We start from the raw sequence: 72,089 nt of genomic DNA, 5'->3' as shown, positions 1-72,089 counted from the left end.
CGATCCGTCACATTGTAGGCGTTGAGGGCGTTCAGTCGCTTTTTATTTTAATCCAAATATTAAATTGTCCAGCGTTTTTTTTTTAAATATAGCGCAAACGGGAGTCGGATCGATTATTCTTCAGCAGCTAGCAGCCCGAGTAAGTCCGCCTCCGATAGGCAGTACAAAACGGCATTTTAATCCCACCCCCCCCCTCAAAGGCGTCAAAGTCGCGCATACGGACAGTGGCAGAACTGCAGCGCCGCTGAAGGTAAGTATTGTAACATCGCTACATACAGCGTGGAAACTGGCCCTTTGGCCCAACTTGTCCACACTGACCAACATGCCCCATCTATACTAGTCCCACCAGCCCATATCCGTGTAAACATATTCTATCCATGTACCCGTCTAAATGTTTCTTAAACAGTTGCGAACGTACCTGCAAACTGTGTCTGCCTGCACAGTCATGGGTGGAGAGTGAGTAGAGCACGGGGATTCGCACAGAACCTTGAGGTGCTCCTGTGCTGATGGTTATTGGGGAGGAAGGGTTGTTATCAATTCATATCAATTATTTTCTGTTGATGAGGAAATCAAGGATCCAGTTGCTAAGAGATTCACAGAGACCCAGTTCTCTAAGCTTGGTAACAAGTTTGGAGGGCATGATGGTGTTGAACGTTAAGCTATAGTCTATGAACAACAGCCTGTTGATATGTATTTTTATTGTCCAAGTTGTTCTGTGCAGAGTGGAGAGCCAGCAAAATCGCAATCACCATTGATCTATATTAAATTCTACATTACAAACATATAACTTTGGAACAGGAATAAGCTATTCAGTCCTTCGACCTGCCATTTAATAAGATTATGGCAGATCTGAATGTAACTGAGGTAAGCTTTCACCACCATACTAATCAAAAAATTCATTTAGCTCCATCATAAATATTCAAAGACTCTTCCTTAAAGTGCAGTGGAAAAAAAGTTTCAAAGACTCTGGAAGGCCGCAACATGGCCACTCCCTCTTCTCCCCTTTCCCATCGGACAAACGATATCGAAGTGTGAAAACGCACACCTCCAGATTCAGTGACAGTTTCTTTCCAGCTGTTATCAGGCAACTGAATTATCCTACCGCCACCTGAGAGCAGTCCTGAATTACTATCTACCTCATTGGTGACCCTCGGAGTCTCTTTGATCGGACTTTACCTGGCACTAAACGTTATTCCCTTATCATGTATCTATACACTGTAAATGGCTCGATTGTAATTGTGTATTATCTTTCCGCTGACTGGATAGCAAACAACAAAAAGCTTTTCACTGTACCTTGGTACACATGACAATAAACTAAACTAAACTGAAACGGAACTGCACTTTTCCATACACGGGACGCTACACTGGTGTGGCTGCGAACATGTAAATAGAGTTGGATAGATATACTTGGCTGCACAGTCATGAGTCTATTAGGAGCATATATGAGTGCTGAAAAATCAATTCATGATTGATGCCTGCCTTTGCTAAGAAGTGATAACCCAAGATATGAAAAGTGGTCGGCATTTTAGCCTAACCTGAACTGAACTTTCCTCCATCAAATTTCTTGTAGGAGTGTAGCTAATTTTCAGAACCAATGGGAACTGTTCAAGCTCTGTTGACAACACTATAACCTCAAAGTCACCTGAATTTTACTATCTCGGCTGCAGTACACAGATAATGATTGTGCTTGTGTATATGGAGGCCAACCTTCAAGCCATCAGTAGTCTGTTTATGAAGTATATAAACATGAGCCTTGCACTCAATAATGAACCCCCACCATCCTGTGCAATATTCAGCCCTCTGACAACAATCTGGTAAATTCCCTAAGTTACTAATCCATAAAAAAGCATTAACATCCAATTTTAATAACTGCACTGTGCTCCATAGTTATTCTCACCAATCATATCATATCTATCTATCTATCTATCTATCTATCTATCTATCTATCTATCTATCTATCTATCTATCTATCTATCTATCTATCTATCTATCTATCTATCTATCTATCTATCTATCTATCTATCTATCTATCTGTCTGTCTGTCTGTCTGTCTATCTGTCTGTCTGTCTGTCTGTCTGTCTGTCTGTCTGTCTGTCTGTCTGTCTGTCTACTTTTAAAACTGTGTGTGTGTGTGGGTGTGTCATTTTGCCTTTGAAACGTATCTCCTTGAAAACCAGACTAAAAAAACGCAGAGATATTTACATATTTCGGTTGGGATTTAACTTATGATTTCAGAAATCAACTCCTCTCTGAATTCCCTTTTGAACACTCCTCTCTGAATTTGGTCAATTATTTCCCCAGATTTTGAATAAAATTGTTCACAAAACTCATTTAAAAAAAGTTATCACCGCTTGCCAGCTGCTGACGTCACAATGCCCACATGCCCACCAATCAAGCCCCACCTGCCTCCTGGCCCCCCCCCCCCCCCCGCCGCTGTGCATTAATGCAGCTGCTGTCAACGCGCATGTGCAGTTTTCCACGAGGTACGTTACTCCACGCACCCCCCCCCCCCCGTTCTTCATAAGGCGCAGAAAGAACGAGAATGTTCTGCAGCAAAGATCCTATAGCTGCGCTCCGCTATAGGATCTTTGTTCTGTAGTTCCGGAGGTGAGCGTCGCTCACGCACTGAAGGAGGTTCTCCTCACTGTCGGCGCAGCTCGTGAAGCCCCGCTCCTCCCATCCCCTGCCTGCTCATTCCAGCTGTGGGTTTCCAGAGAATCAGAAGCCACTTCTGTCTCTCTCCACATTTCGCAGCCCACTCACTCGTCCGGCTCCCCTCCACCCCCCCCCCCCCCCCCCCCCCTCCACTTCTCACCTCCTCCCTCCCTCTCTCCCCTCTCCTCTCTACTCATCACAGGGGATGACCTCCTCTCCAGGAAGGCCCGATCGTCTGTCCCCCCCCCCCCCAGGCCCGGCTCTGTCACGCTGGTGGGTGCGCTTACCTTTGCGGAAGCCACGATCGGCTGGTCCCCCCGCTGCTTTTCACCGTCCTCAGATCGCTCCGTGCCTCGCTCGGGCTGCCGCCCCGCCCCCCTCCTCTCTCTCTCTCTATCCCTCCCCCCCTCTCTCTCTCCTCTCTCTCTCCTCTCTCTCCCTCCCCTCTCCTCTCTCCCTCTCACTCTCTCCCCGCTCTCTCTCTCTCTCCCCCTCTCCCATCCCTCTCTCTCCTCTCCCTCTCCCCTCTCTCTCCCACCCTCTCTCTCCTCTCCCCTCTCTCTCCCTCCCCTTCCTCCCCTCCCTCTCTCACTCTCCCCCTTCCTCTTCCCCAATCCCCTGCCCTCCCTCCCGTAAACCGCCTCCCCTCCACCCCTCCCCTACCCCTTCCCTCCACCCCCTCCCCTACCCCATTCCCTCCACCTCCCTCCTCCCCCAACCTCCCCCCCTCTCCCTCTGTCTCTTGCCCTTCTGTCCCTTTCTGTCTGTCTCTCCCCATTCTGTCTCTGCCCTCACTCTCTATCCCCCCTCCCTCTCTAGACACGCCTGCGAGTTGGGGGCTATGCGTCAGTGGATAGGGAGGTTATGGGGTAAAAGGAGCAAATTAATAAAATTAATATAATATCAAGGGGGTAGTTAGCGTGTGTGCGGGGGGTAGTTAGTGTGTATGACGCCGCATGCCGCCCCCCGTCCCCCCCACCCTCGCAACCGCACGTTGGGGGAAGAGACCCAACGGGTCTGCACTTGGTCTAGTGTCCTATACAACTGAAGCACTATCTTCCTACTTTTGTACCGCATTCCCCTTGCAATTAACAAATACTGTACATTGCTTTTTTTTCCACTCATTTTCTGTAGATGCTTACTAGTCTTTTGTGGCACAATAGCACAGTTGGCACTGCCACCTCACAGCTCCTGAGATCCAAATGCAATTCTACTGTTGTGTGGACTTTTCATGTTTTCCCAGTGACCAAGTGAGTTACTTCAATGGTTACTTCAATTTCCTTCCAGAGATGTAGGTTATAAATTGTTCCTTTGGGAATGGGACTGAAGGGATTGTTCCGTTGTGAGCTAGCATGAGTCCAATGGGCCAAGGGGCATCTTTGTGTTGGAATAGTATTCATTGAAGAATCATGCACAAGGACATATGTTAAAAGGGAGGAGTTTATGAAACAACTCAGGAAAACCTCTTTGATAGTATATTTTCAACCAAAAATAAATGTTTGCGTCTAGTTGTGGAGAATAAATTGGATCTAATGTCAGTAGCAGTTTTCATCAATTAAGAACAGATTAATAATGAAAATGAGCAGGGAAAATCTAACGTAACATCTAACTGGAAATCTAATTTCCATGGGATTAAAAACAATTGGATAAATTTAAGGGGAACGGCAATATTGGTAGATAAAACAATGGATGGCTTTTAAGATGTTTCGGGTCAAGATACAAGGAGAAAAGACAAGGACATCAAATATTATAAAACAAGTTACCTTTCATAAAGTGTAGGGAGGAACTGCAAATGCTGGTTTAAACCGAAGAGAGAAACAAACGGGTGGAGCAACTCAGCGGGTCAGACAGCATCTGTGGGGAAAAAAGGAATAGGTGACATTTCGCGTCAAGACCCTTTTTCACACTGAGAATAAGGGGAAGGGGAACGAGAGATATAGATGGTACTTAGGAGAAATGAATGGAAGATATGCAAAAAGCATCGATAATCAAAGAAATGTGGAGCATACAATAGGCCATTGTTGGCTGTGGGATAGGTGACAATGTGTCTCAATCAGGGAGGACAGTAAAACTATTTTTGATGACTAGGGTGGTGGAGCTACGGAGAGAGAGGGAATCCAAGGGTTACTTGAAGTTAGAGAAATCAATATTCATACCGCTGGGTTGTAAGCTGCCCTCGCGAAATATGAGATGTTGTTCCTCCAATTTACGATTGGCCACACTCTGACAATGGAGGAGGCCCAGGACAGAAAGATCAGTGTGGGAATGAGAATGGGAAATAAAGTGTTTGGCAACCAGGAGATTACATAGGCCGAGGTAGACTGAGCGAAGGTGTTCAGCAAAACGATCACCGTCTGCGTTTGGGCTGGTCGATATTTAGGCGTCCACACCTGGAACAGCGGATACAGTAGATGAGGTTGGAGGAGGTACAAGTGAACCTCTGTCTCACTTCGACTTATCAGGGTTCCTGGACACAGTCAAGGAAGGAGGTATAAGGACAGGTATCGCATCTCCTGCTGTTGCAATGGAAAGTACCTGTAAAGGGGGTGGTTTGAGTGGGAAGGGATGAGTTAACGTAGGAGTTGCAAAGAGAACCGCCTCTGCAGAAAGCAGTGGAGATAGGATGTGGCTAGTGGTGGGATCTCGTTAGAGGTGGCAAAAATGATGGAGGATTATGTGCTGTGTGGGACGGCTGATACGGTAAAACACGAGGACTAGAGGGGTGTCGCTGTTGCGACTGGGGGGAGGGGGTGGAGGAGCAAGGGCAGAGCTGCATGTAATGAGGAGACACGTGTGAGGGCCTCATCTATGATGGAAGAGGGCAACCCCCATTCCCTAAAGAATGAGGATATCTCAGATGTCCTCAGATGGAACAGCTCATCATGGTTTTCATAATTCATATTGACCAATTTCCCTTCACTGCTACCCTCCCATAATTTAACGGATTTTAAAAAGATTAAAGCAATGGATCCAATTATTTTTGCAGTCGCTTTAAACTCCATCGATGCAGAACAACAGGTCCAGAGATTTGTCCACCTTTAACTACACGTGTTTCCCTAAAAATACTTTATCCCTTCTGATGTTTTATGTTCCTGCACATCATCTGAAATTAACCCATTATCTAAGACTTGTTTCCAGTGTTCTCCACGGTGAAAATTAATACATTATTTGAACGAATGAATACGTTTATTGGCCAAGTATTCACATACAAGGAATTTGCCTTGGTGCTCCGCTCGCAAATGACAACATGACAGAGTGACAGTTAAGAATGATACATAAAACATTAAACATTAATAATAAAACATTATTAATTAAATATGTGAATTAAATAAAATACCAGAGCAAAAGGAGGCTACACATTTTTGGTTATAGAGTAGAGCTACTACTCGTGGAAAAAGGCTGTTTTTATGTCTGGCTGTGGCAGCTTTGACAGTCCGGAGTCGCCTTCCAGAGGGAAGTGATTCAAAGAGTTTGTGGCCAGGGTGAGAGGGGTCAGAGATGATCTTACCAGCTCGCTTCCTGGCCCTTGCAGTGTACAGTACGTCAATGGAGGGAAGGTTGCAGCCAATAACCTTCTCAGCTGATCGAATGATTCGCTGCATCTTCCAGATGTTGTGCTTGGTGGCTGAGCCAAACCAAACCATGATGGAGAAGGTGAGGACAGACTCTACGATGGCCATATAGAATTGGACCATCATTGCCTGTGGCAGATTGTGCTTCCTCAGCTGCCACAGGAAGTACATCTTCTGTTGTGCCTTTTTGACTGTGGAGTCGATGGTGGTCCCCCACTTAAGGTCCTTGGAGATGATGGTTCCCAGGAACTTAAAAGACTCCACAGATGTGACTGTGGTGTTGTTGATGGTGTGATGGGAGGGGGAGCTCTCCTAAAGTCTACAATCAATTCCACTGTCTTAAGAACATTGAGCTCCAGGTTGTTGCGATGGCACCAGCATGTCAGCTGTGTCAATTCCCTCTGTCGGCAGATTCCTGCCCATCTGGATCAGTCCAATCAGGTGTTCAAAAGGGAACTGCAGATGCTGGAATATTGAAGGTACACAAAATTGCTGGGGAAACTCAGCGGGTGCAGCAGCATCTATGGAGCGAAGGAAATAGGCGACCTTTCGGGCCGAAACCCTTCTTCAGGCTCTGACAAGACAAGTCTGAAGAAGGGTTTCGGCCCGAAACGTCGCCTATTTCCTTCGCTCCATAGATGCTGCTGCACCCGCTGAGTTTCCCCAGCAATTTTGTGTACCTTCAGTCCAATCAGGGTTGTGTCGTCACTTGAAAAGCTTGACAGAGGAGTCAGTGGAGCTGCAGTCATTGGTGTAGAGAGTAGAGGAGAGGGGAGAATACGGTGTTCCTATGTTGCGCGTTTGCGGGTCCAAGATGTGCTTTCCCAGCCTCACATGCTGCTTCCTGTCTGTCGGGAAGCTGGTGATCCACCGACAGAGGGGTTCCGGCACTGTCAACTCAGAAAGTTTGGAGTGTAGTAGCTCTGGCACAATGGTGTTGAATGCAGAGCTAAAATCAACAAACAAAATCCTTGCATAGGTCCCCTGGCGGTCTAGGTGCTGGAAGATGAAGTGCAGGCCCAGGTTGACTGCGTCATCCATAGATCTATTGGCCCGATATGCAAACTGCAGAGGGTCCAGGTTCGTGATATTTTTCAGCTTGGCCATCACAAGCCTTTCAAGGGTCTTCATGATTACAGAGGTCAGTGCGACAGGCCTGTAGTCATTAAGACCAGTAATCCTTGCCTTTTTGGGTAAAGGGACAATAGTGGAGACTTTGAAGCAGGCAGGAACAGTACAGGTTTGCAGGGACTGATTGAAAATGTCTGTGTAGACTGGTGCCAGTTGTTCGGCACAGAGCTTGAGAGTAGAGGGGGAAACATTGTCCAGTCCTGGAGATTTCCGGCTTTTCTGTCTTCTGAACAGCCTCTCCACCTCCTCTATTTTTATTGTTGATGATGGATAAGTGATGTTGTACAGCACGGAGGGGGTGGGTAAATGGGTGTGAAGTGGTGATTGGAGAGGGGAAGGATGGGAAAGGGTCCAGTCTTTTCAGACTGGAGTCTTGCTTTAGGTAGGTGTGAAGTGGTGAATGGGGAGTAGTGGGTGTAGAAGGGTCCATTCTTTGCAGACTGGTGTCTGGCTGTGTTTGTTGAGGAGGGTGTACCAGGGTTACGTTTCTGCTTGTCAAACCTGCAGTAAATTTCATTTAGGTCGTTGGGCAGCGGATGGTTGTCCAATGAGCAGGGGGCTTTCCTCTTGTAGCTGGTGATTTGTGGCAAGCCCTTTCAAACTGAAGAAGAGTCACTAGCTGAGAACTTGCTCCTCAACTTCTCAGCATACCTTTCCTTGGCAGCTCTTCGGCCGAACGCACTACTCTCTGCAGAGCCTTCTAGTCCTGGACAGAGCAGTTCCCAAACCAGATTGTGATGTTGCCCGACAAGATGCTTTCTACAGCCCCAGAGTAGAAGCACTGAAGGATCCTCAGAGAGACTCTGAATTTCCTCAGCTGCCTGAGGTGGTAAAGGCGCTGCCTTGCCTTACTCACCAGTGCGGACCGTGTGTTGTCCATGTCAGATCCTTTGTGATGTGGACTCCCAGGTATTTAAAGCAGCTCACCCTATCCACAGTAGCTCCATTTATCTCCAGTGGCGTGTACGTCCTCGGATGTTGTGCCCTTCTAAAGTCCACAATCAGCTCCTTAGTTTTTATGACATTCAAGAGGAGGATGTTGTCATGACACCAGAGTGCCACATCAGCACTCCCGGTAGGCCTTCTCATCGTTATCGGAGATCAGGCCCATCACCACAGTGTCATCAGCAAACTTGATTATGGTTGGAGCTGAACCTGGCCACACAGTCATGTGTGTACAGGGAGTACAGTAGGGGGCTGAGGACGCAACCATGGGTGAGGGTGTTCCAGGCACGTGCCGTCAGGGTAGGCAAGGTAGGCAGTGCCTACCCTGACTAAAATTATAAAATGGTCATTATTTTATATATATAATTATGCTTCCCAAAGAGATCGATCTCTTGGGAGGCATAATTGTTCCGTGCCTTTCATCCGCAGTACATTTAAAACGCGGAAATATGTGCTACTCACGGGCCGTCGACCAGGGCCGGTGCTAGGAATTGCGGGGCCCAATTAGAAAACTGATGGCGGGGCCCCTACTCTAGAAAAGTAAAAATTTATGTATGTTTATATTTCGTGTAGTTTCGGGAATTTTAAGGCAAGCTGGTTGGTGATTGGATGCAACCCCCTTAGAGACAGCGTTTGATTGGCCGCCAAATAAATTTGTCAAATCTGTAACAAAAATCGCTGGTCGGTGCGAACTCAGAGGACTATCTGGTTGTATCTCCAAACTAATCTGGTTGTATCTCCAAACTAATCTGGTTGTATCTCCAAACTAATCTGGTTGTATCTCCAAACTAATCTGGTTGTATCTCCAAACTGATCTGGTTGTATCAACCAGACTATCTGGTGGTATCTCCAAACTAAACAGTATAACATGCAGGTACATTCATTTAAAATTAAATTCAGTGATTATTTCACATGATTTCTCACTGTGTAAAGCTCAATATCTGACCAATTTCTGTTTAACACGTTTGGTCTGCCGTGAGCATTTTTCGTTGCATCTCGTTGCATCTCCCCTTTTCCTAATCGGCCACAATTCAGATAATAGTCTACTTTCCTGTTTTTGCCACCAAAGTGGATAACCTCACATTTATCCACATTATACTGCATCTCCCATGCATTTGCCCACTCACCCAGCCTATCCAAGTCACCTTGCAGCCTCCTAGTTTAGAGGGGTTTAAACGGTTTAGAGATGTTTAGAGGGCTTCAGATGGGTTCAGGTGTGTTTACAATTGTTTAGAGGGGAATAGAGGGAAATAGGGGGGCTAGAGGAGTTTTAGAGGTGTTCAGAGGGTCCCAGAGGGGTTTAGAGACGTTATAAGCCCCCCGTGAGAAATTGTATTTCTCTGAAATTGAAGATAGACATAAAGCTGGAGTAACTCTGCAGGACAGGCAGCGCAGCGACTTTAGAGAGAAGACCCTTCTTCAGACTAAACTGAACTCTCGTCGGTGAGATTAGTTGTGATTGTCTGAAGAAAGGTCTCGACCAGAAACGCAACCCTCTCCCCAGAGCCCTTGCGCGTCCCGTTGAGCCACCTTCAACTTCAGAGCCAAACAAAAAACACAGAGTGCTGGAGGAACTCAGCGGGCCAGGCGACTGCCTCACCCGCTGGGTTTCTCCAGCATTTTTGTCTACCGCAAAACGTCAATGATTCCGGGAATGCCGAGGCGACAGTGTGAGAGAGCTAGAGAGAGACGAGATGGGGAGCGGGAGAGGGAGAGAGGGAGGGAGAGAGCAAAACACAAAGAGACACAACGTGGGTCGGTAGGTGAATGACTAACCTGCACACCAGGAAGAAGCCCCTTCTCGCGCTCCGGGGCCCTCACTCATGATGGTGAGTTTAAAGAAATTCTCAACGTGTCATCGATCTACATTACATCTACATGTAATTGTGTTTTAAACAAGTATTAATGACGCCGCGTGAATTTTATTCAAAGGAACACGACGTTATTAATACTTGTTCAAAACACAATAACATTTACTGAGGAAGGCGGATGGATGCATTGATGACATGATTGTATAACAACGAGTTAAGTACTTGCTGATAAGAAGTGCTAACAGTACTAGTTAACACGTCGTTTGTGTCTGATGGCCGTGCAGCAGTTGTTATACACAAAGATCCTATAGTGGAGCTCTGCTAGAAGATCTTTGGTTATACATGTTCGTTTAAAAAAAAAATCCGGATGGCGAATTAAAAAAAACTTTAGTTAACAAAGAGAATTCGTATTTCCATACGAAGTACGGAACATTAGTGCGGGGCCCCCCTAGGCGCGGGGCCCAATTGGGAGCAATCGGTCAAATCGGCTTAAAACCGGCCCTGCCGTCGACGATGCTTCAAGCCACACTGAAATTCTTCCTTTACACTGTGATCTGCGTGCATGTGCTGCGCTGCGCAAGCGCACCATCCTACTGCGCATGCGCAAGTTTCTTGGCAGGTTTTTCAAAGATGGATAGTGATTACCTGAAGTTTCTCGAAGCAAACTTACGAGGAAAAGACCAAAATAATTGAAAATGGCAGACCAACGCTGGAACTTAAAAAACTTCAACAGCGCAAAGGAACAAAAATAATCAGAGCATTTAAAACAGCTTGGTGCAACAGGGAGCAAAGAGAGAATGGATTTTGTGTACAAATAATATGGTAAGCAAATTTCTTTGAGCTATATGTTTTTAAATACTTTATTAAGAGACAGGACCTATTGAAGACAAATTACTTGATAAAAGTCGAGAGAACAATCATCACATGCGCGGTTTCCAAGTTTTTTTAAACCCGACTGACAGCTCGCCGGGGAGAGAACAATCTGAGCATGCGCGGTTTTCCAGATTTTTAAAAGCCACTGCCAACCCTGACTAATTACTCACGACACGTGCCTGGGGTGTTCGTTGTATGTCTTCCCATCTTGACTACCTGGGGCCTGGCGGTGAGAAAGTCCAGGACCCAGGCACACAGGGGAGTGTTAAGCCCCAGTTCCAGCAGCTTCTCAGCAAGTCTGGTGGGGACTATCGTATTGAAGGCTGAACTGAAGTCAATGAACAGCATCCTCACATAGCCCCCCTTCTGGCTGTCAAGGTGAGAGAGAGCGGTGTGCAGAACCTGGGAGACCGCATCGTCCATGGATCTGTTCGGACGGTATGCGAACTGTAGCGGGTTCATGTTGGGAGGGAGGGAGGCGCAGATGTGGTTCTTGATCAGCCTCTAGAAGCATTTCATGACCACCAAGGTGAGGGCCACCAGTTGGTAGTCATTCAAACAAGCTGGAGAGGCATTCTTTGGTACACTGTCTGAGTTCTGCAGTAAACCAGGGCTTGTTGTTGAACCAGGTCCGGGTCCTAGTTGGAATGCAACTGTCCTCACAAAAGCTGTCCTATGATGATAGTGTCTGTATACTCATCGAGTCTTGTGAGTGCTTCCCTGAACACATTCCAATCCGTGCAGTCAAAGCAGGATTGTAGGCTCTCAATGCCCTCGCTTGTCCACCTTTTCGTTGTTCTGACCACAGGCTTAGTAGATTTTCTTTCTGCCTTCTATGTCGGAATAAGGTGAACTAGACAATGATCAGAGAGACACAGACAACACGATTGAAGTAATATTATAACTAAGTAGTGATTTAATTTTCCTTCCATTGGGTGGTCTGAAATGTAAATCTTATTTGTTCATTTTCAAACCACAAATCAGCTGCCCAGGAACAAATAGGAATGATTTGTTACAGCATGGTTTCTGAATACAGGGGAAAAGTGGCACTTTTAGAAGTGTGGAGAACATTTTTGAGTATCCATTTTGGACATTGGAGGTTATGTCGTATTTGATTTTGCAAGATGGTGTCTGAGCAAGGCAACTCTGTGCATTGGCCTCAGAGGATCTACATCAATCTGCTAGAATCGTTTCACTCTTTCAAATATGCATTCTAACAGAATTGCTGTTTCATTCTGCATGGCCGGTACTCTTTGTTTTTGTTCTCTTAATTCACTTTTGCACTCCGTGTAGTCATGTATGCATTATTGCACTCATGCATGGTATAACCTGTCTGGATAGCACACAAAAAAAATCTGCTTCACAAAAATATCTCAATACACACGACAATAACAAACCAATGTCTTTCCTCTTAATAATCAATCACAATAATACTTTAACACAATCACAATTTCCTCTTAATAATTCACCTGACTTGTTACCTAGAGGTCCCACGATAGCCACCTATCCTTCTTAGACTTCTACTACCATATCCTAAAAACTCTGTCTTCTGGTGTACCACCTACCCTTGCCACTTCGTACTCCCAACTTTGCATTAGCTGTCTCTCTCCCTTCATTCCAGACCAGTCTTGCGATAATGTCAAATGGTACAAAATAAAAGTTATGTGCGAGGTGAAATGAGTAGGGTTGACACTACTGGCCTAGACAGAAATTGGGGTGGAAGGCATAGATTGTCTTGCTAATCATGCTATGTACGTTCTCATCCAAATCATTGATATAGATGACAAATAGCAATAGGCCCAACACCGAACCCTCATTAGTCACAGGCCTCCAGTCCAAAAAGCAACCTTCCATCACTCATTGCTTCCTTCCATGAAGCCAATTTTCTATCCATTCAGTTATCTCCCCATGGAATCTAACTTTCCAGAGCAGCTTATCATGCAGAACCTGTTGAATACCTTGCTGAAATCCATGTCTACAGCTCTGGCCTCATCAACCAAAAACTCAGATTTGTGAGGCACGACCTCCCACGTGTAAAACCATGGTGACTATCCTAATCAGCCCTTGTCCATCTAAATGCATGTATATCCTATCCCTTCAGAATACTCCTAGTAACTTTCCGACCACCGATGTTAAGCATACTGGCCTGTAGTTCCCAGCCTTTTCCCTGCAGTCTTTCTATAGAGACACCCTCGAGTCCGCTGACACCTCACCTGTATTTAATGATGACTCGTAAATCTCAGCCAGTGCTCCTGCAATTTCCTCTCAAGCTTCCACTTGGATATATCTGAACAGACTCAGGAGATTTGTCCACCTTTGTACCAGCCCCTCAACTGTAATACTGACTGCTCTCATGAGACTTGCATTGATTGCCCCAAGTTCCTTGGTCCTCCTGTCATTCTCCACGGTAAAAACAGAGAAATACTGATTGAGGACTTTACCCATCTTTTGTGGCTCCACGCAGTATTGACTGCTTTGATTCCTGAGGGTTCACACACTCTCTGGTTACCCTTGTTTTCCCATTAGGTACTTATAAAATCTCTTGGTATTATCCTTAATGCTATCTGACAGAGCTATCTCCTGTCCTTTTTGCCCTTCTGATTTCCTTTTTTCAGCTTGCTCCTTGGATCCAGAAACTCCTCCAGGGATACATTTGATCCCAGCTGCCCATACCTGACCAATGCCCCCTTCTTACCCTTGACCAAAGGCTCAATTTCCCTCCTCATCCATGCTTCCTTACATTTGCCTTCCTTGCCCTTCACTGTAACAGTGGCGTGCACGTCCTGAACTCTTGTCAGCACACTTTAAGAAAAAAATCCCACTTTCCTGATGTTCCTTAACCTTCAAACTACTTATGTTCCCGTCTCATACCCTCAAATTTGGTCTTGCCCCAACGTAGCATTTTAACTCGTGGGCCCGCTGTCCCACCGATCCATAACTGTCTTAAATCTAATCAAACAGTGGTCACTAGTCCCAAAAGACTCATCCAAGAACACTTCATCCACTTGCCCCTCCCAATTGCCCAAGACTAGATCAAGCTTTGCCCTCTCCCATGTGCGGCCCTCTACATATTGCAGTGGAAAACTCCCCTGAACCCATTTCACAAATTCCACCTCAACTAAACCTTTTGCACTGATATTCCCACTTAATATTGGGAACGTTAGTATTCCCTACGATAACCATATTAAATCTGCAGCTGTCTGCAATCTCCTGCCACATTTGCTCTTCTAATTCCCATCGACTATTTGGGGGCTGTAGTACATCCCTCCTCTTTTAGGTCTAAAAATTTGAATCCCTGTCCCCTCCTCGGGCACACATTAATTTCCTCTATCTTTCTGTTCTTCCTCTCACTAGCAAGTGGCACTAGAAGGAATCCCAAGATCCCTACCCCAGAGATCCTGCTTTTCAGCCTTTTACCCAATTCCCTATATTCGTGGTGCAGAACCTCCTTCCACTTCCTACCTATATCATTTGTGTCAACATGTACAACTTCCAGCTGCTTTCCCTCCCCCTTGAAGATGTCATGCAGCCACTCAGACACATCCTGGACCCTGGCACCATGGAGACAGCACGACATCCTAGAGTCTCGGTTGCTGCTGTAGAATCTCCTGTGTGCACCCCAAACTATAGTCGCCTGCCACTATGACTCTGCCTGATGTCGCCCTTCCATGCTGGGTTGGTGTCACCGACCTGCCTGTTACTGCTGCTCAACCTCGTTGTTGTGCTGCTCAATAGCACCCAAGATGGTGTACCTGTTTTGAAGAGTGTGGTCAATTAGATCATCTGTACGCCATGCCTAATTCCCTTCCTCGTAGTCAACTTCCTTCTCTCTCCCTAGACCTTCGGTGTGACGACCTCGCCATATGTCCTATTCAAGAAGCTCTCATTTTCCCGGATAATAGAAACATAGAAAATAGGTGCAGGAGTAGGCCATTCAATATGATCATGGCTGATCATATTGAGGTCATCCAGTTGCTGCTCTAGTTCCCTAACGTGGTCCTTAAGGAGGTGCACCTGGAGACAATTCCCACAGGGTCTCAAGTATTTACTCTTGCCTTAAGAAGCCTTCAAAGCTTGAAGTCTGGGAATTTTTAATTGTCACCATTGGACAGCTTTTGACTAAAGCTAAATACAAAGCTTTCTCCCCTGCTCTCCCCCCCTCAGCTCAACTAAGTCTGAAGGGTCTTGATCAGATATGCCATCTGTCCATTCCCTCCACAGGATATCCACTGAGTTCATCCAGTAATTTTGTTTTTCTCAAATCATTCTATCCAAACACAAATGATTCCTCATACATTCCTTCTTAACATCAGAGACTTCCTCTAATTATCACTGCTATCTGGTCAATGCTGCTAGTTGCTTGTTAGTAATTGCTTCCGATTCAGTGTCCTGATGGTATCTCACCTCTCATGATAATAACTTGATTTCTTGTAAGGGAATGGAATTGTGGCTAAAGTTACATTTCTTGGCACAAAAATTTGCAGAACATAAAAATATATTATTAGCAACCAAAGTGATGCTGCATAATAAATACAAGAGGCTGTAAAAACACAATTTTATTTCGGGTGGTTTAACATACAATTAAAATTGTCTTCGGGCAAGGGCATCAGCTTTCATCACTTAACTGTGTTTTCAGCTTCATTACACCATAATAGCCTAGCTTCACATTTATCGTGAGCCTCAGGTTAGTAGTTAGATTCAAATTCACACTTCCATACAAATTTCATGGCTATGCAATGCACGAAGTAGAAAAAAAGGCTCCAAACTAAAGTCTAAACAAGGCTTATATATTTTGCAACAATTCATCACAGTATCCCCCAATTCTATACAATACAAATAAACCCCTAGTGTGAAAAACACATTGAATATACATGTGAAAAGGCAAATGGTACATCTAAAAGACTAAATAATATTCAATAGTGTATACATTCTAAATTCCCAGCACTCCAGATTTAGTGACATTGTCCTCACGTTTCTCGTTGAACTTTGAAGAATTCATCTGCACCTTTGTTAAAATTAGTCTTATCCTCTGCCAAATGAAAGTGAATAAATTGGAATGGATGTGGTTTCAAACCAAACATATAATTCTTCTACAATTTCTTCAGATTCTCTGCAGGGCTGGAGGCTGCAAAACGGACAACACATATTTCTACAGAAATTGTATAACTGCTATTGGAACTAAAATGCATCATTTAATTGTATTGTGTTCTAGACCATTAGGACCAAAAGTATGGCACTATTTTACAGGACTGAAGTTCTTTTTAGCAGATTTCATCTGCATAATTCATTTACCACATTCATATTGGATGTCACCTGTAAAAGTTTTAATTTAAGGCATATTCAGATAAGTTTATATTTACAAGTTTTACATTGCTTTGCTACAGTACAGCCCAGCTTGATTATATGCACATCTATTGTGCATTAGTGAATCATTTGAAAAACCAAAACTTTGCTTCAGATTTCCACTTACAATTACTCTGATATGACAAAGTGAAATCTATTTACATGCAATTCTAGCAAGTTAAATAAACACAAAACCTGAATAGTGTCCCAGTTTATTGACCTGAGACTTAAGCAAACCCAGCAACTCATGCTCACTGAAATCATCCTAGCATTCCCATATTATGAGAGCGTAACTTCAGGCCTTCTAAATTTTATACGAACCATCTTGCCAAATGGGAAATGCACATCTTGGAAGACAGAATGTTGCACCCAATCATAAAATACTCTTAAATGTTTTCACATAGATGCACTGGAAAAAACAGCTGTTCATCTGCTGATGAATACATGTTCAGTGGCTTTCTGGGTGGGCAGGTTATGTTAAAATATCTTGAAACTTTATCTTATACAAGTTAGCAAAGCAAAAACAAACCGAGCCCATATTCAAGCAAAGCACCAAAATTAAAATTTAGTACGAACAAGCCCCATTGTTAACCCAAAGTGAAAAGCGCATCAATTCAGTGGTGGCGATATAATAAATTACTTGTAGTTTTAAAACTGGAGATCGTAATTCAAGCTCAAGCATTTGCAACATAGCTCTCGATTTTTAGTGTCAATATCAAAACACAACAAAGTCAGATCTTAAATTTGTTCAAAGCAAAACAAAATGTAGTCTGTTTTAGGAACACAATACTTAATCATGTAAAATATCTTCAACTGACCCACTGACAAAATAGTAGAGTTCAACAGCAAATGCTCTTGTACTTACTTAGACCACGTCAATAAGACTTAGAAAATGTGTACTATATTTTGTTATTGAGTCCCAATGATTTAAAAATTCCATGAATTCCTGACATCTCACAAAACAAACTGGTATACAATACTGCAAAAGAAACAGTGGTAAACGTGCATGTGCAAATTTTTCCTATTAATTTCACTGTGCCAAAGAAGCATAATTTTGGTTTGTAACCTGCATCATCAGAAATACAGAGCTCCAAATTAAAAGCTGATAATGGGTTATCAACATATTCAAAAGGTCAAAATGATGCACAATGTCCACAGGTAAGCTGCCAATAACTCATACTAATCTTTTTTGAGATTCACTGTTTCACAGTTTAATCTGTTTCATTCTTAGTGACACTTTCCAAACCAGAATGCACCAAGTTTTGTCTCACATAGCAACAGCTTAGGATCATTCTTGATGGAAGTGGATTTGATAAAAAATTCAAAGGTGAAAAACGAGCATTACTAACTGAACTTGTAGATAGACAGGTTTTTTTTTTAAAGCACACAAATTTGGCAAGAGCAATCTCCACTTCATACCAAATATTTATCTCCAAAATACTAGCACATAAAATAGTTGTAGTAAGGTAACAAAAGAAATATTATAGAGAATCTGCAAAGTTAAATAGCACGGGCTCAAAATGATTTAACAAAATGCATTACTTTGAGAGAGAAATGAGTTACCTCTTCATTTTGTAATTTAATTGACTGAACCGATTAACCTTTCCCAGAAGATCCATTTAAATAACCTTCCAACGGTACTTGTAGTAAAACGATAAACCCAAAGCAAGTGACAGCACAAAAGCACTTTGGATTGACATTAAACCTCCTGATCCTTTGTCGTGATGTTGGCTCCAATTCATGTTTTCCGAAAGCTGCATATGCAAGTCATAATGTTCCTTCAATCACTGACAGAACAGCAAATGAAACGAGATACGTAGTACGTTTGGACTTGTAGTTTAGTCTGCCAAGTTTATAATATGCAGCACCTTTCCCGGATTCTTTTAGCTATGCTTTTCCTTTTCTTCTTTCCATTCTTCTCCTTGCTGTCTTCCATTTTTCTTGCTCTTATTTCCCTCATCAAATCAAAAAAAATCTTAAAGGAAAGAAATAACTTGAAGTAAGAAGTCTATACACAACATGGAAGAGATAAGACAGCAGGCTGAAACACTGAAGGCCTCACTCTTGGAAGAATTAAAGCATTAAACAGGAAAATATTTATCAGTTTATTTTTTCCCCCGAAAATAAATCACAATTCAATAATCCCTCAACAAGGGGAACACGACATAATTTTTTCCAGTAGCAGATACAAGGTCACAGGGGGGCGTAAATCCGGGGGGGGACACACACGTCCCCTCCATGTTTTGAGAGGTGGGGGACAATCCTCTCTCCCCCCCCCCCCCCCGTTTTGTAATCCGTATTTTAAAACTCAGTGAAAAAAAAGCGATGAGAAATCTCCGCTTTCCGCGAGACAGTGGGGGTGGGACTAATGATCGAGGGCGCCGATTGGACGAGAGATGCGTCAGTCAGCAGGCAGTGTGGGGAGGGGGGACCATGATGTTTCGGCTCGATCATTGGAGGAGAGAGTTGTCGGTCGGAGGCGGAAGTAGGGGGGTGGGACTGAGGATAGAGCGCAGTGATTGGAGGAGACGTCCGTGGAGCAAAGATCGTTAGAGCAGCGCTTGTATCGGCCCGTTCGCGGGGCTTTTCATCACCCGGCCTGGCCCGGATCTTCCACCACCCAGCGGTCAAATTGCTGCATCGAGGCTCCCGATGTTGAAGCCCCGCGAACGGGTCGATTGAAGCCCCACGATTCGGGGCGGACAAAGCTGCTATTGCTGGAGTTCGGAGTTGGTCACCAACCAGGTCAACTCCCGATGTTACCACCCTCAGGGCCCAAGAAATTGTGTCGTCCCCATGTTTAGATAGCGATTTCCGTGCCTGCAAGGTCACAATAGCAAAAAATGAAGGAATCCTCCTATCATGACCCATTCAACACTAGGACTGTTCCTCCCTTCTTTCTTCAGCTAAACAAAACTACAGAACTAGGCCAACGGAGTCTTGAAATCTAAAGAATTTCTACTGGCCAGTGATCTTAACATGTGGTCAGAATGGTACTAGAGTATTCTGAGGGATACATGCACTTGGGTGGATAAGGGCCGATTAGGGATAGTCAACATGGTTTTGTACGCGGGAGGTCGTGTCTCACAAATCTGATTCAATGTTTTTGAGGATGTGATCAAAAAGGTCGATGAAGTCAGAGCTAGGCATTGTATGCATGAATTATAGTACGCCGTTTGAAAGGATTCCTCATGGAAGGCTGCTCTGCAACGTAAGATCCTATCGGATTCAAGGAGAGATAGCTGAATGGACTGGAGGCCTGTGACTAGCAGTGTGCCTCAGGGTTTGGTGCTGGGTGCATCGCTGTTTGTCAGCCATATCAATTATTTGGATGAGAACATACATGACAAGATCAGCAAGTTTGCAGACGACACAAAAGTGGATGATACCGTAGAAAATGTGGATGGTTGTCAAAAATTACAGCCGGATCTTGATCGGTTGGCCAGGTGGGCTGAGGAATAGATTCAGATTCAGATTCAACTTTAATTGTCATTGTCAGTGTACAGTACAGAGACAACAAAATGCAGTTAGCATCTTCCTGGAAGAGCGACATAGAATATGATTTCAATAAATAAATCTATTTACATGCATACAGTCATAATGTTTTTCCTGTGGGGGGAGTGTCCGGGGGGGGGGGTTTGGACAGACTCAATGGATGGGAGTGAGGAACCGGTGATGAGTTGGGCAATTTTCACCACCCTCTGCAGTGCTTTCAGGTTGGAGACAGAGCAGTTGCCATACCATACTGTGATACAGTTGGTAAGGATGCTCTCGATGGTGCAGCAGTAGAAGTTCACCAGAATCTGAGGAGACATATGGACCTTCTTCAGTCTCCTCAGGAAGAAGAGACGCTGGTGAGCCTTCTTGACCAGAGTTGAGGTGTTGTGGGTCCAAGAGAGGTCATCGGAGATGTTGACCCCCAGGAACCTGAGCTGGAAACACGTTCCACCTCCGTCCCGTTGATGTGGATGAGGGGGTCCGTGCCGCCCCTAGACTTCCTGAAGTCTACAATGAGCTCCTTGGTCTTCTTGGAGTTAAGGGCCAGGTTGTTGTCAGCGCACCATGCTGCTAGGAGCTGGACCTCCTCTCTATAGGCCGACTCATCTTTGTTGCTGATGAGGCCAATCACCGTTGTATCATCTGCATACTAGATGATGGTGTTAGTACCATGTACAGGTGTGCAGTCGTAGGTGAAGAGGGAGTAGAGGAGGGGGCTCAGCACACAGCCCTGTGGAACGCCGGTGTTCAGGGTGAGGGTTGAAGAGGTGTGCTTGTCTAACCTAACAGACTGGAGTCTGTTGGTTAGAAAGTCCAGTATCCAGTTGTAGTCGATGAAACTTAATGCAATGAAATATGAGGTGTTGCATTTTGGGTCCACTGACATGGGCAAACCTACATGGTGAACGGTAGGGCTTTATGCAGTGTTGTAGAGCAGATGAATCTAGGAGTACAGGTACATAGTTAATTGAAAGTGGCATCTCAGGTAGATAGTGTGGTCAAAAAGGTTTTTGGCACATTGGCCTTCATCAATCAGAGATTCGAGTATAGAAGTTGGGAGGTCATGTTACAGTTGTATAAGACGTTGGTGAGGCCACATTTATAGAGTATTGTGTTCAGTTTTGGGAACCATGTTATGGGAAAGATGTTGTCATGTTGGAAAGGGTGCAGAGAAGATTTACGAGAATGTTGCCAGGACTCGAGGGCCTGAGTTATGCCAGGACTCGAGGGCCTGAGTTATAGGGAGAGGTTGAGCAGGCTAGGACTATTCCTTGGTGCGCAGGAGGACGTGGGGTGATCTTATTGAGGTGTGCAAAATCATGAGAGGAATAGATTGGATAGATGCGCAGAGTATCTCGCCCAGAGTAGGAGAATTGAGAACCAGTAGACTTAGGTTTAAGGTGATATGGGAAGGATTTAATAAGAACAGCGGGCACAGCAGTAGAGTTGCTGCCTTACAGTGCCAGAGACCCGGGTTAGAATTTGTACGTTCTCCCAGTGACCTGCGTGACTTATCTCCGAGATCGTCGGTTTCCTCCCACACTCTGCAGATATACAGGTTTGTGGGTTAATTGGCTTGGTATAAATTTAAAATTGTCCCTCCTGTGTAGGAAAGTGTTAATGTGAAGGGATCGCTGGTCAGCACCGACATGGTGGGCCAAAGTGCCTGTTTCCACGCTGTATCTCTAAACTAAACAAGGAACCTGAGGGGTTGCTTTTTCAAGCAAAGGGTGGTAGGTGTATGGACTAGCTGCCAGAGGAGGTAGTTGAGGCAGGTACTATCGCAACTTTCAAGAAACATTTGGACAGATATGGGTCAAATGCAGGCAGGCGGGAGTAATGTAGATGGGACACATTGGCCTGTGTGGGCACGTTGGGCTTAAGGGGCTGTTTCCATGCTCTGTGCAGGGCAATTTTTTGTTAAGCACAGAGAGCAGTGGATGATGGAAGTGCTGCCAGTGCTGGGGGTGGAGGCAGTTTATGAAAGTGCCATTTAAGAGATTTTTAGACAGGTTCAAGGATATGTAGGGAATGAAGGAATACGATTCACATGCAGGCAGATTATTTGAACCCAGCACCATGTTCTACATAGACATTGTACGCCAAAGGGCATGTTCCTGTGCTATTTTATGTTCCATCTGTTAAAAGAAATTGACATTTTAAAGTCATCAGCCTGAAACTCCAGTTAGGCTGTGGGCCAAGGAGCTTTTTCGTTCAAGTTTGTGACTCAAATCATGTATTTACGTGTATTTTTAACATATTGTGTAAACATATTATATAAATCATAAATGAAACTCGTCAAGAACAAAACCTGCACATTTTTTAAAAATATGACAAAAACTTCCAATTTTCCGAGTAGTAATTGTCCAAACAATGCACGTTTGACATTGAGGTCGGACGCAAATTGACCAATCCCGCGCTTTGTTTTATGGTCCCTAGGCCCTGGGATTATGGCTGCCTCCTCATTACATCAAAACAATAACAAGGTTTCCAAGGAATAAAGGTAATGCTAACCTTGCTGATAATTTTGTTTTTCAATTGATTTATCTTTATGTTATGATGTGAACTGTTAAATAAAAATGATAAATAACAAATGTAGGGTTAGGGACAGGATGGGTCGGTCGGGCTTGTCGGCAGGCCGAAGGATGCTGTGAAGGATCGGTCGGGCTGTCGGGCCGTCGGTGGGCGGTGAGAGTGGTCAGGTCGCCGGTGAGTGGTGACAGTGGTCGGTCCGCCTGTGGGTGCTGCGAGTGGTTGGACGGCCGGTGGGTGCTGCGAGGGGTCGGTCGGGCTGTCGGTAGGCCGGTGTTGCAGCGTGCGAGTGGGCGGTCCTGCGAGGGAGAACACCAATGTGCCTTCCCGAGCCCCCATTCGCTGTGATGGTATTTCAGTCTGTCACAGAGGCCGACGTCAGGAAATCCTTCAGAGGGGTGAACCCTCGAAAAGTGCCTGGACCTGATGGTATACCTGGCCGTGTTCTAAAAACCTGTGCGGATCAACTGGCTGGAGATTTTACGGACATTTTCAACCTCTCACTTCTGAGATCTGAGGTTCCCACCTGCTTCAAAAGGGCATCAATTATACCAGTGCCCAAGAAGAGTAAGGTGACGTGCCTTAATGACTATCGACCTGTGGCACTAACACCTGTGGCGATGAAGTGCTTTAAGAGGTTGATCATGGCACAAATCAACTCCTACCTCGACAAAAACCTGGACCCACTGCAGTTCGCTTACCGCCGAGTCCGCTCTGGACCACTTGGACAACAAAAACTCATATGTCAGGCTGTTATTCATTGATTACAACTCGGCATTTAATACAATCATCCCCTCCAAGCCAGTTACCAAACTCGCAGAACTGGGTCTCTGCGCATCTCTCTGCAATTGGATCCTCGACTTCCTCATTCTCAGACCACAGTCTGTTCGTATTGGTGGAAATATGTCAGACTCGATAACAATCAGCACGGGACCACCTCAAGGCTGCGTGCTCAGCCTCTCATACTCTATACTCTACACTCATGAATGCGTAGCCGGTCATAGTGCGAACTCTATCATCAAGTTCGCTGACGACATCACTGTTGTGGGACGTATCACTGATGGGGATGAGTCAGAGATCGAGCGACTGTCCATATGGTGTCAGCACAATAACCTGGCCCTCAACACCAGCAAAACCAAGGAACTGATTGTGGACTTTGGAAGGAGTAGGATGGGGACCCACAGTCCCGTTTATATCAACGGGTCGATGGTTGAAAGGGTCAAGAGCTTCAAATTCCTGGGCGTGCACATCTCTGAAGATCTTTCCTGGTCCGAGAACACTGATGCAATTATTAATAAAGCACATCAGCGCCTCTACTTCCTGAGAAGATTACGGAGAGTCGGTTTGTCAAGGAGGACTCTAACTTCTACAGGTGCACAGTAGAGAGCATGCTGACCGGTTGCATCGTGGCTTGGTTCGGCAACTTGAGCGCCCTGGAGAGGAAAAGACTACAAAAAGTAGTAAACACTGCCCAGTCCATCATCGGCTCTGACCTCCCTTCCATCGAGGGGATCTATCGCAGTCGCTGCCTCAAAAAGGCTGGCAGTATCATCAAGGACCCACACCATCCTGGCACACACTCATCTCCCTGCTACCTTCAGGTAGAAGGTACAGGAGCCTGAAGACTGCAACAACCAGGTTCAGGAATAGCTACTTCCCCACAGCCATTAAGCTATTAAATTTGGCTCGGACAAAACTCTGAACATTAATAGCCCATTATCTGTTATTTGCACTTCATCAGTTTATTTATTCATGTGTGTATATATTTATATAATAGTATATGGACACACTGATCCGTTTTTGTAGTCAATGCCTACTAAGTTCTGTTGTGCTGAAGCAAAACAAGAATTTCATTGTCCTATCAGGGGCACATGACAATAAACTCACTTGAACTAATTATACATAATTATATATGATTACAATCATATTCACGTCATATATATTTTTATGAAATGTTTATATATATGGTATAATAAATGGTTTAAATAGACTGCAACATGGAAATAGGCTCCCCGTGGTGTAATATGGGCATTGGACACTAGATGGATTTACTTTTTCGATCTCATTTTCTAATTAGTTTAATTAATTAATGTGCAACTTTTGGCACTGCCGAATTATAACTTTCTTCTCAATTATATTTTATCTAAATCTGTGCAAAATTTAATGTAATTCCGAGACATGGGTCATGAAAGTTGATTTCTAGACACATTTTTGATGCTCGGCCCACAGCCTAAGTTTCATGGTTGATGATGCATGTACTGAATATTTCTAAAATGTGTTTTTATTTCAGATTTACAGCATCTATATTTTCCTTAGAAATTTCACTGAGCGCACCTTATCAACATGGGCTCTTGTTTTTGCAGATGTTTCTACGTAATTCACATTCCATTGTTCAGCTCTGTTCTTGGCCTCATCCGCAGACACTCGTCGTTTGTCATCCAAATCTGATTTATTACCAATTAGCAGAAAGGGAACATTCTCATCCTCCTTTACCCGTAGAATCTGTTCCCTGGAGAAGGTAAACCCCAAATCAGTCTTTTAAATTCAGTTTCATATTAATCCATAGAAGCATACTATTATAAACTAAAATTAACCAGACTACATCTTTCACGTGAAAAAGGACAAATGGCTGGAGTATTTCAGCAGGTCAGGCAGGATTTCTGGAGACCATGGATATCTGACGTTTCTGGTTGAGACTCTTTTCAGACTGATTTAGGGGGTGGGGAGAAGAAAGCTGGAAAAACGTGGAGAGGCTGGACAAAGCATAGCATGTAATAGATCAGCACAGGCAAGGGAGATTTTTTGACAGGCAGATGGTCTGAACAAAGGCCAGACATAAGAACAATAGGAGTGAGATATGTTTGAAGAGTTGCAGATTGTGAATTTGGGAGAAGAAAGTAGCAGGAATGGAGAGTGGCTTACAACCCAACCCAATAGCTTACAACCCATTGGTTTGGACGTTTAATTTTCTAATTTTAGGTAACCTCCAACCATTTTCCAGCTTTCCTCTCCGCCTCCACCTTCAGTTTGAAGGGTCTTGATCCGAAACGTCACCTAACTATGTTCTCCAGAGACGCTGCCTGACCTGCTGAGTTACTCCTGCACTTTGTGTCCTTATGCGTATTAACCAGCATCTGCTGTTCTTTGTTTCTATATCTTTCATGTGAAAATGTAATAAGGGCACTATTACAAATCTGCATGTTAAATAGAGCATTTGATGGAAATTTTTCCATAAAAATGTCAGTTACATTTTAAATTGGGGCTCATAACACACTAAAAGGTAATCAAATATCTGAAATAATCTAAATGGTCAAATTCTGCTTGTTGGAAACAAAAATTGACTATCACCCAATATTGCTTTCCTTGTTCTAGCTACTCCCTTAGCAGGTAAACATCTTAATTCTACACAGTAAAAACACAAAATACAATAGCATCGGTTGAGGAGATACAGTGGTGTAGCGGTAGAGTTGCTGCCTTACAGCGCCAGAGACCCGGGTTCGATCTGACTACAGGTACTATCTGTAGGAAGCTCTTACATTCTCTCCATGACCTGCATGGGTTTTCTCACACACTCCGAAGACGTACAGGTTCGTAGGTTAATTGGTTTGGTAAAAATGTAAAATTGTCCCTAGTGTGCGTAGGGTAGTGTTAATGTGCGGGGATCGCTGGTCTGTGCGAACTCGGTGGGCCAAAAGGCCTGTTTCCGCACTGTATCTCTAAACTAACTAAAAACATGTTCATTCGGAGGGATTTTTAAAATGTACCTGAAATCAGCAGTAGCTGCAAAAGATTCTTGCTCAGTGATGGAAAAGACACAGAGGAAGCCTTCACCGCTGCGAAAATAATTATCCCTGATTGCAGCATAATCTTCTTGACCTGCAGTATCCAGGATATCTATCTGGACATCTTCAGTATCCAGCACCACTTTCTTCCGGTAACTGTCTGCTTTTGTAGGCTCATAATCTTCAACAAACTAAAACAAATGTTAGAAACAGAGATTCAATACAGGTTTTGTGGTTCAGGACACTAACTTGCTGGAAGTAAAACTGAAGTTTGAGTGGGAAACAGGAACAAATCAGCATTTTAGAATTCAGTTTACGCCAACAGTTCATCTGACTTTGCTACTTGAAATCCAACATGTGCTTTCATGCATTACAAAATATATACATTTAAAAAAAATGTGAAGTTCAAGGAAGAAACATGAACTAGACCTAGATGAAAATGGATATTGAAAAAGATTGTTTAATCATGTACTGAGACTCTTCTGCAAAGTGATAGGTTTAAAACAAAGATATGATACGGGGGAAAAAAAGGAAGGAAAAAAAATTGCATCTCCGTTGAGGTAAGACATTTTTAAAAGTCCCCCCACGCATAACACCAGCTAAAGAACACTAAAACATACATTTAACACATACTAAAGAACAGAGAAGGAAGGGACAGACAGACTGTTGGCGGGGCAGCCATTGCTGGCGCCACCTGGTGTTTGCCTGTATCAGAGGAAAGGCAAAAAGATCCTCAAGCCAATTATGCTTACAGTGAAATACTGATTCACATGTGAAGTACATCCAAATAGCCTTTTCTCAATACCTCTTAATATTTTTGGTAAACCAAAACATGTCAATCACTGAATTAACAAACAAACATATTGCCATTTAATAGGTAGGCAATTCCTAATTTTCATCCTTTCATGCAGAAGTGAAATTCCTCTTCACTCCTAAAAACTCTAGGACAAATTAATCTGGCTTTAATTTTATGCAAAGGTTAAACAATGGAAATGAGAAAATAGCTGGGAATGGAAATAATTCCAATCCCACTGTTGAAAAAATGAATTATTTGAAATATGATTATTGAAAAACGGTGTAAATTACTACAAAGCTGTTGGATCGACCCAATAACTCAATCGGCTGACCAATATATTTTACACAGAAAATCTATATATTTTACAGAAAATCCATCAACCTAAATAGTTTACTCCAACCCCAAACCAATACAGTTATCTCTGGCTACGTTCAAGTGCCTTACCCTGTCACTCAGTTTGTATCAAGAGAACAACAGCAGCATTACTAAATATTTCTTTCACCCACTGTTGGTTTTGTCACGTTGGATAGTCCCCACCAGACTGGCCGGGAAGCTACTGGAATTGGGGCTCAACACCTCCCTGTGTGCCTGGGTCCTGGGCTTTCTCACCGCCAGGCCCCAGGTAGTCAAGATGGGAGGGAATACATCGAAGTCCCTCACCCCGAGCACAAGATCCCCCCAGGGTTGTGTCCTCAGCCCCCTATTGTACTCCCTGTACACACATGACTGTGTGGCTAGGTTCAGCTCCAACTCAACAATTAAGTTTGCTGATGACACTGTGGTGGTGGGCCTGATCTCAGACAACGATGAGAAGGCCTACCAGGAGGAGGTGTCTGATCTAGCACTCTGGTGCCAGGACAACAGCCTCCTCTTGAACATCAAAAAAACTAAGGAGCTGATCGTGGACTTTAGGAGGGCACATTATCCGAGGACGTACACACCATTGAGGATAAATGGGGATCCTGTGGATAGGGTGAGCAGTTTTAAATATCTGGGAGTCCACATCTCTGAGGATGTGACATGGACATCACACGCCTCAGCACTCGTGAGTAAGGCAAGGCAGCGCCTTCACCACCTCAGGCAATAGAGGAAATTCAGAGTGTCTCCGAGGATCCTCCAGTGCTTCTACGCAGCGGCTGTGGAAAGCATCTTGTCCGGAAACATTACCATCTGGTTTGGGAATTGCTCTGCCCAGGGCAAGAAGGCTCTGCAGAGAGTAGTGCGTTCGGCCGAACGCACTATGGGAACTTCACTCGCCCCCCTGCAGGAACTATACATCAGGAGGTGCAACTCCAGAGCCAATAAAATCATGGGAGACCCCTTCCACCCATGCAACGGACTGTTCCAGCTGCTACGGTCAGGCAAACGCCTCCGTTGCCATGATGTGAGAACGGAGAGGTTGAGAAGGAGTTTCTTCCCAGAGGCCATTCGGACTGTAAACTCCTATCTCACCAGGGACTAACTTTACGGAACATTTTTCCTTCCAATATTTAATATGTAAAAGAATACGTGTGTTTATGATTGTGTTTATAATTTGTTTGGTTGTTTGTTTGTTTGTCTTTTTGCACAAAGTCCGCGAGCATTGCCACTTTCATTTCACTGCACATCTTTTTATGAGTATGTGACGAATAAACTCGACTTGACTTGACTATAGAACATTTCTCAGGACAATTAGGAATTACCAATAATCTAACAGCCACCACCTTCCTGCTCCTCCCTTTCCCACCACCACCCAAGAATGAAAATATATGCAACAGAGCCGAGGGCCTAACAAACTGGAAAAGAGGTCTGGTTATTTAATTCTTCTAGTGTAATTGTTCCATCATATGAAATATATAAACACACACTTACTGCAGTTACTTCTAGCCCAGAGCAATCAGATTAATGTAGCAATTCCAACAATCTGGAATAAAATCACTGAATAGGAAAATTTGAACATATGTAAGAAAAAGTAATTTTATTCTGACAATTGTGCCATTTTAAATGTTCCCTGGTTTTATTAATGAGAACATTTTGTATGTTTATTGCAGGACATTGAGCTTCTAAGAAGGTAAACCGTCAAGACAGTACAAGAATTTAAAATGACATCAGAAAAAAAATGTATAATAGAAATACTCTTACCTCATCATACATGAATTGCAGTGTTAGGGCAGATTTTCCCACACCGCCACTCCCAACCATAATGACTTTGTGCAGTGCCAAGGAATTCTGGCCTTTGGTCTTGTTTGCTGCCATCTTATGAATGTAGGAGTATTGCCGAGTGTGAAACTTAATAGATCAATGTCCACCTAAAACACAAATTAAAAACAAACTTAAAGAGCAGGCACATTCTAAACTGGAGGTTAAAATCAATGTTGCACCACTGTCAATTTAATGACACAATTACAGCAACATTGGAAAACCGCGCGCACACACACTCAACACATAAGAATAAGAAAATAATGAGGAAAGATTCAAAAGTTAGTTTCAAACTTGAAGGGGTAACGTAGAATAATGGTAGGAAAAGTGGCAAGGGGGCAATAAAATGAAAGAGCTGCTGCCTCACAGCAACAGAGACCCTGGTTCAAACCTGACCTCAGGAGTTATCTGAATTGAGTTTGCACATAATTTGACATCATGGGTTTCCTCTAAATATTCTGGGTTTTTTCTCCTATATTCCAAAGAAACGTAGCTTTATAGGCTAACAGGCCAATGTAAATTGTTGGTGAGAATGTGTGAAGAATAAAACCAAATGGGATGTCGTTTGTCTTTTCTGTTTTTTGTTTTCTCTTGTCCCGTTTTTAGTTTATTTCGGTTTATTTAGTTGTGTATGTGTGGGGGGGGGGGGGGGGGTAACATGTTTTATGACTCTTCCTTCTGGGGGGATGCGACCTTTCCTGCCGTATCCCCCGTCTCTGTGTCCGTCTGCGCTGAGGCCTATCGCGGAGCTGGCAGCCTCCAACTGCGACCGACCTCGAGGCTGCGGAGGCAGAGCCAGGACTTACCAATGCGAGGCTGGCCGACTTCGGGGCTGTGGTTTCGGTCCGACTCAACTTCCGACCCGACTTTGGAGCCTCGGAGGCTCGGCCGCGGGCCAGTGGACGACATCATCGGGAGCTCGAGTTCTGTTTTCCGGAGCTCCCGCAACTACAGCTGCGTCCGCTGGACTGGAGGACGGCAGCTTCGACAGCTTCGACCGCCCTGGGCCGCGGAGTTTGAACCGGCCCGTTTGCGGAGCACGGATTCAGCCGCGGGACTGACTTACCATCACCCGGCGGGGTCACAACATCGGAGGCTTGGATTGCCTCAGCGCAGGGATTGCCTCAGCGCAGAGGGTGAGGGAGAGCAAGGAGGGAAGAGACAATGACTTTGGGACTTTAAACTGTGTTGAGTGTTTGTTATTTATTCTATGTTATGACTGCAGGCTAAACCATTTTGTTGCAGTGCAATGACAATAAATTGAATCAAAATTAATGCAAGATTTGTGGCGTCAGCTGATAGTCAGACCACATCCTGTTGAACCCGCTTCAGTGGTTATGAGGGCTGTCACGTGATGTCATGGGTTAAGGGGAATGTCCTGCTACATAAGCAGATCTCACCTGGAGATCAGGAGTCGACAGGTAGCTGAGCTCGAGTAAACACCCTTGCTCAGCTGCAGCAGCCACGACTCAGTATGTTAGAGGACCAAAAGTGTATGTATTTCAAGCCTATTATGTCTGAATAAAGCAACTGTTTACTCACCACGTTTGGTCCCGCTACAGATTAATACAAACGGGCAGTTGATAGGCAGCATAGATTTAGTGGGACACAAGGCCTATGTGACTATGATACAAATAGGAATAAAAAGCAGATTACTGCAGATGCTGCAAATAAGTAAAATTTAGGCTTAACAAATCAAGTAGCACTTCAGTGACTGCAGCTGCTCAGGCTTTCAGTATATTTAATGGAACAAAAAATATTATCGGATTTTTGGACCTGAAGGGGTTCAGTGCAGTGGGATTTGGTAAATGTGAAGTAGATATGGCACAGATTGATTAGTATGACTGGGTGTTACAATCCCTAAGATTTCACTACAATTGACATTCTTGGGTATGACCACTAGGTGAATTTGCTAACAATCAGACACATCTTCAGTTGTGTACCTCAACAATACTGCGTGTTTCGGCCTTTTATCACAAGACACCCTCAATCGAGGCAGGCCCACCGCAGGTTGATCAGGCCTGGGTGTGTGTCTTATTGTTAGCCTCTAGATGGTCACGTGGCAGCCCAGACAGCATCTTTCCTCTTCAGCCACAGTCAGTGACTGCTCCGTTCGGCAGCATTGGCAAGTTCTTTTATTGCCCTCCTTTGTGCCTGCCCTTAGACTCCGACTTCCCTCAGGAGCCTTGCGGTTGAACTGGCTACAAAGCCCCTGCACCCCACCTCCACTGGACACACCCTTACACTCCAACCTCTCCCCTCTGCCTCTGCTGCAAGGTTTGAATATCGAAGCTTTTTCCTTTCATAAGCCTCGTCCACAGCCACCTCCCATGGGACCGTCAGCTCAATGATGAAAACACGCCGACAGGAGTTGGACCAGAGAACGAGGTCTGGTCGCAGGTTGGTAACTGCGATTTCAACTGGGAACGAAAGCCTCTGGCCTATGTCAACACGCATTTCCCAGTCCCTGGCTGCGTTCAGTGGGCATGAGTTGAGAGGCGAGGGGTTAGTCCTCCGTTTCTCTCCTTCCCGGATGAAGGATGGTATTTGCGGGAATGTTATCTGGGCATTGATAGGCATGGCGTTGGTGGTAACTCTCTTGCACTCGAGTTCAGCTGCCAAACACCTCAGCACCTGGTTGTGTCGCCAGGTGTATCTGCCTTGTGTTAGGCTGGTCTTACAAACGACCAGGATGTGCTTGAGGTTTGCTGGAACAGCACACAGGGGACAGGCTGGATCCTCTCCCAGCTAAAGATTTAGGTTGTGGGAGAGGGAAGGATGTCATATGTGGCTCTGATAATGAAGCTCAACTTATTTGACTCCATGGTCCACAGCTCTCTCCATGTGAGTGTAGACATCAAAATTCATACAATTATTTGAAAACTGGTTGCAGGGAACAATAAGTAACTATTTCTGCATGGGAAAATTAACTCTCCATAATTATTTTATTTAATCATGACCACACACTAAACCCAGGTTTAGTTAACCCTTTTTAACAGTAACAAAAATAAGCAAAGCTATTAAAAAGATCTTTAGCTTTAAAAATTCTGCAAGGGGAAAAAACCTTTATTGTGAGCTCTCTCGCCCCCAAACACACTTCTCCCCAGTGACAATTGTTCCTCCAGTACAATTTTTTACACCACCAGTTTTCTTAGGAATGCAAATATCACATTATACCAGAACAACCACTTGATGAGATTGGAAGGTGGCAACTGACCAGATGTGGCGCTGTTTCTCAAGCTAATGATGGGCAACATTACAACAGTGCAGAAAGCCAAGGATACATGTCAGAGTAGCAAGCAACTGGAAGCTCAGAGTCACTGTTGCCACAAAACGGCAATTTTAACCTGCCTTTGATTTCAGTCAAGGATATAATTCTAGTCTGTGCTAGAGGGAACAAAAAATAAACATCACAAAATTGATATTATCTCTGCATGTAAAGCTAGCTACTTTGGAGAATAGTGGTAGAAGATTGATGGTATTTTGGATTAATTTGAAAAATACTTCATATCACAGCTGAGCAAATTTAATCACATTACCATATAGAATTAAACCAATCTGATCATGTACATCTGGCCTTCGCTAAGAGCCGACAATAATTATAAATTACACAAAGTAACCTCAAAGATCAATTTAGTGCAGAAGTCTTCAATTACCAGAATTGAGACACTACCTTGGTAACTATAACACGTTAGTTTCCATTCTGGAAAATCTTTAACATTTTGGGGGGGGGGGGGGGTGGAAAGAAAGAAGAGGCGGAGACAGTAGGCTGTGGGAGAGCTGGGGAGGGGAAGGAAGGCGAAACCAAGGACTACCTGAAATATGAGATCCTGTTCCTCCAGTTTACATGTGGCTTCACTCTGGCAATGGGGGAAGCCCAGGACAGAAAGGCCAACATGGGAATGAGAAGGGGAGTTAAAATGGTTAGCAACCAGGAGATCCAGTGGGCTTTGGCGGACCGAGCACGTGTTCAGTGAAACGGTTGCCAAGTCTACACTTGGTCTCACCGATGTACAGGAGGCCACATCAGGAACACCGGATGCAGTAGATGAGGTTGGAGGTGGTGCATGTGAATTGAATCTCTGTCTCACCTGGAAGGACTGCTGGAGTCCCTGGATGGAGGTGAGGGAGGAGTTATGGGGACAGATGCTGCATCTCCTGTGGTTGCAGGGGAAAGTACCTGGGGTGGGGTAAATTCAATGGGAAGGGATGAGTGAACCAAGGGGTTGCAGAAGGAGCAGTCTCTGCGGAAGGCGGAAAGGGGAAGATGTGATTGGATGATGTGTTGGGTGCGGAGGCTGGTGGGGTTAAATATTCTGTCCCCTGCAATGGAGACAGAGTTCAAGAAAGGTCTCAGAGACGGTCCAGGGCAGGGTGGAAGTTAGCGGTGAAGCTAATGAAGTGTACGAGTCCTGCACGGGTGCAGGAGGCAGTCCAGATTCAGTCATCAATGTAGCAGAGAAATAGTTCAGGGTTGAGATCAGTGTATGCCTGAAACAAGGACTGTTTGACACCACTGGAGATAAATGGGACTACTGTGGATAGGGTGAGCAGCTTTAAATACCTGGGAGTCGACATCACAGAGGATCTGACATGGACAACACATGAAGAACGTACTATGGGAACTACACTCACCCTCCTGCAAAGCCTATACACCAGGAGGTGCAGATCCAAAACCAGCAACATAATGAGGGACCACTACCACCCCAGTAACGGACTGTTCCAGCTGCTACGGTCAGGCAAGCGCCTCCTCTGTCATGCTGCGAAAACAGAGAGTATGAGATGGAGTTTCTTCCCACAGGCAATCAGGACTGTAAACTCGTATCTCACCAGGGACTAATTTACTGTTGTGTTGTGTCTTAAAAAACTTTTTTTTCTCCTGAAAATGTAAATACTGGTTCTGTTCTATTCTGCTCTGTTGTTTTTGCACAATCTGCAGGCACTGCCATTTTCATTTCACTGCACACCTTGCATGTGTATGTGACAAATAAAGTTGACTTGGATGGACAAAAAGGCACGCATAGATGGGGCGCAGGCGAGTGCCCATGGCTACACCCTTAACTTGGAGAATTCTCCATTTTTTGGTAACCTCCCACAACCTTTCTTCCCCACACTCCCCCTTGTTCTGTGTAAACATAACATGCTGTCCACGTTTAACTCACACCAAGTACCAAAGAACTTCAAGATTGAGATCATGCACACAAACTTAAATTAATTCTCAGTTAAAAAAGCAACATTTTTTATTTTAAAATTCTCATTCTTGTTTTCAAATCCTTCCATTATCTTCCACAGCCCCAACCTCTCAATCCCCATGGAGTCTGATATCTTGATCATGTTCAGATTTAACTACTCCACCTCGGGCAGTTACATTTCAATTGCCAATACTGGAAGCCATGTAAATTTCTGAACATTTTTATCTCGCTTCATTTACTACCATCAAAGGGAAAAAGCAAGCTGGGAGGAGCACAGGACAAAACGTGGCAAGCAATAGGTGAACCCAGATGAGGGGAGTTTTTGATAGGCAGATGGTTGGAACAACACCTCATATTTCGCTTGGGTAGCTTACAATCCAGCAGTATGAATTTGATTTATCTAATTTCAAGTAACCCTAGCATTTCTTCTCTCCATCCCTTCCCCACACAAGTTGTCCTGCTAGTTTTATAGTTTGTAGCCCTTTGTTATCACCTCCATAGCCAACAATGCACCATTGTGGACTCCTTCACCATCAGTGTCAACTCTGATTCGTTCTGTTCCTTTGCATACCTCTAGTTTCCCTCTCCCTTGACTTTCAGGCTAAAGAAGGTTAACAACCTGAAATGTCACCTATTCATTTTCTCCAGAGATGCTGCCTGACCCGCTGAGTTACTTCAGCATTTTGTGCCTATCTTTGGTTGGAACAAAGGCAAGAGATTAAAACGGGTGTAAAAAAAGGGATTAACGAGTTGTGAATTGTGAAGCCAGAGAAGGAATGTGTGAGGAGGGGCAATAGGAGAGTCACAGTGGGGTTGGACAGGCGGGGGTTGGAGGTTTTCTACAATTGGAGAATTTAATTTTCCTACCTTTGGGTTGTTAGCTACCTATGTGGAATATGAGTTGTTGTTCCTCTAGTCTGCATGTGGCTTCATCCAGGTAGTGGAGGCGGTCGAGGACAGGAAGGTTAGTATGGGAACGGAAAGAGGAGTTAAAATGGTCAGCAACTGGGAATGATATGTCATGGGCACATTTGCTAATTTAAGATTGCAATTGGAAGTTAAACAATCATTTGACATATGATTTCATCTTGCATGGAATGTGCTCTTCCTCATGGAAGGTTATGTCTAGCAGTTTAGCTGTAATTGGAGCTGCAATACAATTTGCTCTGGCAGACATTAGCATGCCTAATAAAATTGATTTAATATTCCTTCATTGCCAAATACAGCTGGAGAATCAGCTGCTAATCATCAAAATATGCCGAAATAGCAGTTGTGGGTGCAATTAATATACAGATGGTTTCACTGCACAGAGCCAGAATTTGAAGACAAAAATCTGTAACTTTCAAGAACATTTCCCATGCTCTGCCCCCATCACAGAAATAAAAAAAACCTGGTAATGTTTTGAAAGAAAATAGCATGCAGATCATTAACATTTGTACCCGAAATTCAATGTTGTAAGAATCATCATTTAAGAAGAGTACCAACAATTTTCCTACATGTAGTAACAAAATGCTGTGCAGAAAAAAAACTTTAAAATTGGCAGAAGCCAAACGAAGAAAAATAGGGCAGGTGACCTTAAGCTCACCCAAATTCAAAATTTAAGGGCGCCTTAAGGAAGGCAACACGGAGTTTGTATTTGCAAGGAGAGGGAGAAAAGAAAGAGTACATGTCAAGGTGTTGCAGAATATTATGATTGTTTTCTAATCAATAGACAATAGGCAATAGGTGCAAGAGTAGGCCATTTGGCCCTTCGAGCCAGCACCGCCATTCAATGTGATCATGGCTGATCATCCCCAATCAGCACCCCGTTCCTGCCTTCTCCCCATATCCCCTGATTCCGCTATTTTTAAGAGCCCTATCTAGCTCTCTCTTGAAAGCATCCAGAGAATCTGCCTCCAATCTTCTCAGGTAGAGAATTCCACAGACTCACCACTCTCTGTGAGAAAAGGTGTTTCCTCATCTCCGTTTTAAATGGCTTACTCCTTATTCTTAAACTGTGGCCCCTGGTTCTGGACTCCCCCAACATCGGGAACATGTTTCCTGCCTCTAACGTGTCCAAGCCCTTAACAATCTTATATGTAATCCTGCTTGAACAGACGAAACATGAGGACCTTGAAGGCTAGGTGGCTGAAGGCTTTGTTGTATTCTGTAGCCCCTTGAGTATTTTTATTAATTCCGAGAGATCCCCAAAGGACACCACTGTCAGGCAGTGGATACTCTGTGGAATTATACTCAAGGATTTGATTGGAGTGAATCAGGTTAGATAATTTACACATGAATCCTAATGAACTGGCAGGAAAAAACAAAATCATACCAGAGCTTGAACAAACAATGTGATAGAAGATGGAACTCGACAGTCAAACAGAAGAAATATCAGACTAACCCACTGTTCTCATATCTTTTTCCAATTGGATGCATCACACAAGGTCACAGTATCAGCAAAATATTAGAATATACAAGGAGAAAATTACCACCTTGCAGCAGGCTGTGACACAAAAATATTGATTATGCAATGCAAGCACTCTTTAACATAGAACCATAAAAAATAGGTGCAGGATGAGGCCATTCGGCCCTTCGAGCCAGCACCGCCATTCATTGTGATTATGGCTGATCGTCCTCAATCAATAACCTGTGCCTGCCTTCTCCCCATATCCCTTGACTTACTCAGTCAACAAACGCTACCTTATGTCCTATATTGTAGCATTTAAATGTCTGTAAATTTGTAAATGTATTCAGAACAAATGTTTGTGTCTAATTATTAGCGCAAGCCTTATTCATCTCATCTGAAGAAGGGTGGCAACCTGAAGTGTCACCTGCCAATTTCCTTCCATCCATCACTTGTGCACCATCCATGCCGTGCATGTCAAATACAAAACGTATTGGGGATGCTCATCTGGGCTATTCTGAAAACAGCTCCCAAACATATGACCTCTACAACCTAGAAAGATAATAATGGTAAATGCACTTTACCCTTCAAGTCACATACTATTCTAACACAAATATATTCCTACTAAATCTTAGAACACCCTACCCAATAACATTGTGGGAATACTTTCATTCCAATGACTTCAGCAATTCAAAGTGGTTCAATATCACCATCGCAATTGCAGATGAGCAATAATACTGGCCTTGCCAGCAACAAATTCCTGATAATTTAGCTGGTTGAACAGTCAATAAAGTACGTTTTTCTGTGTAGGAAGGAGCTGCAGATGCTGGTTTACACCAATGCTGGAGTAACTTAGCGGGACAGGCAGCATCCCTGGAGAGAAGGAATGGGTGATGCTTCAGGTCGAGACCTTTCTTAAGACTGATGCCTTTCTGATTTCTTATGGTGTCCCCATTGCCACGAGAATAAACGGTTGAACAGCCTAACTCCATTTGCCATCTAACCTCATGAATCAAGTCACTTTGCCATGTTCCACAAGATCACAATGCCAAAAACACATACTCAAGCAAATGCCTTTAGAATAGGGCAGACAATAGGGAAAATTTGATTTAAAATCGGTCTGAAGTTTTCAATAGATTAACGTGGTCAAATTTCCACAACAGTCCTTACAGGTTAAGCTCTTGCATTAGACACGATCTACAATGGATTTTGTTTGTAAACAAGGCATTTTAAATTGTGTTCCTTCAGGTAGAGAGGAATTGTGCTAAGAAACTAATCTCATCAGCGCTCTTTACTTTGCACAATGACATACATACAAGAACATCAGTAGGGGAGGAAGCCATTGAACTACCTGAGGATCCCTCAATGAGATTATGCTGATCTTTTACCTCAGCAACAATGTTTTGCACTAACCCTATGTTTTTATTCCTTAAAAAGTAAAGATGCATAGATTTATTCACTCCATTTCCCACATCCTTTTATCCTGGACGATGAAATCACCAAAAGGTACATTGCGCAATCACTGGACCAAGGAAAACCAAATCTATGTTGCAGTCAAGAAATATCAAACTATCTGTCTATAATAGGCTGCAAAATGGCATAATTGTTTAAAATAACAGTAAACACTGAAAATAATCATCACATCAAGAAACGTCTACCGACATAAATTATGTGATAACTTAGTTCTGCATCCCATTATTCTGATTTCCATGTTGCAATTACTGGATAACCATGCAGCAAAATATTTTTTTTTTCCAGGATTAATTTGCCATGCAAAAAGCTAATCCAGGAAAAGAATCTGAACATTTTATCAGATCTCTGGAGTAAAAGTACGTATCATTCATCAAGCTAAGTCTTGTGCTCCATAAGTTATGCATTACTGGCATACTAACTGTAATAATAATAATAATAATGGATGGGATTTATATAGCGCCTTTCTAATACTCAAGGCGCTTTACATCGCATTATTCATTCACTCCTCAGTCACACTCGGTGGTGGTAAGCTACTTCTGTAGCCACAGCTGCCCTGGGGCAGACTGACGGAAGCGTGGCTGCCAATCTGCGCCTACGGCCCCTCCGACCACCCCCAATCACTCACACACATTCACACACAGGCAAAGGTGGGTGAAGTGTCTTGCCTAAGGACACAACGACAGTATGCACTCCAAGCGGGATTCGAACCGGCTACCTTCCGGTTGCCAGCCGAACACTTAGCCCATTGTGCCATCTGTCGTTCCGATAATAATAATTTAGATTTGAACATTTTTGTTCACCCTTGCACAAAGTCCTGAACCATGGGAAATCTGCAAGCATGTCTTATCTGATAAGATACAGCAAAGTATCTTGATTCTGAATATTTTAAGGCAGTATTAGATGGATTTTCGGTAAGCAAGGTAGATAAAGTTAACAGGAGGCTGAATGAGTGAAAGCGAGGTCCAGATTACTGTATAACAGAGCTTTTACAACTAACGTAGCATATAACAAGAACTTTGCATTCACGGTGCTGTTAAAAATCAAGTTAGCGCCGCCAATCCGCATTAGCAAAACCAGTTTGGGTCCAAAGCAACTTTGGGATATTGCGACTTCCTAAACCAATTACATAGCCAAGTAAACACATCCTCCATTTCCCCCGGCTTTCTGCAGATTGCCAATATTTCAAACTACACAGCACAATATTTGAGCAGAAAACAACTTGATTTTAGTGTACAGTGACTCAAACATCACTATAGGATTTTAGTTAGGCAGTCAGAACACCTGACTGCATGTACAATTAAAATAGGTGGGTCAGCCAGATATATTATGCTATATCGTAGAATGCTATCTCATCAACTCTAACCATCAGGCTTTTCCTAATCAAACATTCCTATCAGACAAATCTTGACACAAAAAGCTGGAGTAACTCAGCGGGCCAGACAGTATCTCGGGAGAAAAGGAGTAGGTGACGATTTGGGTCGAGATCTTTCAGTCTGAATGTTCAAGAAGGAACTGCAGATGCTGGAAAATCGAAGGTACACAAAAATGCTGGAGAAACTCAGCGGGTGCAGCAGCATCTATGGAGCGAAGGAAAGAGGTCACCATTTCCTTCGCTCCATAGATGCTGCTGCACCCGCTGAGTTTCTTTCAGTCTGAAGTAGGGTCTCTACCCGAAACTTTACCTATTCCTTTTCTCCAGAGATGCTGTCTGACCCGCTGAGTTACCCCAGCTTTTTGTATCTATCTTCAGTTTATCTGCATCTGCAGTTCCTTCCTACACATTCCAATTACTCCAGCATTATTCATGGGGACAGGTTGTCTGACAAAATGAAAACCAACTATTCTACAGTTTCAATCCCAGTGTACAATACATACCGAAGGGCATTTAATGTTATTCTCACCCCAATATCCCTGCTGCAGATTTATCTGCCCATACATATTGGTAGTGAAAACACCACAGGCCTCTTGAGATCAAGCCCCATCTTTGCTCTGAGGATACTCTTCGTTTCAATGTAGGGACTAGATCTTTGGATCAACAGATACACCAGCTTAAAAGTGTACATCTGCAAGCAATCAACAGAATTGTTTTACATGATCTGCAACATCATACCCCAAGAAAAGACATCTATTACCATCAAACCAGACAACCAAACCTGGAAGAACATACCAGGTGCAGCAAGAGGGATACAAACAGAATATGCTAATCTAATGACATATTCATGTTGAGTAATAATAATAATAATAAATTTTATTTATGGGCGCCTTTCAAGAGTCTCAAGGACACCTTACAAAAATTTATCAGGTAGAGGAAAAACATGTAAGGGGAATGAAATAAGTAGTAGAAGCAATTAAGATTAACATTTCCACAACTAACGAATCACAACAAAGTTCAGTAGAATCTGTAACGTCCAATTGCGAATAGTAGTCATTATATCAATAGATGGCACCATCTTCGAAACCAAATTCCAGGAATTGTCCAACAGATTTGTGGATGCAGCTTCATTCGCTATGGATTTAACCCACAGCCTTCTCACGTGGGTTAAAATGGCCACATTGCCATTTTACACACAATGAAGTAAAAACATGTTAATCCTATATTGAAGAATAGATAATATAGAAGAATGATAATTTGTCTATCTTTGAAGAATGATAAAATTGTTATTGTACACATGGCTGACAGCAAGAAGGAAAGAGAGAAAAGTAATGTCATGGCTTCAGGACAATAATCAACCCCTTAACATCAGCAGTAACAAAACAGTTGATTGATGACCTGAGGAAGCAAAGGGATAAACACAACCCTGTCCCAAAGGAGCTAAAGTAGAGATGTCGAGAGCTTCAAGTTCCAAGCGCACACACACCACCAGTAACCTAGTTCCTTCACACTGACGTGATGACCAAGAAAGCACAGGAGATATTTACTTTCCAAGGCATCTGAGAAGATTTGGCATATCCACAAGGATTCTGTCAAAATTCTACATATGCACTACAGAAAGCATCACATCACAGGCTCATCACTTCATTCCATCTTCACAGTCAGGTGCATCATGAAGGCTAGAAGAATTGTAAAGGTTCCAATCACACAGGTTATTCCTTTTTCTCTCTTTTATCTCTGTGGGAAAACGCGGCAGCTTAAAAGCAAGGACGTCCATTACTTAATTCAGCTTCTTCCCCACTGCTATCTGACCGTGAACAAATCACCCCGTCTGCTTTCCGCAAAGACCGCTCCCTCCATAACTCCCTTGTCAATTCTTCCCTTCCCTCCCGCACCACCCCCTCCCCGGGCACTTTCCCTTGCAACCGCAAGAGATGCTACACTTGTCACTTTACATCCCCCCTCGACTCCATTTAAGGACCCAAGCAGTCGTTCCAGGTGCGACAGAGGTTCACCTGCACCTCCTCCAACCTCATCTATTGCATCCACTGCTCTAGATGTCAGCTGATCTACATCGGTGAGACCAAGCGTAGGCTTGGCGATCGTTTCGCCGAACAACTCCGCTCAGTCCACATTAACCAACCTGACCTCCCGGTGGCTCAGCACTTCAACTCCGCCTCCCATTCCATGTCCGACCTCTCTGTCCTGGGCCTCCTCGATGGCCAGAGTGAGCACCACCGTAAATTGGAGGAACAGCACCTCATATTCCGCTTGGGCAGTCTGCATCCTAGTGGCAAAAACATTGAATTCTCCCAATTCCGTTAGCCCTTGCTGTCACCTCCCCTTCCTAGCTCTTCCTCAACCCTTGGGATCCTCTTCCTCCTTTTTCCTGTCTTCTCCCCGCCCCCCTCCACCCACCATCAGTCTGAAGAAGGGTTTCGGCCCGAAACGTTGCCTATTTCCTTCGCTCCATAGATGCTGCTGCACCCGCTGAGTTTCTCCAGCACTTTTGTCCACCCTTATCATTCCCCGTTGCCAAAGGTGCTGCCACATATACTCTTAACTCTGTCACATTTGGTAATTCTGTTATTGTACTTTAAGAATATTTTTGCACGACTTGTTTTTTTTGTAATAGAATCATGCACCATTCAGCTGTCTTGTACTCCTTGTGGGTGGGAGGGGAATACAAGACCCAGAGATTGGGGGAGGGAGAGAGAATGGGGTTGAAAGATGTTTGGGGGGGGGGGGGGGGAGAGAAGTGCACAGACCCCGAGATTGAGGGACGGTGGGGGGTGCAAGAGGGGGGGGGGGGGGGGTCCGGGGAGGGCAAGAGGGGATGCGGTCCAGAGTCCTGTCTGGGCTGGGGGTGGGGGATGAACTGGGGTGACGGGGGCCGGCGGGCTGTGGGCGGGGGAGGGAGCGGGACAGTGTTGGACGGATCGGGCCCCGCACACACCCGACACGCGTGTCCCGGGAGACTGTATCAGCGGGCGGGGGTGTCCTCCTCACTCACCGAGCGCCCGGCTCCTCGGTCCTCGACCCCCCCGCCTGCCCGGTCGGTCGGGCTCGGCTCGGCCGCTCCGTTCACGGCGACAAAGGGAACGGCGCCGCCACAGCCAGCAAAGTGGGGAGCGGCTGCAGCGTGACGTCGTCGGAAGTGACGACGGTCGTGACGCCACGAACGGGGATGGACGTCACCACAGACGCATCGACGCCGCCGCCCGAGAGACGTCGCGTCGCGTTGCCCCGCCCCTCCCTCCTCCACCGACGCTGCCCGACGCGCACCCACCCAACCACCGCCCCCCCCCCCTCAACCACAGCCCTCAACCACCGCCCCCAACCCACCCACCGACCCCCCCTCAACCACCGCCCCCTCCTCAACCACCGCCCCCCCCTCAACCACCGCCCCCAACCCACCCACCGCCCCCCCCTCAACCACCGCCCCCACCCACCCACCGCCCCCCCCCTCAACCACCGCCCTCAACCACCGCCCTCAACCCCCCACCGCCCCCCCCCCTCATCCACCGCGCCCCCCCCCTCAACCACAGCCCTCAACCACCGCCCCCCCCTCAACCACCGCCGCCAACCCACCCACCGACCCCCCTCACCACCGACCCCCCCCTCAACCACCGACCCCCCCCTCAACCACCGCCCCCCCCTCAACCACCGCCCCCAACCCACCCACCGCCCCCCCCTCAACCACCATCCCCCCCTCAACCACCGCCCCCCCCCTCAACCACCGCCCCCCCCCTCAACCACTGCCCCCCCCTCAACCACCATCCCCCCCCTCAACCACCGCCCCCCCCCCTCAACCACCCGCCCCCCCCTCAACCACCGCCCCCCCCTCAAAACCACCGCCCCCAACCCACCCACCGACCCCCCCTCAACCACCGCCCCCCCCCACAACAACCGTCCACCCGCTCACCCACCGCCCCCCCCTCAACCACCGCCCCCCCCTCAACCACCATCCCCCCCTCAACCACCGCCGCCCCCTCAACCACCGCCCCCCCCCTCAACCACCGCCCCCCCCTCAACCACCATCCCCCCCCTCAACCACCGCCCCCCCCCTCAACCACCGCCCCCCCCTCAACCACCGCCCCCCCCTCAACCACCATTCCCCCCCTCAACCACTGCTCCCCCCTCAACCACCGCCCCAACCACCGCCCCCCCCCCTCAACCACCGCCCCCCCCTCAACCACCATCCCCCCCCCCCTCAACCACTGCTCCCCCATCAACCACCGCCCTCATCCCAACCACCGCCCCCACCCCCTCAACCACCGCCACCCCCCTCAACCACCCCCCCCCCCCTCACCCCACCCCCCCCCCCACCCCACCCCCCCCCCCCCCCCCCCCCCCCCCCCACCCCCCCCCCCCCCCCCCCCCCCCCCCCCCCCCCCACCCCCCCCCCCCCCCCCCCCCCCCCCCCCCCCCCCCCCCCCCCCCCCCCCCCCCCCCCCCCCCCCCCCCCCCCCCCCCCCCCCCCCCCCCCCCCCCCCCCCCCCCCCCCCCCCCCCACCCCCCCCCCCCCCCCCCACCCCCCCCCCCCCCCCCCCCCCCCCCCCCCCCCCCCCCCCCCCCCCCCCCCCCCCCCCCCCCCCCCCACCCCCCCCCCCCCCCCCCCCCCCACCCCCCCCCCCCCCCCCCCCACCCCCCCCCCCCCCCCCCCCCCACCCCCCCCCCCCCCCCCCCCCCACCCCCCCCCCCCCCCCCCCCCCCCCCCCCCCCCCCCCCCACCCCCCCCCCCCCACCCAACCACCGCCCACCACAGCCCCAATCCACCCACCCACCGCCCCCCCTCAACCACCAGCCCCCAACCACCGCCCCCCACCCACCGAACCACCAACCACCACAGCCCCCCACCCACCCACCGCCCCCCACCCAACCACGGCCCCCCACCCACCCAACCACCATCCACCACAGACCGAAATATGAGGTCCTGTTCTTCCAATTTGCATTGGGCCTCACTCTGACAATGGAGGAGGCCCAGGACAGAAAGGTCAGTGGGGGAATGGAAGGGGCCGTTGAAGTGTTTAGCAACTGGGAGATCAGCTTTTTAATCCTGCCTTGTTCATTCTCATCCAAATCATTGGTATAGGTGACAAACAGCAACGGGCACAGCACCGATCGCTGTGGCGTACCAGTAGTCACAGGCCTCCATTCTGAAAGAAGACCCACCCTCACCCTCTGCTTCCTACATCAAACCAATTTTATATCTAGTTAGCTAGCACTTTGTGCATCCCATGCAATCTATCATTCTGGAGCAGCCTACGATGCAGAACCTTTTCAAAGGCCTTGCTGGAGTCGATATAAACGACATCTATGGTCCAGCACCTGTCAACCTTTTTGGTTATTTCAAAAAATCTCAATCAAATTTGTGACACTGATTTCCCAAGCACAAAACAATGCTGACTATCCTAATCAACCCCTTCCTTTCTGAATACAGTTCTCACTTATCCCTCAGAATACTCTCCAGTAACATTCCTATCACAGATGTTAGGCTTACTGGTCTATAGTTCACAGGTTTATCTTTGCAGCCCTTCTAAAGAGAGGCACAACATTAGCCACCCTCCAGTACTCCGGCACCTCAGCTGAGCAATAATTCATATATCTCAGTCAGGGTTCCCACAATTTCTTCTCCAGCTTCCCACAGTGTTCTTGGATATATCTGATCAGGGCCGTGAAATGTATTTTTCTTCGTACATCCCGTCTCGGTGTCCTGGTAAGCAGCGTGCCAGGATTGTCCCGGCAAGGAGGCCCGGCTTGCCACCGAAAATGAAGGATCCACCGCCATGGACGACGACAGAGGACTGACGTAGCGAAACAACGGCGGAGGACCCGCTCGTGGTGGACTGAGAACAGAGGACATGCTGGTAGACCAGGCTCACCCATTGCGGACTGCGAACTGTGCCCCGAGCCACCGCCGTTAACAGGACCCATGCCACTGAGAGCGAGGTAAGTAAGTAAGTAAATTTATTGGCAAAGTATTCACATACAAGGAATTTGCCTTGGTGCTCCGCCCACAAGTAACAACATGACATACAGTGACAGTTACGAATGTATCAGAAAACACTAAACATTAATAATAATAAAACATTAATGATAAAACACCATTGATCAAACATGTGAACCAATAAAATACCAGATCAAAGGGAGGCTACAGATTTTTGGCTGTTGAGTAGAGCAACTGCTCGTGGATAAAAACTGTTTTTTATGTCTGGCTGTGGCAGCTTTGACAGTCCGGAGTCGCCTTCCAGAGGGAAGTGATTCAAAGAGTTTGTGGCCAGGGTGAGAGGGGTCAGAGATCATCTTGCCCGCTCGCTTCCTGGCCCTTGCAGTGTACAGTTCATCAATGGAGGGAAGGTTGCAGCCAATAATCTTCTCTGCTGATCGGACGATTCGCTGCAGCCTCCAGGTGTCGTGCTTGGTGGCTGAGCCAAACCAGACCATGATGGAGAAGGTGAGAACAGACTCTATGATGGCCGTGTAGAATTGGACCATCATTGCCTGTGGCAGATTGTGCTTCCTCAGCTGCGCAGGAAGTACATCCTCTGTTGTGCCTTTTTGACTGTGGAGTCGATGGTAGCCCCCAACTTAAGGTCCTTGGAGATGATGGTTCCCAGGAACTTAAAAGACTCCACAGATGTGACTGTGGTGTTGTTGATGGTGAGTGGGATGAGGGGAGAGGGAGCTCTCCTAAAGTCTACAATCAATTCCACTGTCTTAAGAGCATTGAGCTCTAGGTTGTTCTACAGCACCAGGACGCCAGCTGTGACACTCCTGTCTGCAGGCAGATTCCTCACCAACGGTGGGACCGTTGAAAGCGAGGTAGACCGTTGAGAACAATGGGGGATATGGCTGGTGGCCTATGAGAACGAAGGGGACCCCGCAGGGTTGGGGGGGACTGCTGCCTCATGCCAGACACGTGGCGACACTTGTGCACTGCCTAGGAGAGATACGGTTCTACTGGGTTGTACGCAAAACAAAGCATTTCACTGTACCAAGGTACATGTGACAATCAAGTATAATTGAATCTCAGGATATCCAGCACCTCGTCAACTGTAATACAGATAGTCCTTGTTAACCCAATGATCACCATTAACTGTTCCATGGTACCTCATCTTTATGTCTTTCTCCATGGTAAAAACAGGAGAAATATTCATTGAGGATGTTACTCATCTCCTGCAGTTCTGCACATACATTGGCGGAAAACCCGGGGGGCCAGAGGGGATGTGTTTATACAATCTGGTTTCAGATTGAATTAAATTATTTTTGATCTTTATATGAAATTCATATTGACATAGGTTCCGTGAAGACCCTCTTACGTATAAGATTATTAATTATTTTTTTCTCATTGCACAATACTAAACATACTGACATACTGAGCTAGAGAATCATCACTTAGACACTTTATGAATTAATCTTCCAGGCTATTACATATTAATTGAGCCAACCAAAATTACTTGTACTTATATATATATCTTGTTTTGTATGCCTCATATTGCAACATTTATTGCATATGTAGCACAGCTGCCTGGGGCCTCCATACAAATCTCAGAAACATTTTCAACTTACTCACCACCTCATCTACATTTACTTAGAGGTCATTTACATATATCACAAACAGCAGAGATCCCTGCACAGATCTTTGCAGAACTCGATAGGTCACAGACCTCCAGCCAGAATACATACCTTCCACAAGTTTGCATTAATCAACCTGATCTCCTGGTGGCTCAGCACTTCAACTCCCCCTACCATTCCGAATCCGACCTTTCTGTCCTAGCCAGAGTGAGTCCCACCGCAAATTGGAGGAGCAGCACCTCATATTTCACTTGGGTAGTTTACACCCCGGCGGTATGAATATTGACTTCTCCAATTTCAGGTTGTCCTTGCAATTCTCCCTCTTTCCCCTCCCCTTCCCAGCTCTCACACAGCCTACTGTCTCTGCCTCTTCCTTTCTTCTTCACGCCCCCCCCCCCCACCCCACATCAGTCTGAAAAAGGGTCGAAACGTCACCTATTCCTTCGCTCCATAGATGCTGCCTCATCCGCTGAGTTTCTCCAACATTTTTGTCCACCTGCAACGTATAGCTTGCTCAAATGGCCATTTTGGTGTTTTATTTTATAGTTCTACCTGGCTATGACATTCTGATAGAGTGATAGAGTTATACAAAACACAAACTGGCCCTTTGGCCCAACTCGTCCATGTAGTCCAAGATGCCCCATCTAAGCTAGATCCATTTGCCTGGATTTGACCGATATCCCAACAAACCTTTCATATGCATGTATCTATCCAAGTGTCTTTTTAATGTATTTACAGTACATGCCTCAACTATCTCCTCTGGCTGTTTGTTCCATATACCCGCCACCCTCTGAGTGAAAAAGTTGCTTCTATAGTTTGTATTAAGTCTTGCCCCTCTCAATGGTTCCATGGTGCTTTATTGTCAAAATTATTTTCCGAGTCATCAGGTCTGGCGCCATTTCCAAAGTCCGATTCATGCGGTAGGTGTTCTGGAGCGGCGCCTGATCCAGGCAAGCCCCAGGTTTCTGCAGGGCCTCCAACCATCACCTTGTCTGGATTGTTCAACAAACTGACGTTCCTCTCCTTGCCGGCCCACCCTTGTGCCCCGGGTACGTATCCCGCAGCCGGTCTTGAGGGCACAGAAGACATGATCCTGATTTACTTTTCTACTGATCTTGCTCCTCTGTCTGACGTCGCAAGCTCCCTCCTCTTCAGTTCTCTGGTCTTCAGGAGATGAGCAGGGGCCAGCTTCGTCAGATTTCCACCCTTAAGACTGCAGCCCGCCAGGTAAAAACATAGAAAATAGATGCAGGAGTGGGCCATGCGGCTCTTCGAGCCAGCACCGCCATTCTATATGATCATGGCTGATCATACATAATCAGTAGCCTGTTCCTGCTTTCTCCCCATATCCCTTGATTCCATTAGTCCTAAGAGCTATATCTAACTCTCTATTGAATACATCCAATGAATTGGTCTCCACTGCCTTCTGTTGCAGAGAATTCCACAGATCTGGGGGCGCTGTCCTGTGCACGGCTGCCCAGCCAGCAGCTGTCTGTCTTTTCATCCTTTTATTTTTATTTTAAGTTAGTTAAAGTGTTTTGTTGGAGGTCTAGACTTTTTTATGTGGGAGGTGGGGAGGGAAGGGGGAAACTACCTTTCAGGGTCCCTACCTGGTCGGAGAGGCAGCTTTTCTCCGGGCTGCAGCTTCGACCCGTCCTCGCGGCCTACCAGCGGGCCTGGAGCGGCGTTTCCTGTCGGGGACCACCCAGAACCACGGCTTTCGGCGGCTGCACAGCTCTGGAGCGCTATCGCGGAGCGGGCGATGCCTTGCCTGGGTCTCCGCGCTGGAGTTCCGGTGAGCTGAGACCGCCGGGAACAACATCGCGGAGCTGCGGGACTGTGGAGCGACCAGCTGCGGGCGGCGGCGCTGAACTTAACATCGGGAGCCTGGGATCTCGCAACGAGATCACCAGTTGTGGAGCTCCAACCGGCGCGGCCTTGTCGGCTTCGGAAGCCGCGGCCTCCAGTGCGGAAGCGGCCGTTCCAGGGTTCCCAGGCCGCTGGAAGGACTCTCCCGACGCCGGAGCAACATCACCCGGCGAGAACGGCCAGGAACATCGGGCCTCCGTAGAGGCAACTGTGGAGGCCTCAATGGGCCCGGTTATGGGTGAACTGGGGTTGGGGACTGGACTTTGTGCCTTACCTCATGGTGGGAGCCATTGTGGGGGGATGTTCTATGTGTTAAGACTCTCATTGGTGTTATGTCTGTATTCTTTTTTTGTGTGCTGCAAAATGGCAAAAAGCATTTCACTTCACTACACCTAGGTGTATGTGAATGTGACTAATAAAATACCTTTGATACCTTTGAGATACACAACTTTCTGGCTGATTTTTTTGTTTCCTCATCTTAGTCCTAAATGGCCTACCCCTTATTCTTAAACTGTGACCCCTGGTTCTGGACTCCCCCAACATGGGGAACATTTTTCCTGCATCTAGCCTGTCCAATCCCTTAAGAAGGAGTCCCTTATATGTTTCTATAAGAGACCCTCTCATCCTTCTAAATTCCAGTGAATATAAGCCCAGGCGATCCATTCTTTCATCTTTCGGGGTACTGCTACATGTCCCACTAGGTATTCCCAGGAGGATTCCCAGACCTCGGCCATGCCTGCTGACAGGTATGATCGCGGCTAGCTGGGATGCTTCTGCTGTGCACGCTCACCAGGATCCCTCTCACCATAAACATTTGTCCTCTTGATTCCCTTACCTTAAATAAAACACTCTGTGCATAGGGCCTGGACTTGAATCATCTCCCATTCTTTCTCTCCAGAGATACTGCCTGTCCCGCTGAGTTACTCCAGCACTTTGTGTCTATCTTCAGTTTAAACTTGCATCTGCAGTTCCTTCCTACTCATTAATTACATTAATTTAGTTTGACTGAAACAGAGTTCTGATGATAATATGTAGATGCAAAGCTTCTCTTTTGAAAGCTCACTGATCTGTCCCTAGTTTGCTTGCAGTTTTTTGTTCAGTATAATATTGTGCTGCATAGCATTTTTTATAAATGGGTTATAATGGTTGCTGCACTCTTTTCCAATGTGAAAAGTGCTGACCTTCATGCCTGTTTCCTCTAGAAACTTTCTCAGCCAGTTGTTATGACTTGCAGACTCATGTAAATTATTCATAGTGCATGCAGGAGTTCAAATTTATTTTGTTCAAAGTGGAAACTTTACATCTTTCCATTTTCAGTTTTTGGGAGAGACAGGAGAAGCTCTGGATCATTCTCATTGAGCAGAGAATAAGTGGAATATTATTAATTAACTATTTTGAAAAAGGAAGAAACTGTTTCACACACCAAGAGGCACAATAATTAAAATATAATTTAAAATCTATATTACTAAAAGTCTGTTCTTGACCATTTCCTGTTGTTTTGTATATTGATTTTAGAAAAACCGCTGCCACTTACTGCTGTGATTTTTGGCCATCTTACTCAGAGTCCCCCTCCGCTGTGCAGGACAAGAGGATTTTTCCCATCGATGAAAAATAAAAGAGTTATTAGTGTTTAAAAAATGTTAAGATTCTCTCTCCTGAAGGCCACGCCCCTTCCGGAGGGACTATAAAACTCAGAAGTGTTGAGTGCCTCAGTCAGTCTCTGCAAGATGGGGGAGCGAGAGGGTCAGGTCTCTTAGTCTGAGCTGTGAATAACACTGAACACATGTCTACTAAACTGTGAGTGGTTTTACTGACCTGTCAGTGCCCTTAATGTGGTTTGGAAATGCTAAATCTGTGTTGCCTTTGGTTTGGAAATGCTAAAGCTGTGTTGCCTTTGGTTTGGAAATGCTGAAGCTGTGTTGCCTTTGGTTTGGAAATGTTAAAGCTGTGTTGCCTTTGGTTTGGAAATGCTAAAGCTGTGTTGCCTTTGGTTTGGAAATGCTAAAGCTGTGTTGCCTAATTAAAGTTGCCTTGCCTAATTAAAGTCGCTTTGCCTTCTATATAATTAAAAATCTAATCTTGACCACTTCCTGTTTGCGCTTTATATTGATTTTAGAAAAAATGCTACCACGTACGGCTGTGATTTTTGGCCATCTTACTCAGATTACCCCTCCGCTCGTCAGGTGCTGAGGGTTTTTCCCATCGATGAAAAATAAGTTATTAGTGTTTAAAAAATGTTGAAATTCTCTCTCCTGTCAATCACGCCATGAAGGCCACGCCCCTTCTGGTGGGAGGGACTATAAAACCCAGAATTTGTGGGCGTGGCTTAGTCTCTGCAAGATGGAGGAGGGAGAGGTCACGACTCGCTGTCTTTAGTGGCCTTGCACCATGCTTGAAATGGTATGAAACTGCACTTGAATTTGGTGGCCTTGCACCCTGCTTGAAGTGGTAAGAAACTGCACTTGAATTTGGTGGCCTTGCACCCTGCTTGAAATGGTATGAAACTGCACTTGAATTTGGTGGCCTTGCACCCTGCTTGAAGTGTAAGAAACTGCACTTGAATTTGGTGGCCTTGCACCCTGCTTGAAATGGAATTTCAAGGAATAGCCGTGAGTCAACTGCCAGCCCACCAGCCGTGAGTGAGCTGCCAGCACAACAGGCTTGAGTGACTGACCCGCCAGCCCAAGAATCAATTCGGCCCACAATGTCCATACTAGCCCTCTGGAAACCAGTCCCTTCAGCCCACAACACCCATACTAACCCCCCCCCCCCCCCCCCCCCATTTTCTATGGACATAACAAAAAAGCTGTGATCGTGAACAGTCAAAAGCCCATAACTTTCTTAAAAATTAAGAGAACTGAATGAAATTTTCAGTTATCATAGATTGAAGCATTCTGAAACAAATATAAAATAATCTTACTTGGATAACCTGAAATTAAAGCATATAATTAGTTAGTTACCTAATTGTAGCTAATTTCAGACTTCAATTACTAGATCTAAACATCTATCCATTTCTTAATAAATGATTAACATTTTTAAATAGCCTAAATGTCCAAATAATATTCACAAATAATTCACAATAAAACATGATTTTAAAATCTCATTTACATTAATTTATAGGCCAAATGGAAGGAATTTAGTGTTTAATTGCTGTAAATAAATGTCCATTTAAATCAGCTTTCCAGTGGGTCCCCGTGGAACGCGCTGGTTTAGAACGTTCACATTGCGGTAGATTTGTGCCCCAAATGCCGAGAGAAATACTGCGGGATATAATGGGCCCAAAATGAGCTACTCGCAATATTAAACTTTGTATAAAGGGATCTTTAGAAGCCCTTTTTAATGTAAAAATATACAGCCTACCTTCTGTGGTTTGCTTTATGAGACCCTGCGGTTGCTGGCGGTCGCGGGTTTAGAGATTGATTTTTAAACTACTATAACTATTATTCAAGGCCTTTAAACCTAATAATAGCTTTTGCGACGGGGTCTTTCAGCGATTTTTCGTTAATAATTAACTAGGCTGAACATTTTCGATTGGAACAGCTTAGAGAAAATCTCGTTTTAAACCCGCCCCCTCTAAACGGCGCCAAAATCGCGCACACCCGCAGCGACAGATTTTCAGCGACGCTTCAGGTAGGCTTTGCAACATACCTACCCAATGGGTCCCATGTAGCCTAGTAACAGATAATGATCGCAGAAATTTATTAATTCAATTTTGAGATGAAGAGGTTATTGACACCAAACAAAAATCTGGAAAAAAACAAACTGAAAGTGCTGGAGATAAAGTCAAGCTTGATGACCTATCGGTTAAATCAGCTTCTCTCCACAGCTACCACCTCACCTGCTGAGTTTCTCCTGTATTTGAAAAGCTAACAAAAAAAACACTGCTGGAAATCAGAAGATAAAAGAGAAAAGTGCTGTAATGAACACATTCCAGCCATTCTCTCTTGGATGACAATAAAGATAAATGTGAACCCAGACAATCTCAATCTTCACAGACATCATATTTGCTCTTTCCACCCCCTTCGCTCCGCTAAATTCAAACTGTTTACTGGCTTCCCCAATTCTGATGATCATTGACCTGAAATGTTCTTTTATGCCCAGGGATTTTCACTATTTCCATTTAACAAAAAATATTTTTATAAACCCAGTTTGATCAGAATGTATTAATTTATTAACGTATTTACTTAGTCTTCTTGCCAGGGTTTTAGCTAATAGTTTCTGATCTGTATTTAACAGGGCAATTGCTCTGTATGATCCTGGCTCTTCCAGATCTTTATCTTTTTTGGGTATCAGTGTAATAGTTGATTCGGCTAAGGTTTGTGATAGCGTCTGTTCTTTAAATGCGTGTATATAAAGGTTTTGTAAACGCGGGGAGATTACATCATAAATTCTTTAATAAAATTCATTACTAAACCCATCTGGGCCTGAGGTTTTGCCATTCTTCAATGAATTAATAGTCTCTTCGATTTCTTTAATTGTAATCTGCGCTCCTAATTCATCACGTTCCGCTACGTTAAGTGACGGAAGATTACATTTATCAAGGAAGTTTGTAATTTCTATCATTTCTGTTGATGTTTTGGCTGCATATAAATTTTGATAGAATTGGACAAATCTTTCGTTAATATCTTTTGGAAGTGTGAACAGTTCACCTTTTTCTGATCTGATTTTTTCAATACTATGATCCTTTTCCACTTTTCTCAACTGACGTGGTAGAAGTTTATGCGGTTTGTCGCCGAATTCAAAGTTTTCCTGTTTAGTAATTTGAAATAGCATGATAACTCTTGCAGAGAGAATTCGGTTTAGCTTGAATTTTAATACTGCTATCTTATTATGTTCTTTAAGAGCCCAATCAAGATCTCTCTTGAAAGTATCCATTAAATTAAGTAGCTAATTTGACATCTTGGCATTGAACAGCTGTTTGCATGAAATGCTGCTTATAATGCAGCAAAGCATCACCAAGCGTCTCACAGTAGCAACATCAAAACATTTCATATCAAGTAAAATTTGACATCAGGGAAATACTGGAGTAAATTTTTTAAGAGCATCTTAAGAGATGGAGGTGGTTTGGGAGGGCATTTCAGAGTTTAAGCTCTCGGCAAGCGACGTCATGATGACGGACCCTAGTAGTTGTTGATTAAAAGGGATCTGATTCATGTAGAAAACAGATTATTAGTGAGGCTGAGTATTAGGAAGTCGTGGCATCTTATGAATCAAGACTACAAAAGTGTCACTGAGAACAAATTTTATTTAGTCATTCCATGATGGATATTCAAAGAATGGGGTGATCATGTTGTTGTAAATGTAAATATATAGTTAGGCATTTCTTGGCTAATGTGAGCACAGGCAAATTATCATAGGACAGGTCTAACCAAACAACTTTATGTGTCCTGAGGCGGTGGAAGAAATGCAGAAGGTTCAGGGTTTCATTACATGATTTGCAATAAGCTAATATACAGGTACGGCAAGTAATTAGTCAAGTCAAGTTTATTCGTCACATACACATACGAGATGTGCAGTGAAATGAAAAGTGGCAATGCTCGCGGACTTTGTGCAAAAAACAAACAAACAAACAAACTACAAACAGAATGGAACAGAATCACATATTCTTTTACATATTGTGGGCAGAAGGAAAAAGGGAAAAAAACAGCAATTAAAAAAACAGTAGAATGGTACTGTAAAGTTAGTCCCTGGTGAGATCGGAGTTTAGTCCTAATAGCCTCTGCGAAGAAACTCCTTCTCAACCTCACCGTTCTCACAGCATGGCAACTGAGGCGTTTGCCTGGCCGTAGCAGCTGGAACAGTCCGTTGCAGGGGTGGAAGGGGTCTCCCATGATCTTATTGGCTCTGGAGTTGCACCTCCTGATGTATAGTTCCTGCAGAGGGGCGAGTGAAGTTCCCATAGTGAGTTCGGCCGAACGCACTACTCTCTGCAGAGCCTTCTTGTCCTGGGCAGAGCAATTCACAATTCACAAGCTGACAACGTTCTTTTTCGGCGAAGAGAGAATTGAATATAAAAGACAAAGGTTTATTGCAATTAAATAATACTCTGGTAACCTATCAGTTACCTGATTACGGTTAACTTTCCCAGTTCCTAACCATTTAACTCCCCTTCCCATTCCCACACTGACCTTTCTGTCCTTGTGCTCTTCCGTTGCCAGATGCAAACATGCAAACCGGAAGAACAGCACCTCATATTCTAGCACTTAAGTGTTTTGCTCAAGATTCCAACATCTGCACTTCCCTGTGTCTCTGTAACATTATATCTGGAGTACAGTATTGTATTGGTCTATTTTTTTTTTTAAAGAAAGTATGTCAACTATTTGAATGCAATTCAGAAAGTTTACTCATATCCCACATGGGAACATTGTTTTATGAAGAATGGGTTGGCCATCCAGCTATTGATTCAAACACATGAAATCCTAAGGAGTTGGTTCCACTTGTGGGAGAATGTTGTAGTAGTAAATTATTCGCATTTAAGAGATGATTTTTTTCCTCTTTGAAAATGACATTTTGGTTCTTTCTTCCACAAAACGTGGTGGAAGCAGAGGCTGAGAACATATGAAAGACAGAAACAGATGGTAGATAGATTCTTGATAAGCAGGAGGGTTGATGATTAAGCATTGCAGGTAGATAATAAAGTTGAAATTACAGTTAGATCAGCTGTAATTATGGAATAGCAACAGAGGATCCTGCACCTATTCCCCATTCATATGTCTGTAAAGACACTGGGGATGGGCTGTTACAAAGGATAAGTAAAGAGTAAGAGTAAACATGACAGAAGGGCTTTTTCTTATCTTCTTGCACACAGCATAACCAAATAGTTTATTAAATTTTTAAACAAATATCTCAGCAGATAGTTAGCATTCTCAACTATTTCCATTTAACAAAAAATACCCAGAAGGCATTGCACTCAATTACTGACACAGTTATGGTTGCAACTGAAAATGCGGTGCCATATCTATTGGTATTTCATAGTCTTTCAATAAGAGAACACAGTCTTGATAGAGCTGCTTAACCATTTCATCAATTCCTGATGCAGTCCTACAGCATCCACGGTGTACTAGACCAGGACTGTTCATTCGAAGATCATGCCTTCTGATATCACTGGCACTGTGGCAGTCGTTTTCAGTTTGAGCATCATTGGAATTATCCATATCTGGCTGTTCTGGTCCAGTGGCCAAACCCATGTCCTCAATGCATTCCATCACATCACCAACACTAGTTTCCCTAGGGGGTGAACTCAAATTTCTAAAAATACGTTCCTCCTGCTGGGTAGCAACATCAAGGAGCTGATTTACTTTGGCCACGAGGTTAGGATCATTTCTGTTGAGGTGACACCACGACAGCAGTGCGCTGTAAAAATTAAAAAGCGAGATTAATTCTCAAAAGTATTTTGTGTGCAAAAACCAAACATTATACAAAAAGTTATTTTCCATCTGGACATAATTTATATATAATATTATATATTACAAGTGCTATATATAGAACTGTAAATTATTTGAAAAATAATATTTTTGTCAGCACACATTTCCTGTGCCGCCGTTTCGCAATGCACGAAAGATATGTTCCTAGAAAACATCATGAAGTGGTTGAACCTGTGGATAAGATGCATTCAAAAGAAAACCCAAAAGGCATGGACTAATAAAGAATATGCTGACGGAATTCAATAAAACAGGATGTGAGGAAGCTCATGCACAGCACAGAAAGTTCAGAGAAATAGCCTTTGGTAAAGATATGTGTCCCATGCGTGAATGGACCATAGCGCCATGGAACAACATCATGCACTATTAGGAGTGCTGTACATCTTTCTGCGCACTTACCTCAGAAATCCCTTCATCTGTCCAGGGATCAACATCTTCTTTACACCCTCTTGATAACCTTTATTGAAACCTTGCTGTAAAGTGGATTCTTTGCCAGCATTAACCCCATCCCGATAACCTTCCTAGAAAGAAACAATTGGAAGTAATGACTGAATTTACTGCCGCGTGTCTACATTTGATAGCAATGCACGATGAACCCACACATTCTTTACCTAGCAATCAATAAAAGTATAAATAATATAATTTTAGTTCATTGGAGAGAAAAGTGGTTATCATTTTATTATTGGACCTGTAACTTAAGAGAATGGATATAAAAATATCTAGAAAATTCAGATTCTGTCAAGTATGACATCGGATGGAAGCTGCATACCAAATCTCGTTGCACATATGTGCAATGACAATAAAATATATTATTATTAAGTAGATCAAATTTAAATTCGACATGGCCCATCTACCAACAACTTGCATCCAAATCACAGTTTTAACGCAGAGAAACATCCCAGAGTGTTTTGTAGGGATAAAGGGGCAGATCCACCATTGGCCCAAACATTGAGTCACCATCTGCCGAGTCATGCTGTTCATTGCAACGTGGCCCTTGCACAGTCCTCCACTGGGCTCTCTGTTTCAATGTGGCTGATTACAGCACTGGGGCCATCTCAGCACTGACAATGGCTGCACACATAGAACAGTTCTGACAACCAGAGATCCTAGTCACACATTACCAGCTGTCAAAGTATCAATGTTAGTGTGGGAAGGAACAGCAGATGCTGATTTAAACCGAAGGTAGACACAAAAAGTCAGCAGGTCAGAAGTGAGTAACTCAGCGGGTCAGACAGCATCTCTGGAGAAAAGGAAGAGGTGATGTTTCGGGTCGAGAAGAAGGGTCTGAAGAAGGGCCTTGACCCGAAACGTCACCTATCAGTGTTAGTGTTTGTTCATTAATGTTTTTTTACAATCAGTATTTGTTCGGTACTTGGCTTTTGCACGGTTTGGTTTACTTAGAATAACTGGTAACTAATTTTGTATTTGTTTTAGTTGTTGTGGTGTCTAGAACGCCTGCAAAGCAGCAGCAAGTAACCATTTTATTGCACCGGTTCATATGCGGGGCATTTGACAAATACATATTCTTGACTTCGAACATTTTAAAATATTGATCTTAAAATTTAGCAGCACACAGGGGTGCCATTGCCGACATTACCAGTGGCTAAACTGAGATATTTGTGGGGATGTCCAGGTAGGTCATAAGCACTGCCGTTAGAATCAGCCCAGGTAAGTTTTACGAAGCGTCTTCTCAGAAAGAAAAGTAGAAGCTAGATGCCCAGTTCCTAGAAAGCTGAAGGCACAGCTGACAAAGAAGATTAGAAAGTTCAACTGTAAAAGGTTAGTATTTGAGAATAATGATCTGGGAAGTTGTTAACGGGAGGAAATATCAAAGATATAATATGAACCTTTGGAATAGAATTTAATGGAAAAAAATCAAATTATTGGTGGACTAGAAGCCAAGAACCATAGAAATGACAGATAGCAGGATTCAATTTAAATTTGTGCTACAGAAAATGATGTTCAGGTGCATGGAGGGTGGATGATGAGAGACCAGACAGAAAACATTGCATGAAGTTATATGAAATTTTAATGTCGGGTCAAATAAGATGTCAAGGTTCTGAATGTTCTGCCTCAAAGTGACCAGGGAATAAAATTGAGTCAGGGAACTGTGCTTGAAACACAAGACAATGAACTTGGCCTTCCTAATGTTTAGTTAAAAAAATATATATTCTCACATAGAACTAGATTTCAGACAGGAATTTTGTCTTCAGACCACTCAGATTTATGAACAGGGACTCCGTTCTGGAGATGGAGCTACATGGCAACATAAAGATTGAACTCCCAGTATTTTTTAAATGCTGTCGCTGCAGGGCAGCAGACTGATATTTAATAAACAGGACGAAGAATGAGTGCTTTGAGGTCTATACATTAACAATGCAAAAGCAGAAAGAAACTGAAACTTAGAAGAGAATGGAATTAGTTGAGAATAAATCATTCCATCTAAATGGAAGAGGATGAGATGGGAACCATAGCCAAAGCTGCAGACAGGATAAGAGGCATACAATATTGATAAGGGTGTTTAAATCCATGGACGGGGCAGAGAGCTGATCAATGAAGTTCAAACATGGAGTTGAGGGAAAGATAGGCATTGGATTTGGAGATGACAATACTTGAAAGGCAGTGCATAACAATATTGTACTGAAGTTTAAAAGTCTCATAGAAAATAGAGTGCCTGTCCTATATCATTTCATTTTTGTAGGTGGGAGCAAGAGCTTGGTGAAGAATGAGAAGAAATAAGGGTGGAACAGAAAGAGGGGCAGAAAATCAGGAGAAGGAAAGCCCATATTCCATATTTTTCACTAATATCACAGTGGAAACAGGCCCTTCAGCCCAATTTGCCCACGCCATCCACTTATACGCTTCTCACCTACCCACATTTGGCCCATATCTCTATAAACCTAGCCTATCCATTTGGCTGCCCCCACCGTCTCCCCCCCCCCCCCCCCCCCAGACTTAATTGAAACTTCCACAACAACATTTAAAATACATTTGGACAGGAAAGATTTGGAGAGATATGGTCCAAGTGAGATCACAGAGTTTCTTGCATGGCATTGGCCAGTTGCATCGCCAGCTATCTGAAGCATTTCAATGGTAGTAAAGGCATTTTTTTAATTACTCACCACGCTTGTAATGTGACATAAATCATTTGAAAAATATTCTGACAAATACTTTCTGTAAAGCAACAATTTGCCAATCGGTCCCGGTCACATGCAGTTTCTATTGGTCACATCCATATTATATGGATGCATTGAGATCAGACACACAGTTTCCCACTGAAATAATAACTATCTTATGTATTTTGTAAAAGGAATGTTGTTTATTTTAAGGAGTTTATTTTAGCAATACAAATTTAAATATACATGTTACTATATTTTCATTTAGTTGTACTTAGAGACCAAAAGACACACATTTGATACATTTCACTGATCAAAGTTAACTGATTTTGCCAGACTCCAACAACCAAATGAAGTGCACCCTGAACATTTCAATGACGCATCAGCATAAATAAGTCTGAAGAAGGGTTTCGGCCCGAAACGTCGCCTATTTCCTTCGCTCCATAGATGCTGCTGCACCCGCTGAGTTTCCCCAGCAATTTTGTATACCTAGCATAAATAAATAATTGGACACGATTCAAATTGGTGGCAACCCCAGAATTAGACCAGGGGCGAGAACAAATATTTAACTTTTGCCAAAATCCTACTTGTTAATGAGTAATGCCAAGTGAATACGTGCTAAATCCGAAGGTAGACACAAAATGCTGGAGTAACTCAGCGAGTCAGGCAGCATCTCTGGAGAGTAGGAATGGGGACGTTTCGGGTCGAGACCCTTCTTCAGACTGTTTGGGGAGAATGCCTCGCCTCGCCTCGCCCCCTCCTCCATCCTTCTCTCCTCCATCCTCCTCTCCTCCACTCTCCTCCATTCTCCTCTCCTCCTCTCCTCCATCCTCCCTCGTCGTCGTCCTCCACCCTTCTCCTCCTCCTCCTCCTCCTCCTCCATCTCCCTACCTTCAGTCTCTGCCCCATGCAGGTATTCCACTCGTTCCTCGACAGCCGCAGTTCATCGGCCTCCTCGTCAAACACATCATCGCTCTGGTTCGCTTTCAGCCGCCACATTGTCCCGGCGGCACTGGCGGAGGGGAGGGGTACGTCACAGCGCTCACACGACACGGAGCGTGCACACGTCACGGCGCAGACCGTCGGGTAACGCGCGCCGAGCTCACGTCACGGCGCAGACCATCGGGGAACGCGCGGCGCGCTCACGTCACGGCGCAGACCATCGGGGAACGCGCGGCGCGCTCACGTCACCGCGCAGACCATCAAGGAGCGCGCACACGTCACAGTATGTGGGACGTTCACCTCTGAGTATTTGTATTGGGCGGTGAGGCATGCTCTTCACCAAAGCTCCTCTAGTATCTTTGCTCTTCACCAAAGCTCCTCTAGTATCTTTGCTCTTCACCAAAGCTCCTCTAGTATCTTTGCTCTTCACCAAAGCTCCTCTAGTATCTTTGCTCTTCACCAAAGCTCCTCTAGTATCTTTGCTCTTCACAAGGTCCCAAGTGATAGCAGAATTAGGTAATTTGGCCCATCAAGTCTACTGTGCCATTCAGTCATGGCTGAGCTACTTCTCCCTCCTAACCCCATTCTCCTGCCTTCTCCCCATAACCTCTGACACCCGTACTAATCAAGAATCTATCTCTGCTTCAAACATATCCATCGACTTTGCTGTCAATGGAGTAAGATTGCAGCTGACAGAAGTACAAAGGCGTAGGAAGGAACTGCAGATGTTGGTTTACACCAAGAAGACAGAAGAAGGTCTGAAGAAGGGTCTCGATCCGAAACATCACCCACTCCTATCCAGAGATGCTGCCTGTCTCGCTGAGTTACTCCAGCATTTTGTGTTTATCTTCTCTCCATAACCCCTGACTCCTATACTAATTAAGAATTTATCTATCTCTGCCTTAAAAATGTGCCTTGGCCTCCACAGCCTTCTGTGGCAAAGATTCACCACCCTCCAAGAACTCCACGGATTCACCACATCACCAAGAGATAGCAATAAGCAGACTGTCACTGGTATGGTTCAGGAGGAACGGCAGTGAGCATTCTCCAACGGGACCCATTCATGTATCTTGAGCCTCCCTCCCGTCAAAATCCAAATCCTTTGTGTCTACATGTTCTTTTTCATCACTTTGAGTATGATCCCCAGAGCTCATCCTCCGCTTGCCTGCTGGTTTCTGGAAGGAGTCCAAGCTGTTGATGTATTGAGGGAATCAAACCCCCTCCAGGCTACAACAACACTTGATTGCCTTCCCAAATCTATCATAAGGGCTGGCAGCCAAATAAAGATTTTTTTTTGAAGATAGACATAAAAAGCTAGAGTAACACAGCGAGTCAGCCCAATCTCTGGAGAAAAGGACTAGATGAAGTTTCAGGTCTTCAGAAGGGTCTCAACTCGAAACGTCGAGTCTGAAGAAAGGTCTCGACGTTTTCTCCAGAGATACTGCATGACTCACTGAGTTACTCCAGCTTCTTGTGACTATCTTCGGTTTAAACCAGCATCTGCAATTCCTTCCGACACAAAATATATATTTTTTATTTGTTCCTGCAATGTAGACAGAATTGGGGAAAGGTGGCATCTTTTTTGTCTGAAGAAGGGTTTCGGCCCGAAACATTGCCTATCTCCTTCGCGTCGGGACATTTAACATCGCCCGCCGGGGGATTTGACTCTGTCTTTGACTCTGACATGGGGGGGAGAGGGGAGTGCAGGGGAGAGATATGTTTAAGTTTTGCCTTCCATCACAGTGAGGAGGACTCACTGTGATGGATGTTTATGTGAATTGAATTGTGTTGGTGTGTGTCTTGGTTCTTTTTTTGTATGGCTGCAGAAACCAAATTTCGTTTTAACCTCATGTGAGTTTCTCCAACATTTTTGTGTACCTTCGATTTTCCAGCATCTGCAGTTCCTTCTTAAACAAAAAATAATTTTGCCTATCCCTAGTTGACTATGAATTGAAGTGAAGCATATTGCTTTGTGACAAGATGGTAGGGGAGATTCAGAGCATGTTACCAACAAATTGTGCTTTTGATTCATCTCACACTTTTTCAGTGGACCTACACCATGGGGTCCCAATTTCTCTCTTGCTTTATAAGATCCTTTTATATTCACTTATCTTGTAATGCGAAGAGCAGGGGAGACCTTCTTTATTTTTCTATCTTGAAATTTAATTGAGTCAGATTGGATAACCTTTGAAAATGGGAGTAGGAGATGCATGAGGCCCCATTCAGGAAGCTCAGCTTCCTTGAACTGCCAGAGGAGCAGTGGTTCCAGATGGTGAGATTATTAAATGCAAAAGTTCTGCATCTGGTTTTGGTGGCCAGAGGTTGCAAAAAACTATCAGTTTTGATTTCTTCCCTTCAAATAATTCCAGGCTGCAAACGGAGATCAAGCAAGAGTGTTGCATTTGACTGCATGTCGGTGGATAAAATAGATGGTCGAAAATCTATTTGACAAGAATGGAAATGTCCCATATTATGAGTTAATGACCTAACAGTCTATTTTTATGATGCTGGTTGATGGATAGATATTAGCCAGGATACTAGGAAGAATTTCCCTGCTCTTTGAAATACTGGAGTGTTCCTGGAGCATTTCATGTATTATATGAGCAACACCTTACTAGGATGGGACTGGAATTCAGAGTCTCAGACAAAGGTTGCAGTGTTGTAACTGAGCTGAAGATGACTAAGGAACGCTTTTCCCTGCAAAACTGATAGAAGCTTTCAGGTGGACTAGATTTTCTTCGATGTGTGCAAAATTGAATTTCTGCAATACAGGCGTGAGTCAATCTTAAAAGAACCTGGCTTGCTGGTGGCAGATATCAGTCGGCTCTTTTAGAGCACTTCTCTGTTTGAGGGCTGTCGAGCAGGAGAGAAAATAAAATATTGCTGCACCTTTAAAACCCAAATGCATCAGTTGAAAGGGACGAAACAACCATTCTATTACAATAGCAATTAAGCCCACTAGAAAACTTTATGCAAGAGGTTCTTTGAGCCACGTGAGTAGGTAGATTTATGCAATTCAGATACAATGTAATTTAATACGCTGAAGCAGGACCAGTTTTTTAAGCATGATTAATATGAAATGCATTAGCTAGTCTATTGCATTTTTTGGTCATGGGATGAGGGTATCCCTAACTTTATTGGCAGTCTGTAGTTGTCTTGGGACTGAGAAGGGAGTGAGGAGTTAACCACACTGGTTGGACAGGCACCTTCCCTGGAGAGACCCTTCTTCAGACCCTCGACCCAAAACGTCTCCAGAGATGCTGCCTGTCCCGCTAAGTTACTCCAGCATTTTGTGTCTATCTTTGGTTTAAACCAGCATCTGCAGTTCCTTCCTAAACATCCCAACCACATTAGTTGGTCTGGAGTGAAATTCAGGTAAGGGTGGAAACTATTCCTTCCTGAAACACATTAGTGAACCAGGTGATTTTTACAAAGGTCCGATAGTTATGCGGTCACTGTTCCTGATGTTAGCTTTTCCATTTAACGTCTTTAATTTAAATTTCCCCGCTGCCTTTGTGGGATTCAAAATACTATCCCTATATCAATGGTCTGTTACTCTGAATACCAACGCCCTCATAAAAACCCTTCCTCTTATTCTACATTTCACTTCTCGCCTTCCTTTCTTATCATTTTCCACCTCCTTAGTTGGATACACCTATCACTTTCCAGCACATGCCCACCTCTTCCCCTCACTTCTTTCTACCAGCTATCTCCCCTCCACTCTAAGCTTGAAGAAGGGTCCCGACTCCCAACCGAAATGCTGTCTGTCCATAGTCGCTGCCAGACCTGCTGAATTTGTCCAGCAATTTGTTTTTTGCTCAAGATTCCAACATCTGAACTCTCTTGCGCCTTCAAGAAATGGCAAATGCCATCAGAAGTGCAAACAAGCTCTCTGACCACTCAGTGCCAGAAGTGTGAGATTGAGTAAATGCAGAATCTTTTACCCAGAGTAGGGGAACCAGAACCATAGGTTTAAGGTGAGGAGGGAAAAGTTTAATAGGAACTCGAGGGGCAACTTTTTTTTACGCAAAGTGTGGTAGGTATACGGAATGAGCTGCTGGAGAAGGTAGTTGCGGCAGGTACTGTCACAACGTTTAAAAAACATTTGGACAGGCACATGGATAGGCTAGGTTTATAGAGATATGGGCCAAATGTGGGTAGGTGAGAAGCATATAAGTGGATGGCGTGGACAAGTTGGGATGAAAGGCCTGTTTCCATGCTCTGTGACTCTAAGAAATTAACTGACCTCATCAGAAGACCGATACCAGAAGCCCAATAAAGTTGTGGTTTAACAAGGCATTTTATTAGCAATTTGGTGCATTTTTCCACTAGTATTTCATTGATTTACAAACCTTTACGTCTTTGGAGTGTGGGAGGAAACTGAAGATCTCGGAGAAAACCCACGCAGGACACGGGGAGAACGGACACACTCTGTACAGACAGCATCCGTGGTCGAGATCGAACCCGGGTCTCTGGTGCTGCAAGCGCTGTAATAATAATAATAATAATATATTTTATAGTCATTGCACATAAGCGCAACGAGATTTGGTATGCAGCTTCCATCCGATGTCATAACTTAAATAACTAATAAAATTTAGATTTAGATACTCCGAGGACACGATTTGTAAAAAGAACATTACAACAGTAAAATAGTCAAAACAGTTCAAACACACTAAAGTGCAGATGTGTCTGTGCGACGTGACCTTCCGAGGGAGAGTCCATGGGGGGTGGGGGGGGCACTCAGCAGGGCCGGTTCAGAGCCGCTATAGCTCTGGGAATGAAGCTGTTCCTGTCCCTGTCCCACGATGCAAGTTTACCCAAGAGCTCTCCCGAGTTGAAAAAAAAATCAAACTTGTGGTAAATACGTAGCGGGTACGTCGGAGCTCGTGGATGTTTCATAGCGGCTCGTAATGCTAACGGCAGGTACGCGGGAAACGCGGAAACTCGTGAAGTTTTTTCAACAGTGTGAAAAATTTCCAAGAGTAAAAAAATACTCGTGATGAAGTACCACGAGTTTGATTTTTTTTTTAAACTCGGGAGAGCTCTTGGGTGAACTCGCAACGTGGGACAGGGGCTTTAGGCAGCAACTCTACTGCTGCTCCACTGTGCTGATAGAGGGATTGCAGCCTAATGTGAGCAAATAAGGTGAGCTTAGATAGGCATCATGGTCAGCATGGAAGAATGCATTGAAGGGGCCCATTTCTAAAATTTTGCTTGGATGCAAACTCCAATGGTAAGATATCCAATCAGCCATTAAAGAGGTGTAGTGGCTTGTCCGATCCAAGAACCACACATTCAAGGCTTGAAGGCAATTAGGTCACATTACCTGTTGAGGTGGTGGAAGTAGTTATCATTGAGAATGAGAAACTTTGAAGTTAGAGACACAAGATACTGCAAAACAAATCAAGGTTGTGCTCAAAGCTTCCTTGAAGAAACAAAATAGCCCCTCTGATCCACGATTGCTCGAAGTGAAGACGGAGCAATGAGCATGGTAATGAGGCCACGCGTTAGGGGTGTATTGAAGCCCTGCTCACGCAGGAACATTGCATTCTCCAATTTTAGGTAAACCCATGCACACCTTTCATTCTACACCAACATCCCTCCACCCCTTCCACCCAGTTCCTTTCTCCTGCCTCTTCCATCAGCTTGTCACCCACCCTCAGTACTCTGACTCCACAATTTTCCTAATGCTCCCGTCCCTCCTCGTCCTCTTCTACGCTGATCCCTCGTCTGATCCTATCTCGTGTTTTGCTTAGGATTGGATTTCATTCCCTACCAGCAGAGCAACACCACTCCCCTCCCACCTACCTGTCTTTTTGATATGATATGTATCTGTAGATATTCAGCTCCCAGCTCTGAACCTCTTTCAGCCACGACTCTGTGACGCCCACAATGTCATATTTGCCAATTTCTAACTGTGCTATAAGCTCACCTACTTTGTTTCGTATACTGCGTGCATTTAGATATAACGTCTTCGGGGCTGAAGACTTTTCTGTTTGATGCTGCTTTTAATTAAATTAAATAATTATTCATTTCTTACACTGCACTGTAACTTTTATTCTTTATATTTTATACTTGTCTTATTCTATTTTAGCTTGTATTTATTTTCTATTCTTTTTAATGACTGTTTTTAATTGCTTTTGATTGCTTTTTAATGCTTTGTGTAAAGTACTTTGAATTGGCTTGTTGCTGAAATGTACTATACAAATAAACTTGCTTGCTTGCTCAGTCTTCTATTCACCACCCTTCTTCTCATAATGGTCCCCATGTTGCCTGGTGTTAGACTCTTAAAGGGGCTGTCCCACTTGGGCGACCTAATTGGCGAGTTTAGAAGAGTTTGAGAAAATGACATGTTAAAGACCTCGTTCGACTGTGTAGAAGACCTTCGACTATGTAGAAGACCTCCTTCGACCCCCTTCGACTATGTTGAAGACCAGCTATGACTAACTTCGGGAAAATTGGACACCGAATAGTGGAGTGTGAAGACGATCTCCTTCGACCTCCCTTTCGACTATGATGAAGACTATCTACGACTACCCTCGACTACCTTCGACTACCCTCGATTACCTACGACTAACATGCCAACCTACTACGACCTACTACGACTAAACCTACGAGTAAAAAAAGTATAGATTTTTTCCATGGCGACCTTTTTTTACTCGCGGGCATTTTTTAACATATTGAAAAAAACGCCGTGACCTAGCTGAGGCCTCGAGTACGCGGAGATCACTCTCGAGCATGAAGGAGAGTTATGAAGACCTGCTACTACCTCATGTCGACCATGCTGCGAGTATAAGTCGAGGGCATACTCGCCAGAACTCGCGGATTAGGTCGCCCAAGTGGGACAGGCCCTTTACTCTTACTAAACTTCCTGTCCTATTTATTTTTCTGGAGACTTCAGTAACCACTGCTGTGCTCTCCTTCCCTTTAACTTTATCCATAGAAACATAGAAAATAGGTGCAGGAGTAGGCCATTCGGCCCTTCGAGCCTGCACCGCCATTCAATATGATTAAATTGGCTGATCATCCAACTCAGTATCCTGTACCTGCCTTCTCTCCATATCCCCTGATCCCTTTAGCCACAAGGGCCACATCTAACTCCCTCTTAAATATAGCCAATGAACTGGCCTCAACTACCTTCTGTGGCAGAGAATTCCATAGGTTCACCACTCTCTGTGTGAAAAATGTTTTTCTCATCTCGGTCCTAAAAGATTTCCCCCTTATCCTTAAACTGTGACCCCTTGTTCTGGACTTCCCCAACATCGGGAACAATCTTCCTGCATCTAGCCTGTCCAACCCATTAAGAATTTTGTAAGTTTCTATAAGATCCCCCCTCAATCTTCTAAATTCTAGCGAGTACAAGCCGAGTCTATCCAGCCTTTCTTCATATGAAAGTCCTGACATCCCAAGAATCAGTCTGGCGAACCTTCTATGTACTCCCTCTATGGCAAGAATGTCTTTCCTCAGATTAGGAGACCAAAACTATACGCAATATTCCAGGTGTGGTCTCACCAAGACCCTGTACAACTGCAGTAGAACCTCCCTGCTCCTTTTCCATACTTTTCCAATCTGTTGCACCTGCCCCCTCATTACCTGTTGCTGTAGTTCTACTTCAAATAATGCATGCCAGAAAGTTGTTCTCCAGTGGCCTTGCACAAAAGATATTTGACATCTATATTTCACTGAGAGAATTTCCAGCCATGCATCTGCATAATTTTTTGTTAAATCGCGATTTATCAATAGTACTACATTGCCCTCTGTTGGGCAGAAACAAATCTTCATGTGTATTGCAGAACATTGCTTCACAATTTACACCTCGTAGATCACAACATATAGTGGGTTTTTAATGTGGCAATACCATTGAAAATATGTGGATCAGAAATGAACTGCAAGTCACACATCCACAGCAATGTGGCTATGAAAGTATTTCATGTGACATATGGAGAGTTAAGTGGGGATTGAGTCAAATGATCTTTCTGTTAGTTGAAGATTTTTATTACTGCAGGTTAGATGAAATGTCATTATTTGTCTGTATTGAACATGAATCTAGATTAGTCTTTTATTTTTCACTCTAGCTTCTCACTGATTTTGATAAGCGCTCCATCAACCAGTTCCGCAAATCAAATGTTGATGTCCGCAGCCCTTCAGGCAAACATTTCTTGGTTTTCATGCAATGATTATGCGGCTGCCACATTTAGCATTTCAACAAAAGGAAAACACAGAGAAAGAACTCCAGTAAAGGCTCAAATCAATAGGGAAGATCTGTCACAACTGTGCAGTACAGTTTTACTCCCCCTATTTAAAGGAGAATAAACTTCCTTGGACTCAGTGGAGAGAAGGTTGACTGGATTGATTTCAAGTTTCAAAGCATTATCTTATAAGGAAAGATTACACCGCCTCTATCTATACTTTCTGCAGATGAGATAAATGAGACGTGTACAATCCCAGGATAAGAAGTTGTTAAGATGAGGAGCAATTTCTTCCTTTTAAAGGGTTGTGAATCTTTGGAGTTCTCCAGAATGCTGCCAATACAGCATGTTGCAGAGATAGAAAATGAGACATGTGGAATCAAAAGTCAAGTCAAGAGTCGAGTGTTTTATTATCAAGTGTCCCAGATAGGACAATGAAATTCTTATTTGCTGCAGCACAACAGAATATGTAAACATAATACAGAACGGGAGATAAAAGTTCAGTATGTCTATAGACCATAGATCATATATAAACAATCTTCTTCTTCTTGCGTATGGCGTGCATAGCCTAAAGTTGTAAGACAACTTGCTCTATTTGATCTTATTTGATTGTGCACGCCAGGTTGATTGCATTTGTTGAAACAGGGCGTACGACGTGAAGGTTGCAATCTTCCACCCCATATACACAATAAATAAACAGATTAAGTGCAAAAGTACAAGGCAGAAAAAATAGATGAGGCAAGGATCAAATCCATCAAGACACTTTTGAATGGCACAGTTTGCTCGAGGACGTGGAAGACTACTCTTGCCTTTACAAAGTCTACTTACTTAGAGTTGACTTTTCCTTCATTTAGTACATAAAAGGTAATTACAGACAGCAGTGACATTTGTGATGAAATGCTGCTGAATGAAACCTTGAAAAAAATCAAAGTTATGTAGGCATTTGAAGATAATGCACCACATGCCTTCTGTTTTTTCTTGAAGATATAAGCAGATTTGAATGATCACAAATCAGATTTGAATCGGCATGTATTGTCCAGGAGCAAACACGTCTCACCTCTTCCCTCTTTTCATGCTGAATTACCATGTGTGAAATAAATTCACCCTCTGGCAGAGCCGTTAAATTTTACTTTTGCTTTTATAGGTGTATTGAATTGGTGAGAGAATCAGTTGCAAAAATATTTAATCTTCTCCAATGGAAGGAAGGTCGATATTATTCTTTCAACAGCTGATAGCCTTTTAATATGTGTATATTTGGCTTCATGTTTGCATTTTTCTATAGATGTATCAAACCACTGCTGGTTTGTATGAAGCATGCATGGGATGCTACTTTTTAGAATAGTTCTGATTTCTTTACTTCTATTACTGGTGTTGATATATTGAATGAATAACTACTTGAGTCAGTGAGATAAAACTGATCTAAGTGTCTTGGATGTAAAATTAGAATCAAGAACCATAGAGTTATTCAGCCCAGAAACAGGCCCTTTGGCCTACTGTGTCCATGCTATTCATTCCAATTACCTGTGTGTGGTCTACACCCTTCTATGTTTTAATTTAGTTTAAAGATACAGCATGGAAACAGGCCCTTCGGCCCACCAAGTCTGCACTGCCCAGCGATCCCCGCACATTAACACTATCCTACACACACTAGGGCCAACATACACATACACCAAGCCAATTAACGTACATACCTGTATGTCTTTGGAGTGTGGGAGGGAACCAAAAATCTCGGAGAAAACCCACCGGGACACGGGGAGGACGTACAAACTCCGTACAGACAGCACCCTTTGTTTGGATTGAACCCCGGTATTCGGCGCTGCCAGTGTTGTAAGGCAGCAACTCTACCGCTGAGCCACCGTGGCCATCATGTGATGCTGATTAAAGTGCTGGTCGGGATGCTTCAATGTTGTGAAAGTACCTGCCTCCACCCCTCATATGCAATGCATTCCAGATTCCAACCACTTTTGAAGATTCATCCTCAGAATCTTTCCCTCTAAAACTCTTGCCTCTTTTGCTAAATCTTCGCACCTCTGCTGTGGGGAAAAATGTTCCTACTATTTACCTTATCTATGCTCCTCCACTTCGAGGGGAAACAAATGCAACCTTTCCCCTCTTTCCTCAAACTGAAATACGTCATTTCAAGAATCATCCAGATAAATATCCTCTACACACTCTTCAGCAAGTAGCCATCAGAACTGTACACAGTACTCCATCTGAGGCCTAACCAATGTTTTATAAACCTGTGCTGGTGGTGGCCTTTCATAGATGACGAGAGCATGGTTGTGCAGTCTTGTTCCTGAAAACTTCTTTAGGCACTATAATCCATTGTGTATGCCTTACTCCTTATTACTACTCCCAAAAATGCATAAGATCCTATATTACATACGGTAAACCCTTGTTATTGTGGACTTCTTTATGACAGATTTCAATTATAGTGGACGAATTTCAATTACAGTTGTACAGCGCCCTAGTGAGACCACACCTGGAGTATTGTGTGCAGTTTTGGTCTCCTAATTTGAGGAAGGACATTCTTGCTATTGAGGGAGTGCAGCGTAGGTTTACAAGGTTAATTCCCGGGATGGCGGGACTGTCATATGCTGAGGGAATTGAGCGGCTGGGCTTGTACACTCTGGAGTTTAGAAGGATGAGAGGGGATCTTATTGAAACATATAAGATTGTTAAGGGTTTGGACACGCTAGAGGCAGGAAACATGTTCCTGATGTTGGGGGAGTCCAGAACCAGGGGCCACAGTTTAAGAATAAGGGGTAAGCCATTTAGAACGGAGACGAGGAAACACTTTTCCACACAGAGAGTTGTGAGTCTGTGGAATTCTCTGCCTCAGAGGGCGGTGGAGGCTGGTTCTCTGGATACTTTCAAGAGAGAGCTAGATAGGGCTCTAAAAGATAGTGGAGTCAGGGGACATGGGGTTAAGGCAGGAACTGGGTACTGATTGAATGGTGGTGCTGGCTCGAAGGGCCAAATGGCCTTCACCTGCCCCTATTGTCTATTGTCTATAATTTACCGACCTGCACCACCAGACCAGACTGCCAAAGCCTTCCTGGTCGCTTCAGTGGTTCAATGTAGTTTTATTGTCACGTGTGAGGTGCTAACACAGTGATATTCTTTTTCTTACAAACAGTCCTGTAGAGTATTGGCATACCCCCGATCCTCGATTAGCAAGTGTACAGGAATAGTCGACTGAGCCCACATGCAAGGGGGGCCATGTTTTAGTGCCTTTTTCAAAATCCATGCTCTAGTATTTATGAGTGGTGCACGTTCCAGGCAAGCCCCAGGCTGTTGTGGGCCTTCTTCCGTCGCCTTCCTTAGACACCACGTCCCTCTCATCTAGGGTTGCCAACTTTCCCACTCCCAAATAAGGGACAAAAGGTCAAAATATGGGACAAATTCCTGACGGCATAAAGTACAGAAGACCTT

At 44.6% G+C, this 72,089-nt stretch overlaps 2 protein-coding genes across 2 annotated transcripts; both read right to left on the bottom strand.

Moving 5' to 3' along the window:
* Positions 1-15,525: 15,525 nt before the first annotated feature.
* On the bottom strand, positions 15,526-42,704 carry rala (RAS like proto-oncogene A). Its single transcript, XM_033019982.1, has 5 exons — positions 42,553-42,704; positions 29,060-29,226; positions 26,125-26,333; positions 24,695-24,869; positions 15,526-18,305 (listed from the first exon to the last, which is right to left on the bottom strand). The coding sequence occupies exons 2-5, from the start codon at positions 29,171-29,173 to the stop codon at positions 18,183-18,185; spliced, it is 621 nt and encodes a 206-aa protein (XP_032875873.1). The 5' UTR covers positions 29,174-29,226; positions 42,553-42,704; the 3' UTR covers positions 15,526-18,182.
* Positions 42,705-55,682: 12,978 nt separating this feature from the next.
* yae1 (YAE1 maturation factor of ABCE1) lies at positions 55,683-60,563 on the bottom strand. Its single transcript, XM_033019975.1, has 3 exons — positions 60,415-60,563; positions 56,807-56,928; positions 55,683-56,339 (listed from the first exon to the last, which is right to left on the bottom strand). Exons 1-3 carry the CDS (start codon positions 60,520-60,522, stop codon positions 55,913-55,915), a joined length of 657 nt encoding a protein of 218 aa, XP_032875866.1. The 5' UTR covers positions 60,523-60,563; the 3' UTR covers positions 55,683-55,912.
* Positions 60,564-72,089: the final 11,526 nt, after the last annotated feature.

Source organism: Amblyraja radiata, chromosome 4 (assembly GCF_010909765.2).
Source record: "Amblyraja radiata isolate CabotCenter1 chromosome 4, sAmbRad1.1.pri, whole genome shotgun sequence".
NCBI lineage: Eukaryota > Metazoa > Chordata > Chondrichthyes > Rajiformes > Rajidae > Amblyraja > Amblyraja radiata.
The sequence above is the reverse complement of the archived record's forward strand: the minus strand, read 5'-3'. Positions and strand labels throughout refer to the sequence as shown.

Excerpts from the sequence above, each read along its gene's own strand:
- rala (XM_033019982.1), bottom strand. The coding sequence starts at position 29,173 with ATGGCAGCAAACAAGACCAAAGGCCAGAATTCCTTGGCACTGCACAAA. Across the intron at positions 24,870-26,124 it reads GCAGCTACTGCTGATTTCAG|GGAACAGATTCTACGGGTAA; the intron begins GTACATTTTAAA and ends TACCTTCTCCAG. Across the intron at positions 18,306-24,694 it reads CAAGAGCCCATGTTGATAAG|ATTTTTTTTGATTTGATGAG; the intron begins GTGCGCTCAGTG and ends CTTTCCTTTAAG.
- yae1 (XM_033019975.1), bottom strand. The coding sequence starts at position 60,522 with ATGTGGCGGCTGAAAGCGAACCAGAGCGATGATGTGTTTGACGAGGAG. Across the intron at positions 56,929-60,414 it reads GCATGGGGCAGAGACTGAAG|GAAGGTTATCGGGATGGGGT; the intron begins GTAGGGAGATGG and ends GTTTCTTTCTAG. Across the intron at positions 56,340-56,806 it reads CAGATGAAGGGATTTCTGAG|CGCACTGCTGTCGTGGTGTC; the intron begins GTAAGTGCGCAG and ends TAATTTTTACAG.